At 45.9% G+C, this 72,089-nt stretch overlaps 2 protein-coding genes across 2 annotated transcripts; one reads left to right on the top strand and one right to left on the bottom strand.

Annotated features, from left to right (window-relative positions):
* Positions 1-14,160: 14,160 nt before the first annotated feature.
* Positions 14,161-54,262, bottom strand: xirp2a (xin actin binding repeat containing 2a). The gene is made up of 10 exons (XM_076095056.1): positions 54,050-54,262; positions 39,840-39,936; positions 32,119-32,276; positions 28,235-28,372; positions 27,000-27,086; positions 25,627-25,696; positions 25,172-25,275; positions 15,511-24,634; positions 14,366-14,499; positions 14,161-14,277 (listed from the first exon to the last, which is right to left on the bottom strand). The coding sequence occupies exons 1-9, from the start codon at positions 54,260-54,262 to the stop codon at positions 14,405-14,407; spliced, it is 10,086 nt and encodes a 3,361-aa protein (XP_075951171.1). The 3' UTR covers positions 14,161-14,277; positions 14,366-14,404.
* A 10,262-nt stretch (positions 54,263-64,524) lies between these two features.
* LOC142952834 (uncharacterized) lies at positions 64,525-69,275 on the top strand. Its single transcript, XM_076094810.1, has 6 exons — positions 64,525-64,566; positions 65,659-65,668; positions 66,048-66,218; positions 66,714-66,970; positions 67,179-67,490; positions 68,190-69,275. Exons 1-6 carry the CDS (start codon positions 64,525-64,527, stop codon positions 69,273-69,275), a joined length of 1,878 nt encoding a protein of 625 aa, XP_075950925.1.
* The last annotated feature ends 2,814 nt before the right edge of the window (positions 69,276-72,089 follow it).

Here is a 72,089-nt window from a genome sequence, read left to right as displayed (position 1 = left end):
AGGAACACTATTTTATGACTCTTGCTCATAAAAATATTTTTGCATGGATAAATAATACCTGTACATGCATCCTTTCACCGGCATACTTTAGTTGCCTCACATGCTAGATAGAGATTTTAAAAAATGTGCAGAAAGCTTCTTTATTGATGGCACACTGTGTAAAATAACGGCTAACACTGTGCGTTTAAGAGTCACAGTGCAGTTCATATTTAACACCTGGCTTCTTTCCAAGCTTTAAAAGACGGGTCATTTTCTAAACCAGAGTGAGGACAGTTCCACAGGTGTTTTCCACCGGATGCCCATGGGCCGTTATAATGGGCAACAAAACGCCGCGGTAAAAAGTGTTGTACAGTGCCAGAAAAACCCACAGGTGACAGTAAACCACTGAGCCAGAGAGTGAGGTAAGAAAGCATAAACAAGCCACAGTCAAAAATACCGTGTAAAATAAAGAGTGTAAAAGTGCAAATAATAAAACAGTAGTCAATAAAATGGAGAGAGTAAAAAAGGGAACATAAAATGGCTTTCGCATGGAATTTGTTATGCAGCAGGAAAATACAATTTAACACATCCAGCGGGGTCCCAAAGTGTAAAAACCCCTCAGTTAGAAACTGTGAATAGCAATTACAAAGACAGTGAAGTGGGAGGTAGAGGTCCCTGGTTGAAATGGGTTTAGACTGATGTACAGCGGGGTATCATCTGCGTAACAGCGGAATGTTCTGGTCGCAAATAAAACCACCGACCAGCGGCCATCACCAAACGGCGGACCGTGGTAATAAATAGCAATATGGGCTCCTGGGATTTTGAGGTAAAAGGTGTCAAAATACCATTTTAAATGAAATATTATAGTGCTGCAGAGATGTCCTGGCCTACACGTTATTCCCTCTAATACCACAAATAATTTCGCAATTGCAATATCAGTCAAAAGGAAATAAGACTGCAACTGCAAGTAATCATAAGAAGGTTGTTTCTTTGTGTCACAAGCCAGGCTCAGATCCAGGAGAATGGAAATTAAGTAGTTTTTATTAAACCATTGCCAGCATTTTTGCATTTTAGAAAAATAAGTCTTAAAGGGTCCAAAATGTGTGAGGCCAACATTTGAGAAGACATCCTCGAGGAGCCTGGCTGAGATCACATCAAGTAAGCCTTCAGAGGATTTTAGATCAGTACAGATTTGATTCTACTGCAGGCCGGCTGTCGTGGGTCAAACATCTAATTTGTCTAATTGTCCCTAATTAATTATCGTTACAATGGAAGTGCTCGGTGTGAATCAGTAATTATCAAGCACTTCCATTGGTAACATAATGTGCACGCACACGGCAAAATCCCAATCCATTTCCCAACATGTCGGTCAACACCTGTATGAATCCAGACACTGGAAATGTTTCCTCAACGTGCTCGAAATACTTTAATTGGAAAAACTCTGCAGAGTGGCGAAGCGGAATTCCTCTGACTGGCGTGAAAAGAAAAGACATTCACAGAATGCCAACGAAACCTGCTATGACTCAACAACAGGTTCGGATCAGCTGCAGGTCGAGGCTCCCCGGGCTGCTGACTGTTAGCAAATACCGCCTGGCCTGTTATTATAGAGTCCTGGCTGCTCTCATCAGCATTCCCTCCGGGGAGCACCTGCTGCTGAGGTGGATGCTCCACAAGTTATTGGATTGCTAATCTCTTCCTGGGAGGCCTTTTCAGCCAGGCGGACAGATGAGGGTGGAAAAAGGCAATAAGGCATCTACGGGGAGCAGCTAATGATAAACTTGAGTGAGACGACAGCAACATGAGGGGGAGGGGGGGTAAGTCCATATGCACGGCTGAGTTGGGGGAAGGAGGGCTGTCTGGCTTGGTAGGACACGCCTGCCTCCTGATTTCCTTCTCGGCGGCCGCAAGAGTTATTGCTTTTATTTGAAGACCGCTCCGGATTTCTCCCGCAGTAGATCACAGCTCTTGATAAAGCGACAGGCGGGAAGCGTGGGGGGTGATTGGGGAGGAGGTGCGGATCTGGTCCAGCCATCTACAGAGCCCGCTTCCTACGACCCGAGCTGATCTCTTAATGGGGATGAGTGCACAGGAAATGGCCGGGGCCCGACTTCTACGGACGCGGTGATGAAAGGGAGCAATAACTCGACGTCGTGGGAACCCTTCCGCCGCGTGTGGGCACGACATCGCGCGCCATCGTCAAAGACGAATGCACATCCTCACTGTTTCACCCGATGAAACAAAAGGTGGTACACAACAAACTTTTATAGCGGATTTGCCTTGGTCTGTGCCACATTTGCATGCTGTACATGGATAAGTAGATTATGCAGACCGAACCTGGGTTCCTGTTTGGGTTCATAAAATCATGCGGAGGAGTTGTGTTCACTGTACAGAGCAAACCACGCGTCGGCTGGTTTACTGCAGCGGTATGAACCATGAATAAACTAATTTTGCTGTTGTCTAATTGCAATAAACAGAGTTTCATCCGGTCTGTTTGTGCCATTGTGTTCTCTTGACTTTGCGTTTCATCACGTTGTGCGAAAAGTTTGTTTTGCATTTGTTATTCTGTGTTAGTCAACTGTGGCTTGTGTTCATTCGATGGTTGCTGCACACACACACACACACACACACACACACAGGCTGAGATCTGCACTCCAGAGAGTCTAGATCTCTATTTATTTTGGTATTTTCAATTTCACAGCATAAGAGATGCTTTTCAGTTTTAAAGCCGCTTGTGACCTGCTGCCGTCTGGGAGAAGTGTTAGTTCAGCGTTGGTACGGTGCGATACCGAATTGTTAGAAGTGTTCTTTATTTTTATGATGAAAATAGTTCACCAAAGTTGCCAGTGGGCAAAATGCTCGACACTTCTCTCACTGCTGTCTGTTCAGAACAAATAAAGAGAAATGTATCCAATCCAACAGCCAATATTCTATTAACTGACACTTCGATGACGGAGCTTGTCAACATCGGTGTTGAGCGGAACGACTTGTCCCCTTCTGACGCGTCCTGTTTGGTGTGCATGGGGAAAGCGGCGTGCCTGGCTTTGAACCTGCGGGACTATTGTGGCGTCTTCAGGCGTCACAGCACATCAAACACATCCACCAACGCAGCGGGGAGTCGGAGCCGGCGGTCCCGCAAACCGCTAAGCATGGACCGTCATCCTCCGGTTCATTACACCCGGGCTGTTCATATGTCGGCGTGGAGAGGAGAATTGTCCCGGCAGGTCTCTGGGTACCAACAGGTGAATGTGTGTCTGTCATTATGAGAGTTTGTGTGAACGCGATAGAGGAGGGGGTGACGCGCCAACAATCCCATGATCGGGACAAGACTGTCCACCGAGCCTGTAGACGTCCAATCGCCGTCCGTGTGAGGAAAATGTGCTTTTTTTTGTTGCATAAAGCAAATAGCAGAAAATATTGGCTTTCCAGCCGACAGCTTCTGCTTTGTATTACTGCAGTAGCTTTAGTTTTGTTGCTTTCAGGTGCAATTATGATTCTCATTACCATTCCGGCTTCCACTGTTTTGATAAGCTTTTTGCTGGGAACCTTCGATATGATTACATCAGTGCTATTTGGAGATGAATCACCGTCTGGATACAGACAACTGAGATTCATTACAGAGGATGAAAATACTACTGTAATCCCTTCGAACAGAATTAGAGGTAATATCAGGGCTGCACAAATAATCACATCACCATTGATCAACATGATCAACCGCAATATTGACGTTTAATGTGACCGTAGCACAACACTATGTCGCCGAATGCTAAGGAGCAAATACATTATTTGTACAAAAAACACTCTGTAAGTCCATAAAATAAAAAGGCGCGGCGCAAAGTAAATGCATGTCTGTAATGTGGACACACTGAATATTAATGACCACTCTCGTGTAAGTAAAACCCATGGCACCAGGAGCTGATTAAATATGAAAAAAATCATCCAGAGAATGTAATGAACCTCGTCATTAAAGATGCATGGGGTTCACGTATTAGAGGGGATGCATTGTGCATCTCACCAGAGCACACATTAGCCCGGCCCTGTTCCATTACTTTCTCTCTCTCTCTCTCTCTCTCGCTCTCTCTCTCTCTCTCTCTCTCTGTGAAGGCAACTAGATAAGACAGACATTCCTGAAGTAATCTGAGCAGATAAAAGGATCTTTAGAGGCGCAGCTTCAGACGAGTCGTTTATCATTTTCATATCGCAGCGTTCATGTTGCAGAGCATATCTGCAGTCAGAACTCAGCGGCTAATGGCGCGCAACACACTGTATTCAAATCAAATACGACACATGTTCACGGGAAAGACTGGAGTACAAATATAACAAAAAAGAAAGTTCCTCGGAAATATCCTGAGAATAAACACGCTTCAGGAAAAGATTACACCAAGTGTGTTTTGCCTCTATCCCCGTGTCTTCTTCGGGGCTCGAGGGGAAGAAGAGTTTGTTGTTTTTTCGTTACCCCTGTGCCACTGCGAGAGCACAGGCAAACAACAAACACACTATGCCTGGTGCAATGAATGAAAAAGGGAGAACCAGAGTGCACACACTCTAATATACTGCCAGTACTGTTCTTCACTCCTTCATCAGATGTGTCAGCCACAAGGGCTGTCGACGTAATAGTAACACAGATCTACTTGGTGTTGATTCGTCATCCACCGCTGCCGGTTATTTTTTTAATTGATTGTTGGATCTATAAAAATGTCAGATGGTGAGAAATGTTTTTTTTCAGAGCCCAAGGTGATCGGTGCTTGAAATCCGACCAGAAGTCCAAAACCCAAGTCGATTTAATTACTATCAGAGTGAACTTAAACCATGGACCCGAATCAATATCAGAACTGTTGCTTCACAAAAGGGCAAAAGTACGAGTAAAACAAAAACGGTAGAACACAGAAAATGGAACGAGAGCACCAATATGTGCTGAATAACTTCTATTATTATTATCATTCAGGCGGCTTTATTATAAGTTAGTGTTACTTTGAACGCTTCCTCACAGCTGCTCCCTGGCAAGAAGAGGAACGAATGAGACGGAAAACGTGCAAACGTTACAGAAACGCTCCCTCCCTGTATGCCCTGTTTCTATGCTGTACAGAGAGACTTCCACCAAGGCTGAACATTGCACCAACTGGCACCTGCATGAAAAGACATTATTCCCACTGCGCTTCAGTCAACTGTGAATCCAACATTCTTGAGCCTGTTACGGCTAAAAGGATAATAGGATCCAAGATAAGTCAGATTTCGATTGTGACTTGTTGGTAAAACACACAGACTTTGTTAAGCTCCATGGCCAACGAACCCATTATCCAATCGATCATCCACAATCCCTCTTGAGTAGTCTCTTTTATCCTCTTTCTGACGTTACAAATGCAAGGAAAAATCAAGTGGTGACGTAAACACAGCAGCACAGCTCACGGCAAAGGAGGGAAGTAGGGATGTACTGAAGCGACCGAAAAGTAAAGAGACTGCTGGGTCCAACCAAACTAAAATATTCGGTAGATAAATGAATGCAATCGCAGCCCTACTGAAAGTATTGTACCAGCAAACACAAACTTCTTGGCCTGCTTCCTGAGCCCTTCAAACTTCTCCGGGAGTCATTCATCCTTTTCTAATCATCAATACTGAGAGCTCGCTGTGAGCAGTGGCAGTGAATCCCTTGAAGCAGCCAAAGCTGGGTATTGACCAAACGTAAACTTCTGAGATGTTCCACCGAAGTGAACTACTGATTTGTGCTCCGAGCGGCACAAAGATGTGCTAATCTAAAGTGGAGCTTCACAGCATCGAGCTGAGAGCGTCTGTATGACTCAACTAGAGACGCACCGATCGATCCGCCGCCGATTGAATGCCGACGGTCAGTCGGTCTCATTTGAATTGTGTTTTCATGAAAACAACCACGACAGATGACAGAAAGTAAAAAACAACATTTAGAGTTCGATTTTTCTGGATGGTTCAGGGACGGTGGTGAAAAAACGTTTGTCTAGAGGACAAAAAAAAAATCGGAATCGCCCTAGAAAATTGAAATCGATGCCTCTTAACGCTCACCATATCATCCCGCTGTGTGCGTACGGTACCCTGCTGCAGCTTCACTTCGTCAACTAAGAGCGGAGGCAGGAGAGATCGAGATCAACCTCTCGACTGTTCAGCGGGAACCATCTGTTCGCTCCGGAAGGTCAGCTCCCAAACTCTATCATCCGGGCCCCGTCAGTCTCGTGTAGAGAGATTCTTTATTCCTCCTCTTAGAGCTGAGAGTGGAGGCGCTTTAACAAGACCAACTGGGATGAGATGGAGATGAAGATTGCTCCACATTAAATATGCCTGCTCTCAAAATCTATTCGGTTGAAGGAATTTTTGAGAAGCAAATGTCAAATCTACATACGGGCCTCGAAGGATAGAGACGCCTAAGCGCGCATCAAACGTACCTGAAATAATTAGTGCGGCATTGGTTTGTCTGAGCTGAACGATGCTCTGTGTGGTGTTTGTGCACACTTAATGGTGCGTGCTCTATAATAAGGCCTCGGAGTCACTCCGTTCAACTGGGTTAGTCGGGTCCACCGAGGGATGTGCGCTCGTTGAGGGAAGATGGTGATTGAAAGCACCCGTGCGTACAGCGAGATATTAATATCAGCACTGAAATTATGCCGAAAGCAGCCCGAAAAGGTTATCCAGACCGCCTACGAAAATAAAAGTAGAGGGGCCGAGCTGCATTGATGTAGCTCGTCTTCGTATTGGCCTTCAGTAAAGTGGATTGGAGTGAGGCTGGGGAGGAAACACTTTTTCTTACACTAGCATCCAAAATGGAAAGGCACAATGCTTGATGCAGGATTTTTCACGCGGATGCTTTTGAATGCGTTTCATGAGCCACGAGGGTTTCCAACTCACAACCTTAAAAATCAGAGTGACAAGGTTTCCCATGCGGTGGAGGAGATAAGCCGGGAGGGAAGCGTGTTCTCACACAAAACAGGGGCGTAAAGTGTTATATAGAGCTCTCGGGGGCCAAACAGCCTGTGGAGTCACACAGGGAGTTGGCTGATAGCGTCCTCGTCCTCACAACCCTCCGCTCTTTGACCGCTCCGATGGAAAGCCAATCATCTACTTGACCGGGGGGGGGGGGTACTAGGAGACATCGATAGTCGCAGCGGCCAGCTCGGCGAACCAGCAGAGTCCCGTCATCAGAACCCAATTAAAAAGAAAAGAAATAGGGCTGGGAGACTCCACTCTGCACTCATCCCATGCCAAGTGTGGTGGCGGAGTAAACTGGACCGCCGTGACCCTCTGAGGCAACGAAATGCACTCGAGCACTTAAAGCAGGACTCCGGCATTATCGGACAACGAAATCACCTGGTTGTTGTTATCAGGCCCGGCTGCAGCGGTAAGTGACTCGAGTCATCAACCTGGAAGGCACCGGCCATGAGGACCGAGTAATTTCGGGTCCTTTCACGCTGTGCTGGCTTATTGTCTTCAGCATGAAGCAAGAGAGGACATCTGCCAGCTCAGCCTTTTTGGATAATAACAGCTTATTACTCCTCATCATTTGTAATTTTTGTAAACAAAAGCAGGAAAATGGATGGACAACATGTCATTTAGTGTTCTTGCTATTACTGTAACCGTGCGTCTAATCCAGTAAATACAGCCAGATATAATAGAGTATTTATGGTGTGGTGCCATGTTGTTGGAGGGACTGCTGGGTAAAAAATCACCGTGATCACAGAGTGGTCTTGTTGGACTCCCATCACCTGTGCCTTTGGAGTCATATCCAGAACCGGGGACACACGCGTCTTAAGTTACAGCCTCCTCCTATCAGTAATTACAGAGCAGCCAGGCAGACATCAAATCGAATGCATTGTAAATTATGAGGGGTTACGCAGAAACCATTCATTCTGCATGAAAGCAGGCGGCCAGGGGCGGGGCTCCCCGCCTCCGCTGGTTTGCTTCCCCATGTTGCGATTAATTTGAACAATTTGGTCATTAACTATTCAGAAAGAGGGCCGCGGAATAATGACCCTCTACGCCCTCGAGAGGCGTTCAGGGACCAGGATGTAAAGGGTCACGCTGCCCAGTGAGAGAGAACACGTGGTGTGCAGGAAGTGAATTAATTTCCAATAACTTGCACGGCGCACGATCAGGAACACGGACTCAAAGAGAATAATGGATTTCTTTGGTGAGTCACGTCTGACAATGTTTCGATATCCGACTGACTGATGACCCCTAATGCTGCCATGAACAGATCTGCACTGGAGCTAACGTTGAAGCTGCTGACTCACAACTAGGAAGTTGGATTGTGAAATGTTAATACGAATAGAAGGCTACATTCCATCCCCCCCCCCCCAGATGTGAGCTTTCTGCTCAGACAGTTCACATTCATGTTTCAAGTGACCCATATCTGACATCAGAGCGAATAGACACACACACACACACACACATACGGGGACTGTTGTCTCGTTGTTCCTGAAATACACACTGGAGCAGTTGTTGGTGGTTGTGGGCATTTACGCTTTCTAGCTGCCGAATGTAGAAACAGTCTTTAACAAACGTCGTCGGTGTCTGCTCCCTGTGCAGAGAGTTCTTCTTCTTCTTCTGTGGTTTCAGCGGACCGCTCCTCCACCAGACCAAACGGACAACTACCGTCACAGCTGATCTGATGATGGAGTCGTCTGTAGCTGCTACGCGTGCGTCTTCTGCTGCTCTGCGCTCGTAAAGAAAGGAGCGAGAGATAAAATGTTTACTTCACTTCCAGAATTGAATCCAGAATTAAAACCCTCTGTGGGAACCAATCCCCGTCTTTGGCCCAGCTTAAATGAACAGACACTGGCATGCAGAGCGCTCATTAACTGGACAGCCAACAGATTATTTTTCTGTCGTTTCTCCAACTCGCTGGGTAAATGCATCTGCCGCCATGAAAGAAAGTTGCTGCGGCTCGTTAAAACACGTGTAAGAAAAACAGCAGACACTCTGAGCACAACACAAAGTAGAGTCTTAGTGAGTACATCACCGACACGCTTTATGTACATATTGGCTAAAGTGTTTGGCTCACAGCAGATAGCGCATTTCCCTCCACGTATATTTAGCACTTAAGCAGCACAGCAGCCACCTGGTTGCATTCGGGGAAAGAAATGTGGTGAAGCGTCACCGGGAAAAAGTATTAACAGGAAAATAACCAGCCTTGAATAAACCATCCCGCGATGAGGAAGCGTTGTCATTTCCTTTGTTTTCCATGCTTTTCATCGTCTCTACCTGCTGGTGTCAATCGCTCGTGGTCATATGCGATCCGCTCGCCGACCGCTGCACCATCATGCATCTATGATTGCGGCCGTGCCCCTTGTACTCGGCAGAGGAATTGGTATCTCGTCCCCGTGTGTCGATGCAAAAAGCTTTCGAGTGACCGACACTAAAATTGAAACCGTGAACGAGTTCATAAGCCGGTTTCGTGACACACTCCTTCATTGCTCTTTTAACAAACGTCATTCATCACTGTCACATATAGTCTATCTCATGCGGCGAGGGGGGGGGGGGGTTGTTGCACCGTAAATGGAATTCCAATAAAAAAAATGATGATATCATTAAGAGAATCTGGTCCCGGAGCGTTTAAAAAGATCAATTACGGGTGTCACGTTCACCGGATACCTCCGACGGGATGGATGCCTTCACATGTAACCCCCCCCCCCCCACACACACACACTCACACACACACACACACACGGGGGTTAAATGGGTTAAAAGCGGCCTGTTAGCTGCACGCCGAGGGGCTCGCTTCCTCTCGCAGCACGTCAATACGATGTCACTCACAACACAGCAGCCACAGACGGCCTATAAATAGATACGAGGGCTGTGACGACACTCACAAGGGTTTAATAGTGATATACTGCTTTTTTTGTTTTTGGGAACTTACAGGCATCAGTAGTCATTGCGATACACGATATTATCCCGATATCGTACCGTATCAGATGATAAACTCGTCAAATGGCACCGTGGCTTAGTCGCAAATCATAAGTCAAGGAAGCTGAAATCAATTAACGTAAATAACTACAGCCATGTGCATCACTGTCACCTGGTGTGTGGGGCACCCATTCGGATATGTCACTGCCTAATTGAGATGAAACCACTGTATTTCGTGTCACAGGACATGAATGGAGGACTGTGGGACATTTCTGAAATTAAGTGGGACACCCCCCCGCCCGTTCCCTTTCCCTCCTCAGCATATCAGTAGCTGGTCACGTGCCAGCACGCAGGCTTTAAATGAGAGAATTTGGCAGGGCAGCCAGTATTAACGACCTGGGCGGCTGTGTTTAGGTGTGGAGAGCCACACTAACCACTTCAAGTCAGTCCTGCAGGAGGGGAGATGCGTTTGAGGTCCGAAAGTAACTGTCAAAATAAAATCTTTAGACATGGAGGTTTAAGGCCACGCTGGTCACAGATGTGACCCCTCGACTACAAGGTAAAAATCCCCCTCGCGTGTCCCCCTTCACTGTATCTGACATCAGAGAGATAAAGCCCAGCATTGGCGACACTCATCCCCTCTCTCATGCGGCGAAACACAGGGATGATGGATTTTACGAGTTCACGTTAAGTGACGCGGATTAGCAGCCGGATAAATCACAGTACTTTGCTGTTAAGGCTGCAAAGACACGCACAATGCTCTCGTGCACTTATCTGGATTTAATTCTGTCTCTCTCTCTCTCTCACACACACACACACACACACACACACACACACACACACACACACACACACACACACACACACACACACACACACACACACACACACACACACAGCTGCCAATGAGCCGACAATTAAATTTAAATAACAGCATGTATTTACAAACGAGAAATTAAGCGCGTGAATGATTCCGGGCTCGCGCGGTCCCACTTCACACATAAAAGGCGACCAAGCCGCTGAAGACGAGCTGAAACCGTCAGAAGCAAGTTTAAAACCACTGTTTCCACCGGAGAGTTATTTAATTTAATTTGTTTTAAACACAGCCTCTCTTTTGCTAAAGTAGAAGAGACGACAAATGAACTGCCACAGACAGAGAGGGTCGAAATAGCGACGCGTTCATAAACACACTGCCACATGACGGAGCCCGTTAACTCAATGTCACTTCCACACACGGCATCCTTCCGGAGGCGCGAGGGCGCCCGAAAGCGAGCAATTAATTAGTGCCTAGAAAGCGTCCTGCTCGCCACGCGCCGAACAAAACGCGACATTTTTTCCAGCGTGTCCTGAGCACCTACCGGTGTCGTTCTCCGCGTCCCCGTCGTTAGAACTTGTCCTTTCCAGCCTGAAACACACCCGTCCGCTCCACATGCCGCGCGCGGATTCCTCCTCTGCTCGGTGTCTCGCGCTGCACGCTCGTGGGAGGAGGAGGGGGGGGGGGGGGAGGCTGCTGCGGCCGACCGGAGGAGAGGAGCCGTCCAATCAGCGGGCGTCTGTTCAGAGGGATGACAGCCAATCGGACGCGCGGAGAGTGATGCCGCTTTGTTTATTAACGGAGATTGACTTTCAAGCAACGGAGCGACCGGCTCGTCGCGCCTGGGCGATCTGATGGCATCCGGGGGCGACAATAAAAACCCCACGTCCCGGTTTAGCTGCACGGGGGAGGCTTTCAAGGGAGCTGGATGATTGACAGGTTCCGTAAAGGACGGCCTCATTTTGATTGAACACAATTAAAGGGAAGGTTCATACTCTGTTATGATGGAATGACTTCACACCATGCATTTGATGTATCACACTTAACTAGCGCTGACGAGTGAACTCTATGATGCAACTTTGTTGGATTCTGCAAAAATAATTATTATAATCACAATAATTGCTGTTAAAAGTTTAGGACAGGTGACCGGGTATTACTTTAAATGCAGCATTTTGTAATTGTTTGGCAGGAGGATAAAACAATTTTAAAAAACATACAAAACAGCATCTACTTTGGATATTAAATGAAAATGTTCCGGGGTGGAAAAAAAAGAAACAGCCCAATTAAAAAAAGATGCCAAACTGCATTTCAGGAGAGGATGCAGAGTTATTGAGGCAGCAACAGTGCTTCCCCAACTTAAAGGAGCTGTCAGCACAAACGCAGCGTCATGACCCGAGCCATCACTTTCCTGACACTAAAGTAGGTTTTTTGCCGGTGTAATTAGTGCGTATATTCTCATTGCAGCCAATTACCCCACGTGTTCAAGCTGTAACCATGAAGAGGGGGGGATCTGTCAAGAGGTGACAAAAGCCACCTAATGGAAAAATCTGTAACTCCTACAGCAGGCCGGCTCTATCACTGAAAATCAATACGACCTTTCGCCAGAGAGATCTTAGCTGGACAGTGTTTCCTCGGTAGGTCATATATCAAAATGGCCGGCCTCACAAAAGGACGCTCAGCTAAGCACTATTATGGTCTGTGCACTCACTGATTAAAAACTCATACGTTGTCGCGTTTGCGAAGTTTTATTTCAACCAGGAGACATGACAGAAATAACAAAAAATAAGGGAAAAACCTCTTTATTCAGGCACAAAAAAGAAAGCTGGCGGACATTCGTTCAGAGAAAAACAGTTTGTAATTAATGCACTTATTTGAAAATATAGCCTTTTGTTTAGATCAGTCGGCAAAAATATAGATATGCATACTAAGTAACAGGAGAAGAAACACTCTCTGCACACCAGGTGCATTCCATCAAACAAAGCTAGATAAAGTAAAAGAGCAGTCTTAAAACGCAGTACAAAAACACTGGATTCAATCGGAGCAGTTCATCTCTCCATGGACATGAGATGTGAAATGTGGTCAACGCTGTGTGATTAGCTGAAATGGGCCGAGGAGTTCAAGACTCGTCGCTGTCGTCGTAGTATCTATTCCTCTTGATCTGCTCCTCCACTGTCAGGGCCTCCTCGTCATCGTTTGGGGCGACGCTGTCACTGCTCTCATCCTTCCGCCTCACGTCTCCCGTTTCACCCGAGCCCTCCCTCGCCTCTGTCCCGAAATCCAAAAGGTCATCCAGCGCCGACGCCGACTCCCCGAAGACGCCGGATGTGAAATCTGATAGCAGGCCCGAGCCGCCGCCGCTGCTCAGGCCTGCGAAGATGTCCTCGAGGAAGCTCGATGTGCTCATCTTTGGCTCGCTGGCCTCGCTTCTGAAAGCGAACGCTCCCTCGGACAACTCCGCGAAGGAGCCTGCGTCTGAATGGCGGGCCGTGGCGTCGGCACATTTGGCACCCGCTGGCACAAAAGCGTCGTCCCTCTGTGCCAACTGCAGCACTTCGATTGGCATCCATTTAGATTCCTCGCAGTGATCGGATTGGAAGAAATCCGTCGTATCCGTCAGGAAGAGCGACTGGTTTCCCTTTCCCTCGACCTCGCTCAGCCCTTGAAACAGGATGTCATGATCCAGAAGCATCTGGCCGTAATTATTGTTATTGTTGGAGTTTGCATTCACAGCCCGTCCCCCCGCCTTCTCCTCATCTATTAAGGTGACCTTTACCGCCTCCCCATTGTTCATGCCGTCAGTATTTCCTTTATCTCTCTCCTCCTGGCTTTCCTTCTCACCCGCTGCACTCTCTCTCTGCCTCTCATGTCTATTCACTATCACTTCCTCCACCCTTTCTGCGCCATCCTCTCCACTCTCCCGCGGTACTTTCGTGCCTTCCACAGCTCCGCCCCCGCCGCCGCTCCCCGGGCTTTGTTCCTTCTCTTCCACTCCAGGCCGCACTTCAGAGTCCATTTCAGAACCCACTTGTGCCACGGCCTGGGAGCCCCTGTTTGACTCTTTAGTTTCTCGAGTGCTGACTGCTGCCGGGGAGGCCGGAGCCTCTGACTGAGCTGGAGTCTCTTCGGGCTTTTTCACTTTCTCCCCTTCGGGTCCATTTTGTACTTTGGCTGCGGGGTTATCGGTCTCCTTTAATGAAGGCTTCACAGGCTGATTTAGGTGTTCCTCTTCCTGAGCCGAGCCCTCCTTAGGGGGCCATGAGGGCTTCACCAACTTCAACTCCTCGATAGTGTAGGATTTCTTTGGAGAATCTGATTGAGGAGGCCATACCACAGAAATCTTAGTGGTGAGCTTTTTGCTTTCATCTTCTGGCTTTCTCACGTCATCTTCCCGAGTAACTGATGTGCTCTGAGCAGTGGGAATTCTGGAATCCATGACTTTCTTCTCAGGTGACGGGGATTTGACTTTGGTCTTTTCAGCTGTATTGTCCTGGTTCTTATTATTCCATAGTTCTTTGTGTGGTTTCTGTCCAAATCCCTCGTCATAATTTCCTTTGGATTTGAACAGTTGCGTGTAGTGTGGCTTGCAGTACATTCGTCCATGGAGAGAGGCATAGTTTCCAAGGCTGTAGAGGAAAGGAAGATAACGAGGGGTTAAAGTAGTGCAAAGGAATCACGGGAGAAGAATGCGTCCGCTCTGTGAAATGGCGTCACCTTAGTTTGCCGCTGCAGTGCTCACAGCGAAAGCAGCTTCTATGGAAGTTTTGTTTGTCTGCGAACAGCGACTCCATCGGGTACACCCTCTTGCGACACACCTGGCACAGCTCGGACTCTGGAACTCGAATTTTCTGCAAAGAAATCAGGCAACAACTTTAATTTACAGGCTGGTCACTTCCTTTTTATTTCCGAGGAAAATGTGCTGGAAAGAACCAAGAAGTTGGTAGTTAATTAATTCCAATGAATTGCCTTGAACAGTATTTTCCTCTTTTTTTTGGCTTGTGACCTTCAAATTAAGCAGTGTGTGTATAAATAAATACTAAACAATTGTAGGAAAGTCAGAATTGGGCCTGTTTTATCCCTTATAATGATCTTGTGACCCCTCCGATTTATCTCGGGACCACGTTGGGGCTCATGACCTGCAGGTTGGGAACCACTGACCAATAGAGTCTTTAAAGCATGACACATGAATAATGAATTCATATTTACTGGGGTTTAAACAGAGCAATTCCTATTTCATCAAAACTACGGCACCACTTTATGTTACGGTCCACATATTCACTGTTAACTAGTTGCTTATTAGCATGCGTATTAGCTCTTTATTAGTCATAAATGTGTTTAATTGTCTAAAATGGTTTGTCTTTGAAGGAGTGAGAGTGATTTTCATAATTACTCCAAAAGCTTTGAAATGTAATTAATTCTATATTTCAAAATGTTACTTTGGAATAAAAGCTGAATCTCCAACTGAAGAATAAAAATTAAACGGATTGTTTTCTTCTTGCTCGAGACATTTCAAGCACTTCTCTGCGTCGCACACCCAGGCATTAGAAATATGTGTTCAATATGTTGCCAGCTTCACGCATCGGAAGAGTGAATAAAGAGGACAAAGTGCAACCTGCGAATATTAAACACTGACGGCACCTAAACAGGATGCAGCTCCAAGCTTTAGTGTGAATAGTTCAAACAAAGGAAAAACACATCAAAGGAAAATCACACCATGTAAATAACAGTGTCAAACCAATGTTAATGCTTCTTTTCTTTCCACACGATGCAGTTGATGCCTCAAACTTCTCACACGCAAAGCACGTTAAAACACACCGCCACGCCCGTTTAGTATCCTCATGCCGCACAGCTCGGTTTACCCGTCACGACGGTTGCCTGCTGGTGCGTTACGATCTGCGAGGTCCTCTGCTCCGTGACACTGAAACCAAGGTTCTGGAAAACTCCTTGGCTCTCGGCCCAGGAATGCTGGAAGTTCCTCAGCAGTTCCTCGGTGGAGGCCTCGGGTGGCACGTCGACCGTTTGCACCGCGCCTCTCACCACGTCGGCGTAGGACGGAGGGTTGCCGCGGGTCAGGGAGCTCCCGGAGCACATCTCGCTCGTCGAGTCGTCGATGCTGCAGAATTGCTCAGTGACCACTGTCGTTTCCGAGTGACCCGCCACCTCGGTGTGGGCCGATTGGGGTTCTCTTCTTTCTATTTGTTCTCTGAGCTCCCGGGCTGCCTGAGAACTATGCTCTCCAGTCTCAAACACATCCGTTATGGCTTTTACGTTGAACGAGGGGATTTCGTCAGTTCTTGGTGTGTCCTCCGAATCCTCTGTATCACTCCCCAGCCTCTCCGTGATGACAATAGGCTCTTTTCTTGCATAGACTTTTGGTTGTGGAGATTCAAATCTGTTCACCAGCTTAGAGAGATCAACTTTTGGGAGATCCTCTTTCAGAAAGTCTATCGTCACTTCCTCAGCGTCAAGCCCCAGACGTTCAGGGATGTCGATGGGATCCCTCCGCATGTACATCCTGCTCACCTCTGCCTTCTGCGCCTCCTCGAAGAAAGACTTTTTATCCCTCACAGTCATCATGGAGTCCACCATTTCCACAATGTCCACCGACCCTTCCTCGTGTCTCTCTATCGGAGTCCCCCTGTCGCTAAATGGGGATGATTGCTCTCTTTCTGCTGCAATACACTCCGGCATCGCCATGGGCGGCGGCGGGGTCATGCCGCGAGAAAGCTTGGAGGTGGTGTCCCTCAGTTTCATCAGCTTCTCGGAGCGGCTCAGGGTGGGGGACGGCGTGGCCCTGCTGAAGGTGGATGTGGGCGTGTATGACTTGCGCGGAGGCGGCGGAGGTGTACCGACTGACCTGTAGGGGGGTGGAGAAGGGGTGACTCTGAGCGGCGAGTCTATCCTCCTTGACTCGATGCTTATAAAAGTCGGAGACGGAGTGCGGATGCTCGCTAATGGTGAGCACACCCTCTGATCAGCCTCCTCCCTGAGCTCCTGGTGCACTTTTCTCTCTTGAAGTGACTTTTTCTCTTCCACCAGCTTCTTCTCACTTTTGGACGAGCCGATACTGATCTTCGATATCTTTGCAGTCGCAGCGCTGTGAACGCTCTTGTCTGGTTTTGGAGGCATTGGCGGCGCTTCTTTTTCGTGGCCCTGCTTTTCCACGGCCTTTGAGCTCTCCTCCAAATATATGAACTTTGCATGACAAATATTTCTCACATAGGCCACCATCTCTTTCAGCTTTTTCTTACTTTGCTGTTTAGCAATTTCACTGAAATTCTTTTTCTCATCCGAGCCCATCGCCCAGTCAGGGAGTTGGCTTATAATCATCCTGACAGCGTTGGAGTCTATTTTGCTTGGTGTGCCTTCGAGCTCTTTCATTTGAGCGAGCAGCTTCTGCATCACATTACATTTCTCCAAATCTGTGATTTCTTCTGAATGAGCCTCGTCTTTATGGGCTATTTTCCCCGTCCCTTGCACAGACACGCTCTCGGGCTCACCTTTTGACTTCACTGCCTTTATCTGCACTTTATTCGCTTCCGCTGCTTGTACCTTTGTTTGTTGTTGCATGTGAACGGCCTCTTGTCTCTGAAAGCGTTGCTGTACCACACTCTCGGTCACCACCACCTTCTCGTGCTGAATGTGCTCCGTCTTTATGCTCTGCTGACTGTGGGAGACAGATGCATGGCCTTGTCCTTGATGAGTTGCTGCAGATGTTATCTTTGCCAGCTTAGGCATTAAAGCAGTAACTGATGGCGACAGCTTTACGTCAGTCTCATTCTTTTGCACCTGCTTTCCCTTTTTAACGTGAACCTCCACCTCAACTTCCTTTATAGGTGGGGTCACATGACTTTTCTTCTCCTTTACTTTCATTTCGGTTTTCATCTCAGTTCTTGCGGACGTCAGCTGGTTGCTCTTCTGATTCACTTTTGTTTCACTTTTCTGTGAAACATTACTTTTCTCTTGCTGTAAATGCATTTCACTTTTCTCCTCTTTCGGCATCTTAAAGGTTTTCACCTTGAAACTCGGAGTTACCTTTGGAATTTTAGTGGGTTGAGAGGGACTCACTTTCCCCTCCTGTGTCGGAGGCGCATTACTATTCTTCACATCTCCAGCTTTCAATGTGACCGCAGTCTGGCTTTGGAGATTTACATTTTCCTGGACAGCACTGTGTGTGGAAGCGACAGACCTGGTGCTGGATTTCTTAATAAACTGCTGCTGCTGCGTGACTGAAGAAGTGACCACATTCGAGCATGACTGGTTTTCAATATGTGAGGCCTGAGAAACAGAAACAGTCTGCTGCTTGTGTGCGGTTTGAGTCTTGTTAACGACATCAGTTGAGGCAATTTTTTCGGAGAGCTGGCTGGCAACATGTTTTTTATCCACGGAAACAATTGACGATCCAGATGCTGATTTCTTATTTAAAACTGAGATCAAGGGTTTGCTCAAAGGGATCTGGGAAGGGGTTTTCTTGGCAGGCAATATTCCTTCTTTGGAAACAGTTTTAGCTTCTTCGCTCTTTGCTTTTGATGCTTCCGTGGCCTCTTCTGTCTCTGTGCTCATTGCTGCATGAAGCTCAGGACTTGCAGCAGAGGAGGGTATCTTAATTGGTGAAGTGGGAGTGGTGACATTACTCCTCGCCATTTCTTCTGCCTCCATTTGTTGGCGGTACTTTTCCTCTGCAAGCATGAGAGGGGTTTTAAATTTGCGAGCATAAGTTTTAGGCTTTGCGGCTGGAGTGGGTTCAGGAGGTGGAGGCAGTTTAATAGGAGGGACAAAGCTTTTTTTAGGTGGCTTTGGGCTCTCTTTTTGCATTGGTTTCACAGCTGGGATGCTTGGTATTTTTGTTGTCGACACTGCTGTTAATTCGGACTGAATCTGCTTGCTTGTTTCAATTTGTTGGGTCGTTTCCTTTCTCACTTCCTGAACTTTAGCTCCTTTACGCTCCGTTGACACGGTCTCTGCTTGAGCGGGAGGGAGCTGAGGTGGTGGTGGTGGAGGAGTTGGCTGCTTTTTCTGCCATTTGGGTTTAATTTGTACCGGCTGCTTCTGTGTTTCTGGTTGCTTGGGCACTTTGAATAAAGGCTTTCCGATCGGTTTGGCCAGCTTTGCAGGGGGAGACATTGCGTAAAGCTCTTGCTGTGAGGGAGGCGGTGGGAGAAAATCTTGGCTGGGTAGAGGCGGAGGAGGAGGGAAAAATTCAAGCTCAGACTTGCATTCCATGGGAGGTGGAGGTGGTGGAGGTGGGAGGTCGCTGTCCTCCCTCATGATAGGAGGGGGGCATGCTGGGCCCTCCAGCACCGGCGGGGGCGGGGGAGGGAGGGAGAGCTCCGACTCTGAGGGTGGAGGTGGTGAAGAGGGAGGAGGGGGGAAGTGAATCTCGGGCTTCGCCTTTTTGATCACACCTTTCCCTCTCATGTCAAGGTTTCGGTAATCACTCTTCTCATTTTTCATGCTGTGCTTCTGTGTGAGCGCCTTACACTCGGTTTGCTGCTTTTGAGACATTTGCTCCGATACATTTTGCTTACGAACGACAGTTTTCTCCGTCACTGTAGTCTGCACCTGTTTGATCGACTTTGTTTCGCATACTTGCTTGTTTGAAATACTAGTCTGCGATATGTTCTGCACCTCTTTGATCACATTCACATCAGACGCTTTGGTCTCCGTTTGATCATTATTAGTCATTTGTTTATTCTTTATCATAATAGGCTTAGGAGCTTGTATTTTTGGTGGGGGCAGCACTTGCTGCTTCTGTTCTTTCATGCTCTTCTGGTGAGAGGCCCCAGTGGCATTGTCTGTTTTGGATACAGTAACAGAGTGGGCCTCTTGAGTTATTACCTGTGTTTTCACTGCTTTGCTTTCGTTGTGCCTCTGTGTGTGCTTCTGTGACTCACTGCTCTGAGAGAGCTTTTTCACAGTGGGGGCAGGATTGACTGCTACACTCTCACTCTTGTCTTCATGTAAGCATTCATGCTCCGCTTGCTTGACAGTTAATGGATTCTTCACGGGCACTTTCGCTTTCTTAGGGGGATGCATGCGTTTGGGATGCGAATATTGTTTTCTTTGCATTAGATTCTTTATTGCCCCTTGAACGTCCCCTTTCAAGACTTCCTCCTTTTCCAGCTGTGTTGCATCCTGTCCTTCATAGAGACATTTTATAGATGTTTTCACGTCTCCTTCGATGCTCCCCCTGCGCTGCAGTCTGGGAGAAGTCGTTGGCTCTAGCAAGAGCTGGATCGTGCCTTTAACATCCCCTTGTTCGCTCACTTGATGCTGGTAAGTCTTTTTCTCACTCGTTGCCTCGTGTAAACTTTGCATGGCGGTGTAGATATCCCCTTTGAGAATCTCCTCTTTTTCGACCTCTTTCACAGCTTGCTTAGCCTCTTCCAGGGACTTCAGGGTCCCTTTGATATCACCTGGCACTAGATCTTCAACTGTAGCTTCCGTATTGGTGGTTGCAGATTTCTCCAGTGACTCTAGAGCACCTCTGATATCTCCCCTGACAATTTCAGGCTTTTCCATTTCTTTGGCTTGATGCTGGGCCTCCTCCAGAGACCTCAAAGTAGTTGGTATGTCTCCCTTCACCACCTCCTCTTTCTCTATTAAAACTTTCTGATTGATGGCTTGGGTCAGTGAATCCATGGCTGCGTTGAGGTCACCTTTGACAATATCCTTTTTCTCTAGGTTTCTGTAGGTAACAGCAGGCTCCGTCATAAATACTTTAACATTGCTGTGTACATCACCAGGCACTATATCGTCTTCTGCCACTGTGCGACCAATCTGCTGTTGATTCTTCCGCAGCAAGATCTTTGTCTCCTGAATGTCACCACCTATGATATTCTCCTTTCTTACTTCTTCCTGAGCTTCACCGGGTTCGTACTGAAGCTGCTTCAGATAATCCAAGGCTCCCGACTCAATGCATGTGGAGTAAAAGCTGACGTTACCCCTTTCCGTTTCTCCGACCCGTATCTTTTTAGAGTCTTCTCCTCCCGAGTTGGAGAGAAGACGATGAAGCGTTCTGCTCACGTTGCCTTGAATGATATCCTCCTTTTCCATGCTAGCCCTCTCCCCTTTATTCAAGAGGGAGTAGATAGTCAACCTCACGTCTCCTTTCTCATCCTCTTGAATCAGAATGCCACGCTTGGAGGAGCCCTCATTCTTGAGCAGATTGTTTACGGCCTCTTGAATGTCACCGCGGACAATTTCCTCTTTCTCCACATTGATTCCCCTTTCCTGGTTGAATAGCTGCTTCACTGTGGTGTTGATGTTGCCCCGCTCCTCACTGTCAACAGTTATCCCCCTTTCAGTGATCTCCCTGCGGTTCAGGAGGTTCATCATTATGTTGCTCAGATCTCCTCTGATAATCTCTTCTCTTTGGATTTCCGGAGCCTCCTGATTCATGAGTTTGTACTTAGCCATGCGGACATCGCCAATCTCATCTGCCTCAAAAAGAACCCCTTGTGATTCCACCATTTTCTGACAGTACAGCTCCTCAAGTGTGTCTTTGATGCTTTTACCCATTATTTCTGTCTTCCTCATGCTGCTCTCGTTGAATTCATGGAACGGAGTGGTTTCAAATAGCCATGTTGTCGTCTTCACATCGGCCTGTGGGATTTCTTCCTTTGTGGCAACAAGCTCTGTGTCGTCAGTCTCTTTGATACTGTCAAGGGGCTGCTTTTCAAAGAGCCACACAGACTGCTTGACATCTCCTTTCATTACTTCCTCTTTTGTCACTCTCTCCATGCCATCGTACTCTGCGCCTTCACCGCGGATCTCGTCAATTGTGCGCGTTTCAAACATCCATGTGGCAGATCTGACGTCGCCTTTTTGGATTTCGCTCACACTAACGGTTCTGATGTACCTTTGAGACATCTCATCAGTCTCAAATCGCTGCTTATTTGTCTTCACATCACCGCCTTGGATATCAGCAATTGTTTTCGACCTGACTTTTATTTCCTCTGTAATTTCATCCAGAGGTTGTGTTTCAAACCTCCACCTCGCAGTGCTAACGTCTCCTTTGTTGATACCTTCCTCAGTCACAGCTTTGATAACATAGACCTCCTCGGAATCTCTAATTGAATCCAGAGGCTTTGTCTCGAACTGCCATCGAGCCCCCACCACATCTCCTCTAATGATTTCTTCCTTGGTAACTGTAGTCACTTCATGATAATGTCCCTCTTTGTCACAGATTGCGTACAGCGGCTGAGTTTCAAACATCATGGTGTAATTTTTCACGTCCCCCTTCTCTACTTTATCTCTAAAGATACTCGTGATTTTAGAAATATCAGTCTCAGTGGACTCCTCTTTAATCTTATCCAGAGAGTAGGTCTCGAAAATGAAGCGGCCCTTATCAACGTCACCGCCCTGAACGTCAGTCACAGTGCGACTTTCCTTCGCCTCCGCTGAATCGTCACGCATGGCATCGATTGGATGATGCTCAAACATCCAGGTACAGTTCATCACGTCTCCCTTCTGGATGTCCTCGGTCTGCTGTGTCTTCAGCCTCTGCATTGTTTCCTCAGAGGTGGAGCTCATAATGTCAGAGGAGCGATTCTCAAAGATGTACTTCATCCTGGAAACATCGCCTGACTGGATGTTAATTTCTGTAACCCTTCTGAAAGAACCAACGTCCTCACCTGTGATATTTTCCAGGTTCTCGGTTTCAAAAAGGAAGCGGGCGAGCCGCACGTCTTTTCCTTGGACGTCGTCTTGCTTTACAGTGCAGGTTTTCAGAATGGTCTCAGACTCCGTATGATCACGTATGTTGTCAAGTGTCTGGGTCTCAAAGAGCCAAGTGCACGTCTTGACGTCACCTTTTTGAACTTGCTCGACGTCAGCCTCGCTCTTTTCCACCTTTTCATACAGAGCATCCATCGGCTGAGTCTCAAATAGCCACCTGCAAGTCTTAACGTCCCCTTTCTCGATTTCAATACTTTCCTTAGATGTATGTTCTTCATCCTCAACATGACAAGATTTAATGGCATCAAGCGCTTGAGTTTCAAACAACCACTTGGCCGTTTTGACATCCCCTGACTCGACCTCCTGCTTGGATATACCTTTTATGATCTGAAACTTATTGATACTTTCATCAAACTCATCAATCGGACGTGTTTCAAACATCCATCTGCAGCTGCGCACGTCTCCCTTCACAATCTCGTCACGCCTCACGGTCCTCACCTCGTGGTAATGGCCAGAGCTGTCTTGCATAGCGTACATAGGGGTGGATTCAAAAAGAACTCTGTTGGATCGGACGGATCCACTTGTGACACCTTCAACTTGAATTTTCTGTGTTCCTTCACACTTACTTAAATCCATACTTTCAAACCTTTCTTTATAATTTGTCACATCTATTTTGTCCAGAGCTTCGACGTTCACCGTTCTTGTAATCTCCTTCTTCTCCTCCCTTATATTTTCCAGTGGCTGGCTCTCAAAGACCCACTTTTGATGCCTCACGTCACCCTTTTCTTCTTCAGATGCAACCATTTTCTTAAGTTTTCCCACTTCGAGCAGTTCTTTCAGATTTTCCATAGGCACTGTTTCAAACAGATGTTTGGCTGATCGAACATCTCCTCCTACAATCTCCTCTGAAGGTAAAGGTCTAGCATTGGCGTTGTCTTTCAGAGTATCCATAGCCTGAGTCTCGAAAACCAGACAGTGCTTCCTCACATCGGCACCAAGTATGTCTTCCTTTTGCTTCCTGGAACTCTCCCATTCTTCATCCTTAATGGTGTCAAGGGTCTTGGTCTCAAAAAGCCACCTACCTTTGTTCACACCTACTTGGATGTTGTCCTCCATGGATATGCCACATATCAGCTTCACCATCGCAGGGTCTTTGTTAATGATATCCAGAGGCTGTGTTTCAAACATCCAGCGTGATGTCTTGACGTCTCCTTTCTCAGTCTCCTCCCTGCGGATGGTGGTGATCTCCAGCATCTCTCCCGAATCCCCCCTGATGACACACATGGGCTGGGTCTCAAACATGCGAGTGGTTGTCTTCACATCCCCTTTGATCTCCTCCAGCTCAGACTTCAGGTTCAGGAAGTTGCTCTCCTCAAATGTTTCTGTTTTACCCAGGGAATCCAGATGCTGGGTCTCAAAGAGATATCTGGCGGTTTTCACATCTCCGCCAGTGATGCTTTTGGTGACGACAAAGTCCGTCTCCTGCTCGTCTTCTTGGTAGATCTTATTCAGATAATCGAGTGGCTGCGTCTCAAAAAGCCACGTGGCAGTGCGGACATCCCCTCTCGCGAGATCAGTCGATTTTTGTGACTCCTCAGTAGAATCGGTCGCCTCTGTCCCCAGAGCATCAATGGGCTGAGTCTCAAACATCCAAGCTGTGTGTCTGACATCTTTGCCGGCAATGATTTCCTGCTGGGCGATATTCCCCACCTCGTCTTCATCTGGGTTGTCGTCTTTGATCGTATCGAGCGGCTTGTTTTCGAACATCCAGCGCATGGACTGCACTTCGCCTTTGAGGATCTCATCCCATTCCAGGTACTCTCTGTCAGGGCTCGAACACTGGCTTGAGCCGGTGCCGTCATTTTCAAACATATAGCATGCCTGCTGGACGTCTCCCACCATTTCCTCGCTTTCCAAGTCTTTCTTTTCTGCTTCGGTGAGCTCACTCAAGAAGTCCTCCTCGATGTTCCTGCGGACTTCTGGATTGATGTGCTTGTAGATGCGCTTTAGTTCGGCTGTACTCTTGTGTTTAAAGTACTGCTCCTTAGTAACAGCGTGCTTATGTTGGGAGGCTGGCTCCTGAGGCTGGGAAGAGACATAGTCGGGGGTTTCCTGCAACAGGTTCGAGGGCGGAGGAGGGAAATGATCTGTCAGCCCATAAGCCATTAACGAGGCAGAAGCTACTGATGAGGCAGTGTGAGTGGCAGTCTTTAAGGTGGAAGAGGTGTCATAGCTCGTCATGGTTGAAGCTTTGGAGGACTGATTCACTGGTGCCCATTGAAACTGGTTGAAATCCACATCAACCTATGGTTCGTAAGTGGTTTTGGTTAAGGACAGAGGGAAAGTGAGGGTTGTGTTGAAGATAGGAAATTGAAATGTTTTACGTCATAGAAAGCACAGAAAAAGGATAGCTTTGAAATACAGAGTGATATAGGAGATGAAGTATCATTATAAATGTTATTTCTATCATTTGTGCAGCTGAATCAAATTTATCTCGAAGCACTAAATAACAAACCTTATTTGGCTGTAAATATACAAATACAGACATCTTCAGTCCATCAAACCAGACATACTCAGTTAATCTAATTACTGGCTTGAGCATCACTTCAACTGCAGACAGTATTGTGCGTTCTTGTTTGGGTTTTCTCTTTTTACACTGGGAAAAAAAACCTTGGATGTGTAATAACATTAGGTCTTTTATCCAATCCAATTTATTCTCCATCAATTTATAGCATGCGCAATTTCCTTTTGATTATTTCATGATGTGGCCTCATCCTCATACTGATACATCATGAAAAAGCCAAACTATCTTCTATTTAGATAAATAGACAGCATCATTACCTTAATTTCCTTGGCTGGTGCGGCTTCCTCAATCGTTTTTTCATACTGCTGCTTCAAAGACCGAGTGGAAACCTTTGGTAGGTCCTCTCCTCCAATGAGCATAACTGAATTAGACACAAGAAGAAGGCTGCCTCATTAAGTCATTCGCAGTGAGGGAGCTCAGGGGGATTGGAAAGAGAAATAAATCATTTCATTAAAAACCTGAGAAGTTTTCATTTTCTGAAACCATGCAGCTGTGATTGCCCAATTTCCACTATCCAATATTTTACCTTCCTGACTCTGCCCTGATTAGATTTGCTGCTATGCACTGAATAGAAAATCATCTGCACTCCAACTCATTTTCATAGCTCATCCCTTATTCAGCTGTAGTGGGAACAATCATTAATATACAGGACACAAGCAGCGCTGTGATAAAAACGTGCAAATTACAATTCGTAAGCCATGTGCGGAATAACCTGTTTCATTGTAATGGTTCCCGTAACTGGCAGCCACGTTGTTCTGGTGCACTCTTTCATCATGGATCACCTGTGAAAAGAAAAATCATTTGTAAACTGGCAACTGCACTGCAGACCCCAACTGTTTTCAATCAGAGAGGCGTTAAAGGCTTAGCATGAGGCAAATTTTCTACACAGGGAAGGACAGAAAGTTCGGAAATAATCAAAGAACTGGGTTTATTAGCAGCCTGTCAGGGGCGAGATGCCGCCACACAGCTGGTGAGAAATGGTGAGTTTAACAGCTAGTACCTCTTTTTGAATCATGCTTTTTTTTTTCTTCTAAAGAAAAATGACTACAGCAACCTGAACAATAACATGTACATATAATAACAGTCAATGTATATTGAAAAACAAAGTGTTCTGTGTGTTAAAGGCATGAGAGAATGAGGGGCAACTAAAATACATGTGCACTATATGTGCTGGATGGTATCAGGCCATTCACCTGTAGCTTTGCTGGAGTGAAAAAGATTCTATAGAAAACGTAATATTTAGTCTAGATTTAATTTTACCAACTTTAAAGCTGAGTTGCACCGACAATGATTTTAACTTAAAGAAAGAAAAGATGAAGAACAATTCAATTCAAACCTCTGTAAACATCAGTTTAGATTTGACTCCAAACCTAAATTAAACGTTAAACACTTGTGGAGGTTTAACTTTAAGAATCGCTGCCTTTTTTAAATGGATTGAGAAAAATAATAAAGTTAATGGACAGACTCAACCCAATAGAGGTTTATGACGCTGCTGCTGAATTTCTCCCAAGATACCGGTTCAGCAAGGACACTGCTGTGGAGCTGAACACTCTTTTATCCTTAATGTGAAAAAGGTGCTTTTCTTCCTGTGCCGTTGTCGGTTTTATAACTTTTCTTATTTGGGCATTTTGCTTCATTAATTCAGCCAACAAGTTTTTCTCACAGGAGAAATTACAGCTTCATCATGAGCAACGTTATGCTAACTAGCTAGCTAGCAAACAATGTGATGTTTTGAAAACTGATTGAAGGCTTTTACGGGACATTAACGTGTTCCGTTACCGTTTTCAACAGCTGCCGTCAGAGCAACCACGGACGCATTTGGCTTAGAGTCAACAGTTTACACTGTTAAGTTGTATTTACTTAACGGAGATTAGCAACAGAGCTCTTCTTGTTTTTAAATCTGGATTTACTCATTTTAATCCTAGTTTTGCTCAACTCCGTTTGGAGCTAATCCTAGATTAAGCTCAACCTTGTTGGTGCAACCCAGTCTATAAGTAGACTGTTTCTCCAGAAGCCATTTCTCTGCAGGTTAGACTGAGCCCCTCGCAGACATTCCGATACCCTTGTTGTGCCCACACCCAGTACCTCTTGTTGATTGTGGAGGAGGTTTGCGGTGGGGACGACCTCTCTGACACTGCTTCTCACCGTCACCTCTGAGGAGCTTGACGTCTCCTGTCAAACAGAGAGATGGAGGAAATTTGAAATGGAACGAATGGTTTCCTATTAGGGAGAAAGAACTAAGTTTAAACTCCACTAAAGGACGGTGTCAGAGTTGGAGAAGGAAAGCAATAGATTACAAAAACACAACACTACATGTGCTATTTTCCTCCTGTGAGATTCATGCAAGGAGATGAACGAGACATCAAATATTTGAGCTTGTATTCGCTGCTGTTGACATGAAAGATACATGGAGGGTGTGCTCTGTACTTCTGAAATCAGAATAACAACATCTTGCCCCCCGATGTACAACCAGTTTTATAAAACCGGAGCTCGGATATTACACCGGTGAGGGAAACTTGAGGCGGAAAGTGGTTTGCCGTTGTGGTGCAGAGGCAATACCTCCATCAAACAGACACTTCCCCTCATGAAACCCCCTCTGTAACATTTAGCATTCAGCAAGGTCCGCGTGCGCTCGTTGAATCCGCTCTGCTTCCCCGCCTGAATGAGCAGATGGGGGGGGGGGGGGGGGGGGGGTTGACAGGGCTCCAGCCCCCCCTGTCAGAGGCTGCTCACGCGTTCAAGCATTTCCCTCACGCGCTCGATGACAGCGGCACATATTTTGAGCAAAGTTCAAGGTGCCCCTCTTTGATCTGACCTACGAGAAACGCCTGCCGGCCACAGCGGCCAAGTTTTTTTTTTTCCAATAAAGCGCTACACTAGAATGTAAATCACCCAGTGGCATTTATAGGTGTCTCACTTTACGCAGAGCCGGTGAACAAGAAGCCGCAGCAGTGCTGTCTCTTCCGTGTTGCGTTGACTATAAATAGGAGGGACAATAAAGGCCACTTTCATCTATTGTTATTGCTCATCTCTAATAATGATCCATGGAGAGGTTTCATGTACAATACCTGATGTTATCATCACATTCATCCTCATTGCAGAAGGTTTTCTTAAAAGAAAGTATCATCTTGTTGTGATTTTGGCGGCCCCAAAGAGCACCAGAGCCCCTTTAGAAAACCTCTCATTTTACTGCCCCACGCAGTCCTGGTTCTGGTTCAGCAATACGGCCCGGGTCTCAAGCAGTAGGGTGTCGGTGTTGGCTGAAGCTGAGCTAGTTTCCGGCGGTGATTTGGGTGGAATCGGACGTCATCCATTCTCACCTGGACAGATCTCTGCTCGAAGTGGAACTGGGCGACGCTGGACTGAGAGGACGAAGAGGCAAACTCCTGGCTCTCGAACTGTTTCTTCACACTGGCCAGGCCTCCGGGCAGCGAACAGGCCTCTGACTCACTCATCACCTATCAAGAAGAGAACAGATGGCGTGAAACACACCAACGCGTTATGGATTAAACACACTGTAAACCTTCATTATGTGCGATATCAGGAGATTGAAATTGACCCGAGGCAAGCTATTCTCTGCTCTCATTGATTGTGAATATGCTATACATTCCCTTATGCTAATATGAAAGTGAACGCAAAGGCATTATGCTAATGGTTTGAGAAGCGTTGGTGTTCTTTTAAACGTGACATGAATGCTGCGGGGGAATAAGATGGTTCCTCTAACGCTCCTCTGGGAGGTTTGTAATGTATTGTAATGTACCTGTGATAATACTGAGACACAAGAAAGAAGGCAAATGCAGGCAGAAAAGAAATAAAACCTAAACTAAATTTCTGGCAGAAGTTTGAAAAACAGCAAAGATGGCAGACACCCAATTTTAATGGATTCATTTTTCCCACATCCAACCTGCAACAGAGAAACATCAATAGACAGCTCAGTCTTTCAGAACAGTCAGTTTAATGGAACTGAAAAGCTTTTCGGTACTTTTACTGGGCTACGGGCGGAATTATTCCTTAAACCTGGAAAGCACAACAGCCTGTTTTCTTTGCAGAGAGGAGGAGACGTTCCACACCTCATCAGTGTGGAGGATGCGGTCCTCACACTACCACATCCGGCCAAGAGTGCACACTGACTATTTGATGCAATAATCTCCTTTTGGAATTGTCAATTACTTTCTAAATAAAACATTTATATGAAGGATTCTGCATGCAGCCTCTGGGGAAGTGCAATGTATATGTGAAGCTCTCTGCTATATGTGTGTGTGTGTGTGTGTGTGTGTGTGTGTGCCACCCTTCCTTTTTAATGCAAATAAGAGGTACAGGGCAATTTGCAAGTTATTGCAGAGGAGTTCAGGTCAGCAACATTTTATGGCAGGGCACCATGTTATCAATATTTGACTACTTCTGGGTACAATAGCTGCGTTGATGTAACATAAAATCAACATCTCATTTAAATGACTTTATGTCCTCAGAGCGTGTGTTCTTTAGACGGGTTCAGCAGGGTTTACCGGTGCAAATAAGTACTGTATGTTCTAGTGCAGATATTAGGAGAACAACACATTCTCACAACCAGTCAAATATCGACCCCTGGTCAGCAGCCCGATAGCTATGACTCTCTCGGTAGCCCTCTAGTGTCGGGGACGGCATGTTTCCGCTCCTTAAATGCTTAATGTCATTCAAAAATAAAGTACACAGGAAACACGGATAGTGTCTTTTCAAAATAAACTTGTGTTCACAAAAAAGTACAGTTTCCGCTCCTTACATTGATAAGGTGTCTTTTCAAAATAAACTTCTGCTTTCACAGGAAACATAGTGTCCTCTCATTACGTGCATAAACTCTTTTCAAAATAAAACTGTGTTCACAGGTAACACAGTTTTCTCTCATTGCATGCATAGCGTCTTTCAAAATAAACTTCAAAAGTATGCTTAATTCATTTTTAGGTTTACTTACTCAACAAAGCTACTTGGTTAGTTTTATGAAAAGATTGTGGTTTGTGTTAAAGCAGTATGTTTGTTATGTAACTGGAGTTAAGTACGTATGTTACGTAACCAAACTAAGGTAAAATAGGACATCTCGGACTTGGTTTCACACAGGACACAAACAGCGGTCTCCTGGGTGAAAGTCCTCTGTGAAAGTCCTGTATTTGTTCGACCAAACCATCCACCCAGACCTCCTCCTATCAAGCTCTATATACTCTGTCAGTTGCTCTGACTGTCTCGTGACGGGGATAGGTTTGCATCGGAGTCAGTATAAAGCCTGGTGCGTCATACAGACACTAAATGCTGCCTTGTGTCAGACGCCGAGGTTGACCAAGCTGACCAAGCGTCAGTATTTGACGAGTTGGGAGTGACAACGGGGTGAGGAGACATAGCTGCTGGATGATGGACTGGACAGACTGAGCGGTGTCCATCAGGGGTCCTGCTATCTTTAAACAACTTGCCACATGTGTGTGGACATGCAGACAACAGCTGCAAAGGTACAGGGGAAAAACAAGACCCGCCCCCCCCCCCCCCCCCCCACACACACACACACACACACATCCACATTCAGCTGTCAGTAGGCAGTAAGGTTGGGGCGGTTGCCACACCGTCAATGTTTAATAGTCTTAGCTATTGGTATTAAAACTACAAAATATAAAGGGTTTATTGAATTAGTCTGCTGGTTGTTATTTTAAGCATAATTATGCGTCGTAAAAAGTAACAGGCCTCTTGATGCGAGTGACGCTAGAAAAGCACTCTTGTGTTAACAACAGCGCTCATCTGCTCTGAAATGGCTGTGAAACTTAGCCTGGAGTGGCTTGTTCCTCTACCGACCTGTGACCAGCTGACAGTTAATGCACTCACTCACAAAATCAAATTACGCCGCAATGTAGGGGACAACTTTCAGTTATTAATATTATTAGTCTCAATTGGGTTTTTTAATGTTTAAATACTTTATCTTAAGTTTTTCAATTTAGCTTTAATTCCATTGGAGTGCTTTGGAGACTACGGTAAAACAGAGAAGGCAGCTGCTGTGTCTCGTCATGCGCAAAGACCCCAGAAGGTGGCAGGTCGCCCTCTGTTAGCACAGCACAGTGTGGCCTCGTGACTGACATGCTGCACATTGATTATTTATCACCTAACGGACCAACAGATTCAAGGATTGGAAGCGAGGTTTGGATCACTGCATTTGGCTCTGAAGCTGAGATGATCGTTAAAAAAACGGGGGATTTATAAAATATAAAATAAAAAGGACAGAGGACAGAGGACAGAGGACATGGGGGTTTCGCAGTGTCAAGCTTTTGGTTTGGTGTTCAGACAGTACCCTCTGTACAGACTTTTAAACATTTGCCCCTCCCACATCTTGCACATGACACATGTTCAGCAGCTTGTATTCCATTATATCTGCACAAAACCTCCACGTGGTCCATCAGTAAATAAGGAAGGAGCTGCTGTGCCCTGTAGCTGTGGAGCGCAGCAGAGAGCAGTAGGGCTTTGCTTTAGATACCGAGCTGACACACTGCAGTGGCCTTGGCTGGCTAACTGCTCACACAGTTAAATCATTGGGTTCATAAAGTGCATGAAGGCACTTCAAAGCTGCGGGGGCCTTTTTGTTCTTGGTAATGACCAATGACTCAGGGATATTCACACGGGTTATTGTGTTTAATTTAAGTGTGTAGGCGCGCTGGATGTTTTTCTCTCTCTACCGATGCAGTTAAAACGACACAAGGGTGTGTGTGTGTGTGTGTGTGTGTGTGTGTGTGTGTGTGTAGCTCTCCTTACGCCATGTGTGTGTACGCCATCAGTAATTCTACTTTTAAATGGCATATATATTTGGAGAAATTGTCTGAAATTGTCTAACTTTACGTTGCGAGATGAATGACATCTCCTGCTGAAACAGCAGCCCTGTATGAAATGACTGTTACATGACTCCCCCGGCTCCCATCCACACTCTAGAGGACTGGTTTTCCCATCCAGTACTGAGCCTTATGACACTTTGACAAATAATGCTTCCATCCCACCAGATGCCCTGCGGCCCCCTTGTCCGTTTTTCAACTAAGTACCTTACAAGCGAGACAGCGTTCAGTGACAGCACATTTCTACTTTGGGGAGAATCAACTGGTCATAAACATCAGCGACGCCACAGTGTCGACATAATAATTAAATCTAAACATGTCTGTGACTGCCTGCCGTCTCTCCTTACGCCCACGTGGAAGTATCGTCTTACCGCGGCAGAGGAGGAACCTCCGGTTTCCTTCTTGGACACGGCGGCCTGATACATCGCCAGCCGCTCTTTCACCGACACCGGCTCGCCCTCCTGGTCCTCGGCGCTCGGGGAGCTGTCCTCCGGATGTCCTGGCGTGGATCTACCTTCGCTGCCTGCAGCTAACACAAAGAAATGAACCTTACACAAATATCACACCGACATTGACTTCATGAAAAGGAAATAAACACACGGATACACTCAATGTAGGTGGCGTCTAAAATATTACAGCTTTTACTGCCGATGTTTTAACCAAATGTGGCCGGAGGCAAAACACGAATACCGAAGCGGAATACACATCAACCACAAAGCACTACTGTACGATGCTTCATATTGCGCGGCACGTCCCTGCGGATAGCCAATTAGAGAAGACCAGTAATTTTACATTTGACTTCTCTGTGCCACAAAGCATCATTAGGCAACATAGAAGGCTCCATTAAGGCGCAGCATACGCCCACACCGGACCTTTTGGCTCCTGGTACGTTCTCTCTCTCGCGCTCTACGGGCAGCAACGCCGTGGGATGAGAGCAGACCCAAAATAGAAATGATTCTCTCTCATTATGTGCTCTCGCTGTAACCTTTTGACATCTTGAAAGGCCTCCTCCTTGTTGTGTTTTCCCACTACATTATTGCATATATCTTCTCCACATGTACGCGAGCTTCAGAGTGGAGGTTCAGCGCGAGTTCTACTTCAACAGTTTGACAGCAGCTGCTTCTTATTAAATGCATATGGATCGAGTGAGGCCCTCTTGTTGCTGTGTTAGGAGAGAGATTAGTAGCAGATTCAGTGCTTAGTGGTGTAGCACACACTGTTCAATCTGCCTTAACGCTTCTCTAAATCCACTTATATGACTACTCTGGCTTGATATAGCCCTCTCCTGGTAGCCTTGTAATCTAAATGAAGAAGTCCACCACCCTTCTTTGCGCCATCGACCAATAAAGTTGTGTAACAGTAGGAGCTGTTGGCTCTGAAGTGTTTGCTCATCCTCTATTCCCATTGGGAGTTGTAGTTAACGTTTGCCCTGAGGGAGCAGAGAGAGAGAGTCCAAAGAGGAGGAAACCTATCGCAACTTATTAGCCGCGATGAATCATCCGATTTGATTTAACCTGCTGTCGTCGTGGCATCTCCACAAAAGAGGAATGAGTTACAGCCAGCAGTTAATGCTAAAACAGTCTTCTGGATAAACTGTGTGAACTTACTGTTCCATTAGCCACCTAGCTAACCATTGTACTTCTGACCTCCAAGGGCTCCAGGTGCACCACACCAAGCGTAAATAAAGAAAACATGGCTGACAGTGACAACGTGATGTTTCTTTGGCATGTGTGCCCCAACCCGAATGCCCCTCCACATTGTTAACTTTCAGGTAGCTGGTTGGCGACATATTTGGATACTTGTTTGAAGGTTTACCATTTACAGAGTGCGCTTCCATTGTTGTGTATCGTCAGAGAGCTGCTTCTTTGTAATGAAGGAGTTCAACAATAGACGAGTGACCAAGCTCCTATAAAACACAGTTTGGAACAAAGCACGGATGAATGTCGTTGTGCCACTTACGGGTGTGACCTTAGTTCAGAAACGACTGACAAGAGCACGCTCTCCTCATCCCACCAATTTTAGCTTTCTGCTACGTCCGGCATGTTAGTGTAACCGATAACCCGTCAGACAAATAGGCTGCCCGAGACGGCAGCATCTGAAAATAAACATCCTATAAATACGAGTCAGAAATCCAACACCTGAGGCTGACGTGTCGCCCAATACCGGCTTGATGACAGAAACACAAGGATAATGCCCTCATTTATCACCAGAGACAAACGTCTACGTCACGGTCTGGATCTGTCGGAGACGTGGGGCGTCTGATGCTCGAGAGCGGTGACACCAGTGCTTTGGATATCTCTGGCTTCTGAGAAGGGAATGCCGGATGCAAAGCTCCCATAGCATGGAGCTGAGGCAACCAGGGCTCCGAGGGGAGGAGGGGAGGGGAGGAGGGGAGGGGGGAGCGCTGACTGGAGAGCCTTTTTATAACCGGGCTCTGTCTGCAGCGTCATGTTCCAGGGAGGTTTGAGGAGTGGAAGTGTGCGTGAGGGAGTGGAAGAAAGAGGAAGGAAACAAAGTAAAGGCACAATTGAAAGAACTTCTAATGAGATACGAGATGTTTACTATGCTGCCACTAATTAGTACTGGCACCAACGGATGTTTAATTAGCATTAATAAGAGCTTTCTCATTGCCCCAATATAATGAAGGCTGTTTACAGTGTGGTATTGATATCAGATACAATAAATGATTTCTGCTTTTCATGGACAGCATATTGAACTGCTTAGAGGCACAATAACTTCCACACTCACTATTATTTTCTTCCTCTCAGAGTATTAGCTTCTTATCTTTTCAAATCACGGCGACGGCACAAGTGATGGCACCCGGCTGGGGGGGTGTGGGGGGAGGGGGTAATGGGAGCGAGAGAGGCCGGGAAAAGTCAACGGGGGAGGGCCATGCTGCTGCCGGTGTGCGCGCGACTCAGCGGCTATATTGAGCCGAGCCGGGGGGCCGTTTGACCTCCCCGTCACGGCCCTTCTGGCCTGCGTCAGAGCGATCAGACGCGTGGCGGTGCTGCACTGCCGGCTGGAAGTGAGGAGGTGAAGGGCGGGAAAGAGAGAAAGAAAAAGAACAAAGGGAGTCATTTCAGAGCTTAACCTTGCAAAGGGTGAGGCAGCGTGGCTTCCGAGCTCAGAGCTGGATCGAGGCCCGCAGATCTGTGTCAGGCAGAGGCCGTGCCCTAATCACAGAGGTGTCACCCTCTCCTCACAACGAACCCTTAAGCAACCCAATTTTCCGTTCAGTACTTACTGACCAGAGCTTTTGGCTGGTAAGGGTTTTTCTCGAGGAGAGCCAAATCGAGCTACACTAATTGAAATGTCAGCCGTGGCGGGCGATTTCTTCCACACCGAGGAAAGCAAAACAGGCACAATAATTGAGCTGTCAAATCTATCAAAATAACTTCTTTACGTGGAAGCCGGATCGCCCTCGGGTGCTTCCTTGTGCTAGTCTAAGCACTTTGTCTCCCGATTTGCAACGCTTTAAGAATATGCAGGATCGGATTGCTGCCGGTTATGTCGGGTGGAAGGAAACAGGAAGGGCCCATGCATGTTTTATGACAATCCGAGCCGAATCCTGGAAACGTACCACAATATCACTTTACGGGGCTCCAGCGCCTACCAACCAAAACAGCCCCCTCCACTTCATCTTATTTCCCACTTTCACCCGAGATGCCTCATGTTTGCGCAGCCGGGGGCACGTCAAACCCGATTGATTATCAGCTAAAATGTCATCCACCGTTTCCAATTTGTCTCCTACCACTTGAGCTACGGTGGAAAATCCCCCTGAAGAGTCAGCCTCGAAATACTGATAGTCCCCACAGATAACTTACCTTCTTTAACTGTGCGTAGGCTGCTCTGCACGTCAAACAATACAATCCAATAGATAAAGGCCTTGGATCAGCAGAGAATTTAAAAGTCGCCCAGCGTTGACCCAACACAGAAAGCAAATCCCAGGCAGAGACGGACAGCGAGGCTTGGAGACCAGCTCCAGCAGAGTGCTCAGTGAGGCCCAGGCGTCCAGCGACAGCTGATTTTATTTTAGAAGTCCCCTTTGTAAATAAATAGGAGTGACTTGGAGGGGGGAGGAGAGGGGAGGTGGGCTGGCCTTTTTTTAGAATGGAGTATCGAGGTACCCAACATGCCCTTAGCTTTATGTCACAGTAGTCTTATGGACACAGCCGTCCCACGCCGCGAGGCACTTGGTACATCCTTCATGTTCGCAGAGAGACATTTGGCATTTGAAATCACTGCTCGTTAGCGTGGTAAATATCATGGCATTTCATGATCCAGGACACACAGCGGAGATAGATGTCACACGCATTGCTTAATAGGCAACACACACACAATCACACGGCTGCAGACACACTCTGGGAAAGTGAGGGGGGCTATACTTGTGCTGTATATATCCTATGACATAGTGACATAAGGTATGATACTCAGATTCTCTTTAAAGAACAGTTCTACGTTTTAGGAAATATGCCTATTCACTGTCTTAGTGGTGGAGCCGGGAGGTGATTAGCCTAGCTTAGCATAAAGACTGGAAGCAAAGTCTGGCTTCGTCCATTGTTCAAAACGCACATCAGACGGCACCTCTAAAGCTCACAAAATGAAACGTCGTTTGTTTAACCAGGACACAAACAACAAGTTGGCTTCACAGGAAGTTACTTCACCGTTTGTTCGCTACGCGCAGGAAGTCACGGCCGCCAAGAAATAGTTCCAGCATATAACCATTTGTAAAACCACAACTTTACCGCGTTTCAAATACTTATTTTTTTACTTTGGAGAGAGCCAGGCTAGCCGTTTCCCCTTGCTCCCAGGCTTTATGCTAAGCTAAGCTAACCAGCTGCTAGCTCTGGCTTCACATCTAGCACATGAGAGTGGTGTCAACCTTCTCTTTTAGATCCAAGCAGGAAAACAAATAAGTATCTTTTGACTTTGAATCTGAAAATAATGATCACTTTTCTAGAAATAATGACTTCATAATGCAAATAACAAGATAAAAATAAAAAGCGACAGTTATCTCAAAATAATGAGCGAAATTACTTAGTTATCTTTAAAAAAATGACAGTAAGCATTTTTACCAGCAGAAAGCTTCTCATTATTTTGCGATACCAAGTCATTATTTTGAGATAGTGAATCATTACTTTGAAAAAGTTTATAATTATAAGTTACAGGTTTTTTCCATCACAAGCCTAAGATTTCATCTTATTTTTTATTTGGCAAGAATGGGCTACAAAGCTCCTGAACTAAGATCAATAAGGTAAAAAGCAGCCCGAGACACTCTCGGTGCCGCTCTCCAGTTAAACATATTGCCGGTGAACGCTACGGAATGTTTTTTTACAATGCGGTGAATGATTTCAAACCTTCTGCCAAGACGAGTACCTTTCTAGGTGAAACCTTCGCTCCCTCTAAAACCCGTCTTGTACGCTGTACGCCGTCCAACGAGACGTCTTTGAACCTTTTTTTTCAAAGCACAGGTAATCAGTTTGAAGATAAGAGGAAGATCGGACCGTTATTTGTCTTTCTTCCTTCCTTTTCGGACATATGTTGCGCTAAAGCAATGGCAAAGGTCCTCTTTTAAACCAGTGACCTTACCTTTAGCTTTTCCTAACCTCCAACACAGAGTGAGCATCCAGCTCATACAACCCTACGGAAGTCATTTACGTCTATTCTCTCCATATTATGTGCTGTGTTGATGACTGTCGGCTGACCTCGCACATGAAACACGAGGAGTTCTCGGCAGCCCACCCCCTGCACACAGACTGGAGAAAAGCGTGGCTATCGGGCTCGACGAGAAGCTGCACTCTGCTGATAATCCCACTGAAATTGCACATGGATTTCCTGTTCCTGAGGTGGAAAATAAACATACTCCGGTAGAATGCCTAATGAAGGAGCCTTAGAATATAACTGAAGTCCAGAGTCAGTGCACATTCAAGTTTATTTCAGAAAATAAAGTGCTGAAAGCCATTAGTATCTTTAATTTGTTAGAGTAAATTGCCAATAAAGAGATTTAGCGTCTAAACAGTATCTGGGTTGGATAGGGATGTGCTAATCAATGCTAATGAGTCGAGGGGTATTTCATCTTGGTGTGTCTGTGGGAACACCGTGCTACCAATCCCCAACAAGTTCCTGTTTTAGTTCTGCAGGGTGAGAGAGCATTGCATTATGGGTGTTTGTAGCCTCTATAATGCTCCCCCCCCTGTCAATACGCATGATTCACAACACGTCAAGCTATTCCTTTAAAGTGAGACTTCGTCACTTTCGCTGAACTGCTGCCACAAATAGGAACTGTTAGATAATGTCAAATAGATTCCTAAGATGTTGCTTTAAAGTCTCTCTCTCTCCGTCTCTCACTCCTCTACTGTAGCTGACTTTACCCATGTCTCATCATTAAAAATATTACATTAAAAAGACGGTTAATAATAGATCCTGGCAGACCCTGTCCGTCATAATGACGGACAACAAGAAAACCTAATTCATCCACTGATTGATAGCGTAATCATAAGAATTCACCATGCATAGAAAACCTCTATAAGACATTCTATTGGTTCACCCTGAGGAACCATTTACCAGCCTCACATCAATACACAATATAGTCAAACGTCAATCTTCAATTTCCAAACATCAATCACGTCTTAGTGGCTATTATGGGACACAAATTAGCACTAAGGGGATCAAACCTGCAACTGACAGCAAGAAACTCTTTGTTTCTCCTGAGGATAATATTATAAAGACATCGTCATTTGGCAGGCAAATCTGGGAGGAGATTAATTAAAAACACAAAAACGTCTTTTGGCAAATCCAGCTCCAACTGGCAGCGATTGCACACTTTGAGGAATTCTCTTGGGCCAAGTGTGGCTGACAAGTTGAATCAGCCACAGACTGATATGAATGTGTACACACACTTTTGAATGGTAGAATAAAAAAACAAACATTTCCCTCCCACCACTGTGTGCGTGCCACAAAGCCAGCCGCAGTTTCACGGCGTAATACGAGAGGAAACAAGTGAACAAGCGTGGAGGTTTAGAGCCGAGCTTTGCATCTGTTTAAAGCGCAGTTATTTAAACGCAGAGGCTTTGCGGGGGAGCAGCTCCTGTCATTTGACCCCGGCAGATTGAGCGCCGCCGTCTCCGCTGACAACTTGTCAGCGGAGACAAAAGTCATCGCTCAGTCGGAACAACGGGATTGTCAAGAAGCTCCAATTTTAGACACGGCACGGAGATTTAGGGACTTGCAGAGGCGACATTAAAGTCCGACAGGCCTCAGGTAGAGATGGAGAGGCTTTCGGTCTGCGTGTGTGAATATATATCGGATGTGATCATACATGGCTGAGTTTACGAGTGTGTGTGTGTGTGAATATGTGTTAACACCGCGATACCACTTTGAGTGCTGTGAACTCCATCACTCTGGCTTCTCTGTCTCTACAATCACCACCTCTCTCTCGTCTCTTTTCAATGTACATTGTCATTGCATCTTTGCATGGAAAATAGCAGTTTGCTGCTGCAAAGCTCTGAATATCACACTTTAAAAAACAAAAATAAAAACTTATGAAGAATGAATCCTGTAGATGACCTATTTTGGATTACAAAGCTAGAATTAAAGGGTGTTTTATCCACAAAAGTAACGCTGAACACGTGTTGGAGCTTGCTCCCTGTGGTTTGTTTGTGATCCTCACAGAGTTCAAAAATGGACTGTACCTTGCACTGTAAGCTCCATCTGTGAGTGCACCGCTATCAGCGTCAGTGGGAAACAAACTGCAGGTAGCCACCGCCGCGTCGCTATCGCAGGAATGGAAGCTCGGTATCTAGCGAGCCCACGGCTTCCCATTAAAAAAGCTGCCAGGGAGGCAGCCTTATCCAACAATGAACAATCTAGTTTTCAAAAAGCTGCTTTCTGCCAAATGTTTATCTCATAGAACAAATGCGACACAGCGTTGCATTAACTATGCGCCTGTTTGCTTGACAGACTAGTGCAACCGTGATGCAATCAGAGAGCCGTGGGCCTCCTGTCATATGTCACAACACATCGGGTGTTGCATCAAAGCCTTCTAGAACTGTATTTTAAATTCCAAGATGAAAAACAAGGAGGTACTCACAAAGAGCTGCCATGGTCTGATCTGTGGATGGGTCAGTGTGCGTGTGAGTGCCGGACGTCACTCTTTTGGAGGAGGAGGCGTGGGCGGCTGTCACTTCCTGGTTGAGAGAGAGAGAGAGAGAGAGAGAGAGAGAGAGAAAGAGAGAGCTATCAGAGAAAACACCTGTGCTGTTCTCACCGGGGAGATGGAGAGGTGACACCACTACGGGTCATCGAAACCAGCTGGGCTGTGACCAAATTGCCCTCACACACACACACACACACACACACAGACCTAAAGTATGAAAAATGATACAGCCAAGCGTCGAAAGGTGACATTTAAGCTCTGGGTTCCAGTGAAACTTTGTTTCCAGTGAAACTTTGTTGCTGTTGTCTGGAGCTGCACACACACACACACACACACACACACACACACACACACACACACACGAGTGTAAAGAGAGACGACCTTGAACACAATGTGAGCGGCGGGCATTGACTGGAAAGTTAGTGCAAACAGCACTTGGTTACATTTTAATAGAGCCACTCTAGCAGCAGCCGAAGGTGTTTCCACATGCTTCTATTGATGAAAGGTACATTGGTGGTAAATGGCTCGTCCTTGGTGCATACAGGCTTGTTGCTCCCCAGGAAGCATTTTGTCAGCCTGTGCAACAACGCCTATTCACTTGCAAATCATCCCCGCGGGGCACAAACACACCTGTGTGTATGTGTGTATGTGTGTGTGTTTGTGTCTTTGCTAAAGTGTGGGTGCGTATTTCACTTGCAAATCAAATGTATTCCCAGTAGCGTTTTTCCGACAGCGTCTTGCCGGGTGTCAACGCGGAGTGTGAACAAACACGCATTAACTCTGCATAACCACGTGACACACACACACACACACAAACCTGTATCTGTCTAGTGTGGCTCTCCCTCTCTCTGAGGAAGGTGTCAACTATAATTTCAGAAACGCACCAAAGGACAAAACATTGTCCTCAAAAATCCCATTTAGCAAATCCCCCGAAAGACATGCACGGTGATTTGCATACTTTCCTACAGTATTCCTGCAACACAGGGAGGCAAGCATCCTCTCTCTCTCTCTCTCTCTCTCTCTCTCTCTCTGAAGCAGCATTCACATCGAATGAAGCTCAAAATCGATGAGCTAAAGCACACGGCCCTGCTAACCACAGCTCCCCAGCACTCTGCGTCCGACTGCCGGTATTAAACACAGCATTTTGTCCACACTCGGCTCTCACTTTGCTCAGGGGATGATTAAGTGCACGAGCGGCGTGGACGTTTCACGGGCAAGTGTGAGAGGAATGTGTGTGCGAGTCCGCGGTGGCTCGAGTTCATTACAGCCGGTTCCAGAAGTGAACGCCGCTGAACGAAAAGCCATTAAAGGGATTGAAACATTTATCTCTCTTTGGTCGTCCGATGGGCTTGTTTACACCTCACTTAAAGCCAATGTCGGTAGTAAATTATGCATGGAGTACGGGAAGCGTGTGTTGGAGGGGAACGCGGTTTGAAGGATCTCGCTCTGTGCATTAATAGATATTTTCAGTCGCATCAGAGCAGATGGAAGAACGTTGAATCTCATCGAAGAATTGGCAGCGACACATTATAGATCGGTACTGGGTCTAAAAAGGTATTTCCTGATATGAATCCATCAATCAGCAGCGAGGACTGCAGTTACCCAGCTTATGAAATACAATATCCGGGTGTCACGGCCCAATGTCTCATGCAACCGTCAAAAAAAGTGCCTTCTCGCTTTGAGTCCCCGCCATATGTTCTGTTTGGAGCATGCTGCCACAGAGGAAGAGGGAGAGGGAGGGGGAGGGGGGTCTCTGAGGATCTACAGACTGACAGAGTTAATAAGGGACAGTGTAATGTGAAAAGTGTCTAAACGTTGCCGGGCCTGTCGCGATAGATAATCCCCGAGAACAAAAAAATTAATAAAAATCACGGGATCCTCTTTAAAAAAAATAAAGAAGCTCAGCTAATGAAATCAACGCCATCTGGGACCATGTCACACGTGACAGACGCCTACACGAGTCGGACCTGGAATAGTGAAACCATGGTAACAGGAAGTAGCACACTGCTAGCCTGGGGAGGTGACCTTGGGGCCTGTTAGGGAGGGACAATCGCCAGAGCGTTGACCGATCCCACGGATTTCACAATTTCTACGCTGATTGTTTCATGTTGACATTTTCGTCCTCTAACAAGCTGTGCGGCGTCTCGTGGTGCTTTAATGACATGCCGTGGTGCATTGAGGGTCTCTGAGGAGAGCTGTCCTCTCTCTCTCTACTCAAATGTTCTCCGTCTGTCCTCCCTCTCTCTCCTCTCCTGTGTCAGCCCTGTTGGAAAAATGTCGGTCCTAATAAGTCAATTAGTCAGGAACTGAGTCCAAATGTTACATTTGTCCTCAACCCAAGTGAGATAATGTCAGCATGCAACAGTGTCTTACACCATGTGATACTTTCTTAACCTGGATCGTGTGGGTTTAACTCGAAAATACGAGTCAATCCTGGACTTGACTCCAGAATCACATTTTTCATTTCAATGGATCGGCGAGGGGATTATTTAGCATTTGCTGAACCCAGGATAAAACTAAAGTAGACTAAAGTATATCCTTAGTATGCTTATGCTGAGTGTAGTAGCTTTTACTACATGAGTTTTCCATGAGCAGAAGTTGTGGATAGCACCTGGTACGTTATCTGGTACCACCTCAGTCGATGTTCGACGAGAGGGCGGAGTTAAAACACTGCAGGTCTCCGATTGGTCAGAGATTCGTCACGACAAACTTGCCATTTTTAAATAACCGAGCTATTAAAATACAAGCATCCAAAACTACGCCGTTCACTATGCACACTACAACTGAGGAAGTAAAGACGCTCCTGTTTACTACCGACTATGCTAAGCTAAGCTAAGCGGCTACTGGCTTTAGCGTTATATCCAACAGATAGATCCGGGAGTGCCATCACTCGTCTCTTTATTAACTCTCTAGCAAGAAAGCGAATAAGTGTATTCCACAACTATTCTGGTGAGGTATTGGGTGACAACATTTGGATATCAGCAAAAAAGAGAAAAGAAACGCTTGTTTTTTCCACCTCCTGAGCTGTTATGTCATAGGATGTGTGTTTGAGGTGCTGTTGCATTGCATGCTTAAAGTAAAAATCAATTGTTTCCCCAAAAAGACTGCTGACATTGACCGCTACTTAGCAGTATATCCCACTTTTTGGCCTCGTCGGTGTAGAATAAGTTGTTTAAGTGAGACTGCACTGAGTTTCCAGCAGTGTGCAGTTTAAGGACACCTCAGGGTTCGTGTTTAAAGGTGTCTGTTGATCATGTGTAGTTTTCACTTTACACAAAACTAAGAGCTGCTCCCCATCTCTGCTGGCACCTGAACTACTTTGGACTCAAATAGCTGGAAAATGGCTCCGAGTGCTTTTTGCCGGAGTCGGTGAAGCCGCAGCAGCAGCAGCAGCGCCAATCGATAAGGTCCGCCGGTTCGATATCAGGTGTGACTTTTTGGAGGAGGGAGGCCGCCCACCTCAACGGCATGTACTCCTTAAAACATCTTATTTTTGGATTGCTTCTCCGAGTCTTTCCACCTTCTCTTTTCTTTTGTGTGTGCAGAGACAGAGACAGAGACAGAGACAGAGACAGCTCGAGTGCGTCTTCAAAATACAGATCGTCTTACAGGGGAATGGCGGGCTTCTTTGCTCTCCCGTATTCTGAACCTCCCCGCGCCAAATTCCTCACAAATGCATTCAGAAGGCTTCACTGATTAGCACCCCCCCCCCCCCCCCATGTCCTCAGTCCATTTAACGGCCGGAGTAGCACTGTAGCTCGAGCTGGTGCACGCAGAGTGACCTGCCAAGAAACATGACTCACTGTTTGGCTACTTCGTTTGGACTCAAAGGATCCCTTGTTGCATACGCGAGTGAATCCGAGCATGTGGACACAGACGCTGTATTTACATATACAGTGCAGCCACGTGCACGCTCCCTCTGTCAAGCTCTTGGACTGAGTGCTTCTTGCTGGGAAAGCTGCCTTATGGGTTCGCTGGCACAACATACAAGTGGCTGCTCTCAAAACATGACTCATGAGACTCTGCAACAGCAAACACATCAGCGGGCTGATCGAGGCAACCTGTTGCTTTGGACTCGTTCGTGTCAACACGCCTGACCTTCTCCAATCATTCAAAGCGCTGAGCCAAAAAGGTCTCGCCAGTCATTTGGAACTCCTACACTTGCTGTGCAGGACGAGCAGCAACCAAATGTGTTGTTTGTTGCTGGTCTGCATCACATAACGAGTCCAGTTCGGTCTGGCTGTCTTAAAGGAACAGTGTGTAGCATTTGGAAGGGTCCATTGGCGGAAATGGAATAAATATGTTTGCGTTTAAGCACCTGAAAATATGAAGACGCTGTGTTATCGTATGCACAAATCGTATTATTGCTTACTTGCTTTATCGGTTTCAATAAAGCTAATTGAAAAAACAATATCCCAGCATGCTCGGTCAATACAATCCGAGGTTTTCGCAGCTTTTAGAGGACATGCATCCTCAGGCACTTGTGCTTTGGCGGTTGCAGCTGGCTGTAGACGCTGCAACGCCTCAATCTCTGGGGCTAAATCATTCAGCCTGTGTAAATGAACAGATGAGTGAATGAATGAGTGCCAGAGAGAGAGAGGCTTTAGTTAATTATGTGAGGTAAGCGTCGGGTTGAAACAGGCCGCTATTGTGAGAAAAGAGATTGATATGCACGAAAAGATCGACTCAGCTTCGTCTAGCTTATTTACATTAATTTACCCACGTCATTTTGATATGCCTGCCAATGTAATTAGCTTGTTAAATGTGGACTCACACTGACGTTTTAATCTAAACGTTGCAGTGTGAAGCCAAGGTTAAAGTCAGCTGTTACAGTACAAAAGATGGATATGAAAATCAATTCTTTAAGGGAACAAAGAGTATTTCTGAGACTTAATTTCCTCTGCTGAATGTCAAGTGATTGATGGTGAGACATTCAATTTGAGCATAATGAAATAATAATTCAATTTAAAAGTGCCTATTTAAGCTCCATGTTTATTGTGATGGATTACCTGCGGTTGTGGAAGTTGCTTTATGTGTTCCGAGTGAGTGGCAGCGACTGAAACCGAAGCTTCGTACCTCCAACTAGACCGAGCAGACAAACCAGGAATGACATAAACCACAGAGGGGGATAATAAAAACACAGGAGCAGGAGCAGGCTGAATGCTAATGGGACAATGCTAACATGCTGATGTTTCGCAGGTACAATGTTTATCATGTTAACCATCGTAGTTTAGTGTGTTAGCATGTGCTTATTAGCATTAAACACTAAATACAGCTGAGGCTGATGGACATGTCAGTAGCTTTGCAGGTATTTGGTCGAAAACCAAAGTATTGGGCAAATAACATTTTTGACAAAGCAGGGGGGGGGGGGGGATCACCAAAATCCATCTGATGTATCCTCTGGGGACCACGAGTGTCTGTAAAACATTTCATAGAAATCCATCAAATGGAGGAGATATTTCAGACTGGACCAGAATGGCCGATGGACCAACCAACAGACCAACATCCCCATCCCTGGATCCCCATCCCTGGATCCCCATTCCCTGGATCCCCATTCCCTGGATCCCCGTCCCTGGATCCCCATCCCTGGATCCCCATCCCTGGAGCCATGCTGCCAGCGTGGCTAAAAATACACCACCGAACGTGCAGCAGCACACACGTTGTGAAAGCTCTGAAATGTCCTTGTGGTTCGGTTCATGTCGGGCAAACTAAAAGGCCTTTAAAGACTTGTATCCGAACACTTACAGTTGGGCATGCCTCTGTGCACGGACCGAGTTGACTACTACGATGTCCTCATCCTTGTGGACTGAAGACGTTTCCACTATTAAAGTATGCAGAGCCGTCAGCGTCCTTTCCTTTACCTCTGAAGTTCGCTGCCCTTGATCATAAGCACCTGAACCAGCTGCACGTGATTGAAAGCTGTGCTGAGAACCAACGTCATCGAGAATAACGTGGAAGAGGGTAAGCAGAGTTAGAACAGGTCAAATGTCTTGGTGCTATGCCATTGTTATCTGAGGTAAAAACACCAACAAAGCATTACGGACGAGTCTGAAATGTGCCGGGATTTGGATCTCAAGGCTAATCGGTTGCTTTCTCCTGCCACCTCCTCCTTGTTGGTGTTATGCAACTGTGTGATTGTTCATTTGAAGGTCATCCCTCCCTCCCTCCCTCCCTCCCTCTTTGGCAGCTGCTTTCTTTTTCACCAGTGTTTTTGTTTGCGCCGGCCTCCATAAGCATTCCCTCTTGCAAAAGAAGAAGTATGAAAACTATTTTTTTTGTCTCCATCGGCTGTCCTCATTATGACTAAACTAAACCCATCAATATTGCAAGCACTAGTGGGCAAACATGGCCACCAAAAAAGGAGAGAAAGAGATGAGCCCAAAGCCCAAGAAGAAGAGAAGAAGAAGACGGAAAAGAGTGTGAAAAGCACATGGTGGAGAGGTGGAGAAAGCTACTGTGGGAGGGGCCGTCTGGTTTGTGATAGTAACTTGGTATTTTCTACCTATGGCAGCGGGGACGCCGTGAATTAACTAAAGGCCAAAACAACCAGACGGAGTCGCAGAGGAAAGCCAGGAGGCGAACAGCAGCTACAGAGAAGAGAGTCAGGGGGAGGAGAACAGAAGAAGAAGAAAGGACAACCAGAGGTATAGAGAGCCAGAACAAAGCCTGCAGGCATGTGTGAATCACATATATGTTGCCTCCCTTTCTTGATGCGTTTCCCCCTGATAGTGTCTCCTTTGGTACCTAATGCAACATTTAGTCAGTTCTCCCTCCAGTTGGAGGTTATGACTCAACCTGCTGCTATTTTTAGCACCACCAGCGCCCCTCATGGGGCAGTTTTGCTCCAGGAAAGCCATGGGGGGGGGGGGGGGGGGGGGGGGGGTAGGCCAGTATAATGACAACATGGATATTTATTTCAAATTTTCAGTGAGGAAGATTTCAGTCAGAGACACGTAAAGCACAACAAGGAGTTGGCCATTTATAGCAAATGGTTATACAGTTAAATTAGGCAGGAAATAATCTGCTGTGTGGGCTACCTGGGCAGCAACAAAGAGTCTGTAAAGAGGACTACCCCCCCCCCCCCCCCCCCCAACTAACACATTACATCTTAGTACAAACAATAAAACCAAACATATAGCACATAAGGAGGAGGTTTGGGTCGTTCTACATCACAAAGCCTCATATTTCACAGAGATGTTCTGATTACTGTGGCAACTCTCTTGTGTGAAAAGGCCTAAACAGTCAAATAAAAGAAGAGCAATACTGGAAATCTAAGTGCTTACTTTCTCACCTGAGAAAAATATTAAAGACGTTAACAGCTGTTTTTTTAAAGCTTGAAAACTGTTTTTGGCAATTAAAGGGTGCTAAAGCTTGCAAGTAATCGCTATTCGGCTCTCAAACGGACGTAAGATTACAAAATGACGCGATGTGGAAGCGCCCTAGTTCGGGCAAAGAATAAGGCGAATAGATTCAAACGCGGTCATATATTTAGTGTCCGTGGCAGAGCTCCTCGTTCTGTATTCTGGGCCTTTCTCCCCCGATCATCAGTGCTCTTAACTGGGGCTGAAATCTGACAGACACGTGCTCGTCTCCAGGGGAAGAAGGCTGTGGGAAAAGAGCCAATTCAGAAAAGGGTTAAAAAAATAACTAAAAAAAAGTGTCAGTGTCGGTGAAGTGGGGCCTGATGAAGCCATCATTACTGAAACATGAATATAATTTGTTAATCAGACTCTGGCCTGCTTTACCTGCTAAAATATGACCCGGCTTTCTATTTGCTCTCTCTCTCTCTCTCTCTCTCTCTCTCTCTCCTCTCTCTCTCTCTCTCTCCTCTCTCTCTCCTCTCTCTCCTCTCTCTCCTCTCTCTCCTCTCTCTCCTCTCTCTCTCTCTCTCTCTCTCTCTCTCTCTCTCCTCTCTCTCTCTCTCTCTCTCTCTCTCTCTCTCTCTCTCTCTCTCTCAAAACTCCCGGCTGATTCACCCTGAATCTCCATCGCTCCCTATTGTTGAAGAAAATCATCATATAATTTAGGATTGAACTGAACACATTTGGATTCACAAGAAAACAGTTTATATAACTGTTATGTGAACACATTCTGGCTCATAAATACATTCTTAGGAAGTGATGAGGGAGCGCCAGACAAATTGTAATAAATCTCTCCAATTCGTACCAAAACATTTCCCGTACATGGATCCTGTGTTCTGCCAAAAGGTTGTCTGGCACAAAGGAGGACATGAGAGCATGACATAATGAAGAGACCAGATGTGCTTTGTTTTTGGTTCAACGGACTGATTTGATTGGTGGAAAGTAACTTAAGGGGGGTGAATCTTGACTATAAAAGTGATCTGTGAAAAGTAATACATTTGGATTTGTTCGGATTTGCTAAACTCGTTGATGTTGGCGCGTATGCATTAAAACACTTCCCGCTGGTTGCAACTTCAGTCGCCTCTTCTTGTCATTTTGCCACAACACTATCCATCTTCATCTTCCTTGCTCACTTGCCTTCCCATCCACTCTGCCAGTCCCCTCTTTCACAATATGGCCGTACGCTCACTGAATGTAAATCACATTTCAGCCTCTTTCATCAGGCCCCGGCCTCTCTTAACGCTCGGTGAGCGACGCCAACATCACCAGCTACTACTATTAATACACGACGACTCTGAAGTGGCTCGGGATCCGGCTCCGTTTTCAGCCTCTCCAAATATACACCGAAACCATGAAACCTGACATACGGCATGCCTCGTTGATATTCTGGGGATTTAGGTCTATAACTGTTGAAATGCGTAACGCGAGACCGAAATTTCTCATAGCTTTTGGATGGATGGCCACCGAATGGAATGCAGGTTACTAGAGGATGAAGCCTAGCGACTTCGGTAATCCCCTCATAAGGTTGAGGTTTGGGGTTTTAGGTGAACTGTTCAATGGATTGACATTAAATCTGGGCTTTAGTCCAGAGGGTCTAATTTTCTTATGATCCCCAGCAGAGCTGCAGAAATTACTTGATTAGTTGTCACCTATTAAATTCATCGCCAACATTCATCGCCAACTATTTTGATAATTATTGAATGGGTGCGAGTGCGAGTTTCTTTCCTCCTCCAGTAAACTGAATATCACTGAGTTTTGGACAAAACAAGATATTTGAGGACGTCATCTTGGCCTTTGGCAAACACTGATTGATCTATGAAATGTCAGAAAATGATGAATAATGTCAAACAACTAATTGATTCAGAGAAAGAATGATGAGTTGTTGGTTGCAGCTCTGATTCCCAGGGCTACCAAAAGTAGAGACGGTGTGCAATTATTACTTACAATTAATGAATTCCAATTATTTGCTACGATAACCTATATTTCATTTGTCTACAGCAAACATTCAACATACATGAAAAATCATGTTTCCAATAAAACATTAACCATGGATGAATATTAACCAATACTAATTCAGCTTGGATTGTTTTTCCCATACAAAAAACACAAAAACTTCCCAGGAAATTATTTAGAAATCAAAAATAAAGCCGTAAAAACCAACGCATCAAATGTGGACTTCTTTTGAGTTTAATGACGAGACAAAATTGTAACGATTTTTTTCCCCGTTCAATTTACAAAACCCTCCAATAAGACCCAGAAGCTTTCGTTTGCGTCACCCATCTATCAATGCTAACATCGATGCTAACAGGCTAACAGACGTTGGCAGTGTTTGTGCGGCACCTGTAACAGCTGAGACAACCGGGGCCAGTTTCTATTGCGTCAATAATGCAGAGAAACTGACTATTTAATGTGCCGAGTTGTTAGCCGACGGTGAACAAAGCGCTCCCGGGGAAGCACTTTCTAAAACATTTGCAAAGAGGAAAGGCCTTGTTAAACTGTGACCTCATCGGAGGAAAACAGCATGCAGACGTAGGGTTGATTGCGTTTATGAGACACAGCCAAACACATTTGCATTGGGAACGTTTTTCTGAAGAGTGCTAACTCTTCTTTTCTTTTTCGCCATTGGCAGCGGTGAATGGCAGCGGTGAATGGCAGCGGTGGCGTGGCGCTGCCTTCGCATCGACATAGCCGCCGCGGTAAATGATTGAAAAAGCAGGCCTTGAGGTCTTTGGCTAATTGTCGAGCACATATGCTCTTGCGGGGCTGTGGGTGTCAAAGTACGCCAGAGAAAAGATAATCCGAGCCTCGCAACAATCTGTACGGAAAAAGGCCCGCAGATATGCATTCATTACCCGGCTATGTGAATGGATTAGCATACGGAGGAGTACATATGCACATGCTTCCACTATACCTCTGGGGGAAATAAAGGGCTGTGTATTGACAGCACTACAGAGCAGACTTGTGCGTACGTTTTAATTTGTAAAATCTATCAGCAAAAAGCAAACACCGGGTAGTTATACCGGAGCGAGCGACTGTTCTCGGCGCCAAAGGCGGCGGGCAACAAGTCATCATCACACAACAGACTAGCAATGTGTCGCCCGCGCGGCTCCGCTGCCGGCTCCATTAAAAGATTTGAATCTGGGAAAGTGAGACGAAAAGAGATGCCTGGTAAAAGTTAATGGAATTTTTACGAGCTCAATGGACTTGATGAGGACGCCGGTGTCCTCATCAAGTCTGGATCAATTTCTCGCAGTTTATTTAATGTTTAATGAAGTGCGTTTAGGGAGCTGGTGGATATTGACTGATTTGTTTGTTTGTCTTTTGGGGGAAATGGTTCACGATTAACCGCAAGGTCGTGTCATTCTCATCTTTCAACATATCGCACATTTAAGTGGGATTTTTTTTAAACATGGCAACGTGACAAAATTCACACCCTTTGCTCAACAAACTGAAGGAAGGTGACTTTAAAAAAAGCAATAAAAACCAACGACATAAAAAGCTTAATCCGTTGCTTCATTTGATGTCTTTTAACCCGACAAAAAGGATTCGCATTTTATGAAAAGCTCTACAGAGAAAATAGGGTTACAAAGACGGTTCCTCTTGAGTCCATTGAGACAGACACATGGAAAAACACCAGAGTGAGTTAGTGACAGTGACGATGCAAGTTGTGAAAATAAACCAAGGCAACATTCCAGACCTCTAGTGCCACTTGTGTCTGAATTTATGCAGACGCCTCAGCACATGAGTGCTCCACCCAAATAATTTCCCCTCTCCCTACTTAACCATGTTATCCTGTTAGCAAGGTGTGACCGGCTTTACCGCAGAGTATGAAATCCTTTTAAAGTACCAAACACGTCAGAATTAGATATTCCGCCAATTATGCAAACCTTGATAATCCGACTGCCTCAGACACAAGAGAAGAGCCGCTTTGAGGCACCTTCAGGCATCAGAAGTCAACTCCCAATTACCAGCAGGTGATGAGTCATTGTCTCACTCTGATAAGCACCTGATGAAGAGCACAGCGTTGATCCTCCTCCTCAAAGGCTTTGGTTTAAAAGAGGCTGTTTTCAACACCGTCGGTCTCACAGGTGCTACACTGCCACCCGCTGGCCAACAGCGGCCATCACAAACATGAGTATCAGCAACATTTAGGTTACATAACTAATAATGAGTTAATGGAAAGTTTTCTAAAGTTTTCTTGAAGTGTGGCCTATTTGTGTGCACGTGTGCGTGTTTCTGAGAACCCCCCCCCCCCCCCCTCCCCTGGCATGATATGACTCTGTAGCACCTCATCTGTCTCATGCATGTGCATCACTGTGTGTGCACGGCCATGACCAGAAGGTCAGACAGATGTTGTAAACACAAGCCAGTGTCCCTCGAGGGTCGGAGAAGAAGAAGAAGAAAAACACCACGCTCTTTGCACTGGAGATAAACCGTTGCATCACGACACATCTGCGCTCGGACTGTCCTCTCTGCCCCGCAGAGGATCTTTTATTTTATTTTTTGTGGCCACAGCTGAGCGGCCACCAGGGAATCCATCAGTCATTGTTATGGCTGTGCTGTCCAATGGCATCGCGCCGTTTAAATAAACGAAATGGGGCACGGGGAGAAAAATACAGTGCATCATCAAATATTAAGCTCAGCCTTACAGACGAGTTAGAGACAAGGTCGTGTTTTATAACCAGCCGGCTGCAGAGCTCTGGTCCTCATCTGGGAGTCTGGGAACGCTGCCCGAGCGCTCCATTAACACTGACCACAGGCTCTTAGATGGGAACATACAAGCACTCATGATACAATGCCAAGATGCTACATGTGTTCCAATAACGGCATGTGACAGGCTGGCATTTGGACCAGCTGGACAGCTTGATATGTATACATAAAAGAATATAAATATATGATGTTCCCTCCCCTGGGTAAAACCAGAGGAGTCAAGCTGGAAGCTCGAAGAAAACAAATGCAAGTTGACCAGCTGTTATGTGTAAACAGGAAGTGATTTATTCCACAATGTATCAGTTTCCTAAAAGGATGATATGAAGGTAATTCATGCTGGGTATAAAGGGAGACTTGTTGGCCAGATGGGGGCAGCAGAAACAAGGTGTAAACACAACACTGATTTAACTCATGGTGTTTAAAAGATATCTGGCTCACTTTGATCAGCTAGTAACTAGTTACTAACTAGCTAGTTAACCGTGCCTGGCTGATGTTTGGTGCCGAGCTGGTAGCGCACAGTGTTTTTAGAGCTGAAACACTGTAGAGCTGCAGCCTGGTCGGCGAACAATGAGGAGGTCGGGGTGGATGTACTGAGGGGTCAACAAACACAAGACTTTCACCCAGTAGACCGCTATTCACGTCCCGTGTGAAGCCAAATGTCGACGTTATTTCAACGTGACATTCGCTTCCACGACGATGCCGTTGGTTGAGCGGTGTGAGCGAACCAGTGGGGCGCGCTCACATGCACCAACATCCACTAAAAGCATGCGCAGCCAGCCCAGCTATGTCAACACTGCAAGGAGAAGCTCTGATAACACACACACACACCCACACACACACACACACACACACACACAGAGACTTCATTCTCGCCTCAGGTCCACATTACTCCACTATATCTTCACACAGATAATAGCTGTTTGCTGCTCTATTAATGTTCTCAACGTCGCATATTGCTCCTTTAAAGAAAGAGAGACTGATAACACTGAAGCTCAGCGACATTTTGTTTGTCAAAAGGCTGATAAAAGTCTCCTAATGGTCAACGAGATACTGGAATGTGAAACAGCCATAATAAAACCAAAGTGGAGGTCTTATCTCTCGGGCTCATACCGCAGCAGACCAAACACACTGATGGCAGAAATAAGGTTTGCCTTCACGGCTGGACTGCAGCACAAAAGGAAACCTTGAAAGATGCCATCTTTGTCCGACTTTAGTGACGTGGATCATTAAGCGCAGTCATCTGTAAAGAGCCAGATGTGGTGTCTGTAGTCTCTGGCCTGACGGAGAAGCTTCGCGCTGCTTCCAGCAGCAGCCGACATGCCAATTACAGGGCTATTTTTAAAATCCTGCTTCACCACAAAGCCCCCCGAAAATAGGTCTTAAATAACAGGGTGTTGAATATCAGCAGTCCAGAGGCACTGCACAGATGCAGGCGGTGTATATCTGTGCCACCAGTGGCACACACAACCACATTCCCCATAATGCATTGGCTGTTGCAGATTTCGGATACGACGAAGCGAGAGGTTTCTCTGCACCACCACTGAGCTCGTGGTCCTTGGAGCGTTTCGAGGGGTTCAATTTGATGTCCGACCACATCAGGAGCACAAAGTAGGTCAGCTGGGCCCTTTTTCCTTCTCTCGTTAGACATTTTGGTAAATGGGAGGTTCTCTCATAATGACCCGCTTCACTTCCAACAGACTTAGATTTTCCTCTCAGAGAAGCCAGCTGAGACGGAAAAACAAAGCGGGAGAGAGAAGAGAAGGCCGCCCTCCTCTCTGGCAAAGAGACGCATGCTGGAAGCAGGTTTTTTTCAGCAGAGTCAACAAAATGACGGAAAAAACCCAAATTACCAGCGAGTGAATCATATCGAAGCAAATGCAAAGATAAGCAACGTCCTGTTGTGTCTTTCCAATTGTATCAACAGTAGGGTCAACCAATATGGTCCTGGACATTCATTACATAAAGAGGTGTCGTGTACAGTTTCACCACTCAGGAACTAGATCTGTTTTTCCCCGAGGCATGAAAAAAATGTATTTTATAACAAAATAAAAAGCGTAGTGTCAGTTTACTTACCGTTTTGGCCGCAGCAGGCTTCTCAAACATCCTCTTCAGGTTATCCAGTGGGATGTCAAACCTCTCAATCCTCTTAGCAGCCTGCAGGTCCTCTCTGAGCACCGGAGCGTCTGGTGTCTCTACCTGCGGCCCGGAGGGACGACGGGAAACCAAGCCCGAGGTCGCCGACACTGCTCTCGCCACCTCCTCTCCATTTCCTGATTGAATTTCCATTGTTGTAGGGAAACCGTATATATCTCCCCCCCCCTTCACCCAACCTCCAGCCTTTTCCCCTTCAGGCTGGTGCTCGGAGAGGAAGTCTATTGTGCGAGGTGATTCGGAAAGGGGGCCGAGGAAGCGAGGGAGAGACAGAGGGAGTTGTGAGAGGGTGAGGAATGGAGATGGAGATGCAGGAGCTGCTCCTCTGGAGGCTCTCTGGGTTGTGCAGGCACGCCGAGTGGCTGGAGGAAAAGAGGAGGAGAAAAGAAAAGTTCACAGGGAAAGTTTTCCTCTTCTCTCCGCTGCCCTGTAATCACTCGTGCATACACAGCAGCCGGTGTAAAACTCACATGTGGGCTCGGAAAAAGCAAATTGAGATAGGAGATAGGAGTAAGAGCAGGCCAAGAGGAGTGACGGCAAAGGAGAGGAGGTGTCTGCCAGAGGAAAGAGGAGAGAGGGAGATGTTTTACTGATACTGTGAGGTTAAGCTTCATACTTTGTTCTCTGTATAAGCTCTAAGGCAGGCTTTACTTTACACTCCTCCATACAACTGAAAAACATTGTACTTTTCACTATAATTATTGGTAACGTTACAGATTACGATTTTACGCAAAATACATGTTCACGAATGAAATACGATGCATTATTATACGTTAAACCACCAAACGGGATGTGAAGCGGTTGAAATAAAGTCGACCTTAACCGACTGAAGTGACTTGTTGGGTGTTTGGAGTTGTTTAAAAGGCATCTTTTAACAGAGTGAGCAATGGAACCAATTAAGTGTTACTGCTAATTGGTTAAGCAATGCAATGACTTTTAAAGGAGTAATATGTGATGAGTCAGAGATTAGAGTGCTTTGGCCCAACACTGCATGTAAAAAATGAAATATTCCTCATTCGGTGTAATAACGGTGCTTTATGGTAATTTCTGTATTTGGTCACAGTCATTGAATGTGTAAGCTCCGTTTGTGGTCGAAGGGGAGGATTACCACTTTAAGTCCTTTCTACATATTGGCTTTTAATAAGGTCAAAAGAAAAGAACGAATGATCCCGAGGAAAATAAATGCAATTATCTTTCATACACTTGGACTGTGGGATCCCCAAAATGTGAGCAAGCAAAGCCAGCATGGACAAAACAAAAGGATTAAAAGCTGACAATAATGAAATCTGCTTTACCGTTTGACCAACTGGTCATAAATGAACATCTGCAGGCTTTCAGGAAACAGATTAACAGCTCTTTGCCTCAGCCATCCTCCCTTTAACACCCGGTCTAGGGCGGGGATAGGAAAGCTCATTATTCCTGAACAAATCAAGGAAGGCCCATAACCGCCAACCCCGCTGGCACCCATGATGGCGGATGTATTGACGCTTCCTAGGGAGTGTTTTCCTGCACTCTCGCCTGGCAAGAACAAGGTAATTAACAGGTTAACTCGGCTTCCTCTGTGACTCACACTCCACCTCCTCTCATCCTGTCGTGTTTAAAGAGAGATTCTCACTACATTGGAGGAAATAGAGCTTTGTTAGCTGCGGTAAAGATGTTCCCCGCCCTGTTGTATTAGCCGAGGGGACAAGAGAGAGGGCAGGGGTCAAACGATGGAGCGGGGAGTGAGAGGGGCTGCCGGAGGAAGCCATGAGAGATTGACAGCTTGGTTACAGGATCGGGTGGAGACAAAGACGCGCAGAGCGTCAGTCAGAGCCACGGTAGAAACATCGAGCCAGAGGGAGAGAGAGAAAGTCTTAATGAATGAACGGTCACAATACATGCATCCGATAGTGGATAGTGGACACTGGAGGACACAGCGTCACTCCAATTATACCAGTGCAGATACATTATTCAGAGAGGACCACAGGTATGCGTGTCACTTTCAGCTGGATCCAGTGTCCATGGAGGCCACTCAGTTTACAGCACTTACTGGTATACACAAGGACAAAAAAAACAATATACATTTAGAATTATGATTTTCTTTCCAATGTTAGTAAAAGCATAGTCAAAGCAGACAGGCCGTGTTGTTTTTAAGTGCGGGGCCTGAGTGGAATTCAATGCGAGAACAAACGTAATGCCCCCCGACACACAGCTCCACAGCACATTTCCTTTCATCCAACAAGACAATATTTGTGCCCTAGTGGGGCTTCAGAGAGACTATCTGGTGAAGATCCACCAGGGTAACAAACACCGTCTGCTCCCATTAAATAAAACATGTTGCAGGTTCCATGTTGGCTCCCATGTTGCATTCCTGGCCAAGGACTCCAGACTAGTTTATTTAGAGGACAGACTGAAGTATGATCCCTTGGATGAGATAAGAAGATGGAAGTAACAATTCTTATTTTATTTTGTCTACACTGTCAGAAGGAAGTGCACACAGATGGCAAATGTCCCAGTGAGCCATTACAAGCTGCCGTCACTAAATAACTCCACTTAACACAGTTAAACGTGGGATCTACTTACAGAGACAAAGCTCCTTGTGGTTCCCAAGAAAAGGTCTGGAAAATATAATAAAAAATATAAATCACCATTTCAACGTCCTGATGTAAGAAGTGCTGGAAAATCTGTAGCAGCCCACCACACATTATTCACACGCTCAGATTCCAACACTCCTTTTCAGCCAAATATGACATGTAGTCCTTTGGAAGTCGTATAATTACATTATTATACTCTTCAAGAAGTTGCCCATTTTGAGCAATAAACCTTAACTTTCCTCCTCTCAGCACTACGGAGAGTTTTTAGCATCTTTTAGCTCATTTGTATTTATTTTATGGCTCATAAAACTTGTTAGCAACTAGCTAGTACACAAAGCGGTGCATTTAGCAAGCTACAACCCCAGACTAAGTATTAGACTTTCTCAGGTGACCAGACACAGGACTCCAAGTTAAAGCTAATGTTGCTCCATGTCTGCTGGATGTGTGGATCGGCAACTGCTAACACGTTAGCCATAGCTAAAAGTGAATGTAGCTAACTTTAGCTAAGTTGCTGTGCACTGAGCAATGTCGCTGACTCTTTGATCTCCTGTACAGTATCAGCAATATCTCTGTGATTGTACCGCAGGAGTAAACCAGGAAGGAAACACACCTGTGTGCTGCTGCAGGCCCTTTTCACAGCAGCCATTTTTGACAACGTCACAGGAGGGCAAACACAGGTGGAACTAATTAAGGGAGGTGCCATTGTATTTAGTGCATCACAGCCTTCCCAGTGTGCCACAGCATGCACCCAGCGGGCCCTGGCACACCTAAATGGAACAAGACCATAGTTATTGTTATTAATTAACACCTGTATTAACCCAATGACAGCACCCCGTCATTGTTAAACAAGTATTTTATAGTCTCTTTGTTGAGTATTTTAATGGTTGATGATTTCCTTTGTTGGGTTCTTATACTCTTGTTTTGTCTTTACCCTGATGCTTCAGTGACCTTACGTTTCAGCAGGGATCAGTAACGTGTCTCGTTATCATCTCATCTTAAATGAAATATCTCCCCACAGACACTCTTACAAGGTTTGCTGTGAGGAGCTGCAATTTGCTTTATTGGCGTAATCATTTATCCTCAGCCCACCTCCTCTACTTCAACCTCACACGCTCATTTCCTTCATTTACCAGAATGCCTTTCAGCAGCTCTCAGAGACGTGTGTAGATGGATCAAATATCAGCAGATGCAAATGAATCATAGTTCTACTAAATCACTTTGTGTACACCTCCAGAGAGAATTACCTCCCACGGGAATTTACTCTTATGTGCTTCCCACTGTACACATGATACTCACTTTAGACACACTGGGACCCAGCAGTCAGCGGGGATCAGATGACAGCTACACGACTCCAGTCACTGGTTTTACTTCCTATACCTCGCCCTCATTGGAACACAACAGGTCACCTGAGACGGAGGATAGTCAGTCTGGTCCACATTGCACGCACAGGTGTCTTTTAAGGTGCAGCTGTGGTAAAGACATGCAAATATAATGTTTCATTCTGTGTTAAAAGCTGGAGCTAATCCCTTAATTGTCAATGTGTGAGTTCATCTTATACTAAGGAACCACTTAATGCTCAAGTTTGTGGGACTTCTCTCTGAGAAAGATCAAAACAACAAATCAGTGAATTCCAGGAAAAGCCCTGAGAGTGTGTTACAGTGCAGCGATTCGGAACCCAGAGAAGGATTAAATCTTCATGCCTTCGGGATGGAAGCTGTGAGATCATCCCGGGTCGGGTAGTTGGCTTGTTTGACTTGGGGCTTCGCCTGCGGTGTTCTTTAAACAGAGCAGACAGACGGGGATGCCATCTGCTCCCCTGACCGGTTCGCAGCACCTCCTCCTCCCTCGTCTGAGTCGGAAAAAATGACTGTCTCAACTTCTTCACATTCATCACAGCTGGCTGCAGCAGTATACCCTCTGGTTTATAAGGGGGGGGGGCAATGAAACATGGTCAAAGATGGAGCTGTTGTGAGTTGGAAAGCTAGGTGCTCGGTTGAGAAATTAGAGGCTTGCACGGGTCTTTGACACCGGGTTCACACTCTAGGAAAAATCTCATTTACCGTGGTTTTGTGGAGAAAATAACCCCTTCAATCTAGCAACAAAGTCCAGTATAAATAGGCTTTTTTTGGATTTTCTTGGTTTCCCAAGCGAGGTTTTGGCACCTTTGGGGGTCTCTGTATTGGCTCTTGTTGGTCTCAAGCAAAATAGAAAAGAAATGAAGTAAATTCTTCTTCCATTAAAGGTTTTACTGCCCCATTTCCACATAAATTGTGCACAGTAAAGGTAATATTTAATATTTAAATACTATTATATGTGGCTGTTCGGGCATTAATGTTGATATGACAGTGTTCACACAGCTATCTGTAAGGCCCTCTGCTTCTATTCCGCCATCGAATACCTGTAGTCTGCTGTCAATGCCAAGTCTGCCATCTGGTGTTCACTACCCGGAAACACACCCTGGAATTATAAAGTAAAGGTGATGTCATTCTCTCAGGATGTTCCATTGAAGCTGGTTTGTGAATAAAACAGCAGGTTTCTGTGCAATTATTAAGACATTTCTGAAATCAGGAGCTACGAGGGCTTTAGAGTCGGACACTTTTATTCAATCCAGGGACCGCGGTTCTGTTTATTTATCTTTCAGCCGCATGGATCTGTTCTTTTCAAGTGTCCCAATAATCCATGACAGTGGGATGGTGAGTCAGAATGTACCAGGACCTGAAACTGAAGCAGCTAAATCATATTTATTCATCATTAAACGGAATATTTACGCCTGTGCTTTTCTGCTGCGTGTCGAAATCCTAGAAATAAACGACACCAAAACCTCCAAGCTAATAAATGTTGCATGTATGCTTCCAAACATCCTCCTTTGTGAAGCTTTGTCTGGATTTACATCCAAAGTGTTCCCCAAGTGATGCCAACTAGAGGACAAGGAATCCTTCATGTGTTAATTACAGCAGAATGGAACAACATGAGTGGAAACATGCGCGGCACAACGTCTCAGCGAGGGATACAGGTGGGAAAATACACTCGCCAAGCAAGTAATCTGCTTTGTGTACTTGGAAGAGTAAATGGATTTTCGCAGATTTTCATTTCAAATAAAGCGACGTTTATGACTCCCAAGAAGAAACGCGTTGGCAGCAACTTCTACCTCTCGCTGCCATCATTCTTGTGAGGACTGCGCGGCGTGTTAGGCATCAGAGAAATCTTTATTTTCCATGTTGAGTCTTGTATCTATACTTTTAAGTATGTTATGCCGGCTGTAAACAAATGGCTGTTTTTGGTCAAAATGGAAATACCTGCAGCAGAAATGATGTCATTCAGACCATGTATGTGTTCCCCTGAGGTAAAGAAACTCCCTCGACCCATCCCTTTGTCTCACACACACACACACACACACACACACACACACACACACACACACACACACACACACACACACACACACACACACACACACACACACACACACACACACACACACACACACACACACACACACACACACACACACACACACACACACACACACACACACACACACACACACACACACACACAGTGCAGCTAGACGGCTGAGCCATTTATCTGGGTCCCTGGGGAAACAATTACACCCCACCAGGCTGCAGAACTGGACAGGGGCTGGGAATTAACGATGGGCTCATGACTCAAGCCGAGGCGGAAACTTACAGTGAAAGGATGGTGTCACTGACCAAGAGCCCGCTGGTTGTTGACACCGTGGTGAATTACAGTAATTGCTCCCAGGATCACTTTATTCCAGTTCTCTTGCAAAACAATACGCGTGGTATTCCAGCAGTATATATATATATATATATATTCAGACACCACAGCTACTTGCATGGTGATGTTATAGAGCTATTCAATTAAAGAACACATTTAAGCTACAAAATAAAGCGTATGAACATACATATCACACCACAGGGCCCTCGTGTCCAACTGTATATTCACTTTCTGTAGACGACACTTTGTGGCATGTGTGTAAAACTAATTATGAATTATAAAACTGCCTTCTGCAGTATAGCCTTTACTCCACTGTATCTTTACAGCACATACAGCTTTTTTACAGCCGAATCCGTTCACTAACGCCAACCTGAACCCATAACGTCATAACTGGTATGATATTAAACTGCGACGCTTCTTCCTGTGATGCACTTTGCAATATGCATGAGATCCAACACAGCCGTCTCCTCTTTCTCCTCCCCGATGCTTCTGCGTTACTCTTTTCAATCCCTTCCTTATGAAGGCTGCGATACGCGTAAATAATAAAATAATTGGTCAACCATAACAAGTTCTGTCGTCTGACCATTTCAACAGAACTGCATCGCTAGGCAACAGCTTGGGTCCATGTTTACTTCCTTTCAGCCGATGTCCTTCACACACACACACACACACACACACACACACTGCAACAAGGAAATAAACGGGGACACATTTGGACTGTGAAATAGTCGACAGTAATAATAATAAAAGTCCAAACTGATGTGAAATTGTGTAGTTTAAGCACATGATACTTTTCTGATAACGCCTCTGTACTGCAGGAATACATCATGTAACATTGTAAGAAAGTTGCCACGCAGCAGATGTCTGTAAACTGTAAACTGTAAAGTTAAACAGTCTGTAAACACTGTCAACTCATTCACAGGCTACAAATGACATGTGGGTGCATCAGCACCCACTTTGAAAGGGTGTTAATAGGAGAGAATAGCCATCAGCGGGGTTATTTGCACATGTTCTTTCATCTCTAAATAATGAGGACATTTGATGTGTCCTATAATAAATATAATGGCGTGGTCGAGACATAACCACGCGCCTGATAGACGGTGATTCAGACCCATTGTTCAAATTTCCAATGTGCGCCGTGTTCTCCCTGGCTCTGTGAAAAAGCAGACCTCTTCCAGCTTTCCTCCTCATGCTTCAGCGTTAGAAGCTGCCACATCCCAGCCCCCACCTCCCCACAACCCCTCTAGCTGCCTCCTCCTCCCCCCCCCCCCCCCCACACACACTCTTCCTCCCTCTCGTGGCCCGTTGCCATGGAAGCTGATTGGAAGGATCAGTCTGTCTCTCCAGCACATTGCCACTCCATCCTTGCCAGGAGAAAACAAGGCAATTCAGAGCAAAGCACCCCCCTCCCCCCCCAAAAAAAAAGTCCTTCCCGAACAGCAAGTGAAGGTCAGCTATTAGTTATTGACAATAACGATAAACCACACACAAAAAACTAATTATTCAGTTTTCGTCATAGAGCTTTTTTTTTCTTTTTGTGCAGTAACTTTTCGTTTCACTTCCTAATTTCTCAGTTTTCAACAACGCTGACTTCTAAAACCCCTGTAGCCATGTGTTGTATTGACATTTACTAAACACTTGATTCATGTGGTGGTGTTGACTTTGCCCTCATGGTCAAGGGCACTTTGCTCCACGCTCGAGTGGCTTTCACCCCGACAGCTTCGGTACTTTTTAATTACCATTTCACTAATAAATGAAGCTCCTCCCTGCAGACAGACAGACAGACAGAGAGAGAGATGTGTTTCAGACTCTTCTCTGATTAGCACAATAGGCCATAACAACTAGGTTTCTTATGAATATTTGTGTTGACTCCCATAAATGCAGCCATTACCAGAGCAGTGCGGTGTGATTTTAGTAGGTCACAAAGCCGGAAAACTAATTGAAGAACTCAGTCCGTGTTGTTTCCCCACTTCCTCTGTGCTGCGATCGAAAAGGAAAAAAGAAAATGTCTTCCTGACAGATGATTCACTTTAACACACACACACACACACACATACACACACACACACACTCTCTCTGTGTGTGTGTGTGTGTGTGCACTAGACGATACACAAACTCAAGGCTAAGGCTCTCGGTAGCTTTATTTCTGATATTTTTCAGCCGAGCTCGACTATAATGGTTAGATGGAACATTCAGGGTCTAGCTATTGCTATAGCAACAATGTTTAGGGGCTCGTGGGTGGGGGTGGGGCGGTTGATCGCAGAATTTTGAACATCATTTATATTCATAGTAATCTTCCAAAGCTCTATGTATAAAATAACAAGTGTTCCAGTTGTGTAGTGACTGATTTAGATCTGGGTTTATTCGCATTAGGAGCAGTGGGCACTGCTGAACACCCATGTGTTGTTGTTTTTTATGTCTCCGGCTTCCACTGGTAACCCCGTGTTTAACGCTACATTGCTATGAATTGTGGGTAAGTCCCTGAGGCAAAGTCTGCAGGAATGTGGACTTACGGAAAAGTGTCCGTAAAGGACTCAAAATGTCCGACAGTGGGACATCTATGCACCCCAACGTCCTCCGTACTCCCACAGACTTTGATTAGACTTATTTGTGATGCGTCAAAAACTAATTTAATCCAGAAGAAACATTTCTTAGTAGAGCTGAGGCTGACCGGAACGTCATCCGTTTGTAAATCGAGTTAATTGACTGATCGATGGGTTAATGACGCTGCTGTTAAAGAACTCACAGCGCTCGTGTCGGCTGAATCTCTGTTGAACACAGTGTACACAGACACTTTGCAGTTGTACGTGTGCGTCTTTGAGCTGTGCATGTACGAACAGAGGCAATGAGTCATCACGCATGGGCAACAAAATCTGCTTTTTCTCATTTTAGTCAATTGCACCTCTCATGCTGCCCCCCAAAAAAAGCTTAGAATTCAAACAGTTAGCACTTGGGTGGCAAATTGTGTTTTTTAAATTGACGTCTGTCTGCATGCATGTCTGACCTGTTTGTCCCCACGTGTGTGCCGTGTATGAAATGTCACACACCACCCACCAGCTTCACAACCATACAATCCTTGTAAAAATATCCATTCTGATGAAGTGACATGTTGGTAATCCGTTAAGAATGAAAATAAAGCTAATGTTAGCAGAGTAGCACAAAAAGTGCCATCTCATCGTTTGACTCTTGTAGAATTAATGGCGTTTGGTGAGGTTCAGCACATCTTAAATCATTTAAATCACGTGGGGGAAATTGTAAATTCATTTATAAAATTGATTTCAATGTCAATGTTTTGGTATACATAGTATACATTATGTATCATAGATGTACTGACAGACACCTAGGCAACACAACTATTGATTTAACTTGAGACAACAAAATGACTGATTTAGGTTTAGGTAAGAAAACTACTTGGTTTTAATCTTTCCATCCCTGCGACCAATTTAAATTTCAAATTAGCTTTTTGGAAACTAAAAGAAAAAAACGATATCCCCCTCAGATGATTATGCTGTAACTGTGGGAAATATTGCTTATATATTTGTGTCAATAATTCTACTGTGGACAAGAGGTGTTTCACACAGCAGAATCCACACTTTTCCACCCCCACCCCATCACAGGCACCCCCCTCCCTCCCTCCCCCCCTCCCATCTCGAAGGGCTTGCTTCACCTCAGTCAAGCTCCAGCGCTCCAGCCGGCAGCAGCGTCGAGCTAACAAGTCTTTGTGAGGAGAGAGAGAGAGAGAGAGAGAGAGAGAGAGAGAGAGAGAGAGAGAGAGAGAGAGAGAGGAAGTGGTGGTGTGGGAGGGGGGGGGGGAGAGAATCAGACAGTGAGAGACTTGACAGTGTGAGCATAGGATGAGGGTGCACAGGGAGAACGCATAAGGTAGTGACAGAGGCAGAGGTGTTCAGTGTTGCACAATAGTGCCAGAGGCTGCTGGGAAGAGAGAGAGAGAGAGAGAGAGAGAGAGAGAGAGAGAGGGAGGGAGAGAGAGAGAGAGAGAAAGCAGGCATCATGGCAGCGCTCACTGCATCATCACGACACATGGGGATGTTTGGCTGCTGCTGCTGGTGAAGCCACTGTGTGATGCGGAGGAGAGAGTCGAGGACTTCCTGGAAACCAAAAGAGGCACGCCAAGGAAACAGGTCAGTGGCGGTCAGACACACTCACAGAGAGACTATTTATTGTTCTGCTTTTGTTGCATGCAGCAGCGCAGAGACCTCGTCACGTTACCGGCTGATGCCGATCTACATTTGTCAATGAGAATTCCCCTGTCGGGTGTTCGGGATGGGGGGCATGGGGGGTGGGAGGTGTGCGCGTGCACGAGGACACGTGAGCAGGCTTGTGTGTGTGTGTGTTGTTTGCGTGTGTGTGTGTGTAAAGAGGCATGGGCAGCACAGGAAACTCTCCTGGATCCAAGAAAAAAAACTGCAACACCCTCTGTGCCATCAAACACACAGAGATGTTACATTGTGTTCAGTCCTGACTACTGTTTGGATAGAGTAACAAGAAAGGGAACTAATTATGAAAAAGAAGGAAAGAATAACAATGTTGAGGATGAGGATGGCATACTTGTATTGCTGTAAGAGGAAGGAGACAAAGCCTGTCAGAGAGAAGCTTGGCCCAGCGTTCAGCTCTGCTGCATATGATGTAATCCTCTACCAGTCCAAGCAGTCAGCTCGAGTTTATTTTTTACAAATTATAAATTTACATATCAACAAAGTGCAGAGGGCTTACCAGGTGTGCAAATCACCTCTTATCAGAAGTGTCGCCTCTCTTTCAATTTTCCACAACAGAGACCGATACGAAATATCAGTTAATGAAAACCTTAATGAGCGCGACACTTCATTCGACTTCTTTACTTTTTAAGCCTCACAAAGTTTGGCAAAGTCTAGACGTACTCAATTCACCCAGGATACAGGTTTGTTGAGCTATTGACTGAGCTCATCCGAGTAGTTCTTTTGAAAACTTTGTTACGTTTGACTTTGCACATATCAGTACAAATGCAGTATTCCAAAAACATCAAATTTAAATACTTCACTGGTAATTTCACCTCCTTTGAGCCGATTGCTTGGCGTCAATGCTTTGAGAGTTCAATACATAATAGAGGAAATGGGCTGAAGATAAAGGAGTACTTTGGGACACTGTCAGAAAACATGTTTGATTGATTGATGGCTCTGCTCTACAAAGTTCTTTTACTTTTATTATTTTATTATTCAGGAGGAAATGGGCCGCATGATTTGACAGCGGAATGTCTTGATTAAAATGGCAGAGGACAGAATAAATAAGGTGCTAATGTGGAGTCAATTCCACAGTTTTCCATGTGCTATGGAGTTTTACACAATCAACTTTAAGGATGCTATCTACCTGTTATAAAAACTGTTTTTTAGGCCATTTAGAGGCAGAAGAAACAATTTGTGAAGGCAACATTATCATTCATTGAGAGTCATGTTTCTGTCCTGAAGAATCACACTCTCTTTGCTCTGTTTTTGTTCTCCACCGACTCCTACTATTCATTTATAAATGATTGCGGTTGTTGTTGCTGTTATTAGTATTATCGTTACTCTGGCTGTGGTCACCCATTAACCTCACCCTTGTCCTCTGTGCAGGTGCGACCAGTGAGAGGGGCCACATGATGAGTGGGATCCTGAAGAGGAAGCTGGAGGAGGGCCCGCCCCCTTACCTGTCTCTGCAGGGCTCCGATGACGAGGTTTCCTGCAGCGACAGCGGCAACAGCAGTGATAGTCTCAACCACCCCGTCCCCTCTGGGCTGCTGGACTGTAAGATCACATTACCACACTGCTTCCGTCAGCGGCTCCAGCTGGTAATGATTTGGTACAGTGGGAAGCACCGGAAACACTTGAGGCCTCACGAAAAACAGCATTTTAACCGGGACATTGAGAGGGAGAAATTGTTCAAAATTGGGCAGAATAAAAAGAAATAGACAGAGAATTTGCTTCCGAACTGAGTACTTTTGTTTTCTGAATATAACCGTGTACTTTTGTAACCTAAACCTAACAAAGTAGTTTTGTCGTGTTTTCTTTTTATAATGTTAATCATGTGTTTCAAACAGTTTAAAGCTGCACCTGTTATCTGGAGGGAAATAAATGTCCCTTGAAGTTTAGTTGCACAGGAACTTCATTTTGTAGGACACACGGTTGATTACAGAGATTTCACATTCAATTCAAGCTCTACGCTGACGACGCTCACCTATTTAACACCAAAAGACCCCGTTCTTATTTTTTCTTATGCATGTTTCCACCTGTCTGTCTCAGCTACTCTCCAGCAGCAGTCGAAGCGACTGCGGGGCCGCAACGTGCACTTCGAGAGCGTGACGGTCTACTACTTCAACCGCCGGCAGGGCTTCACCAGCGTGCCCACGCAGGGCGGCAGCACCTTGGGGATGTCACCGCGTCACAGCGGGGTGAAGCGCTTCACCCTCAGGGAGTTCGCCATGGAGCAGAAACGGAGCCACCAGAATATGTTGAGGGATCACCTCAAAGAGGAGAAACTCAACGCCATCAAACTCAAAGTCAGTGGGACGACTCAGTAAAGCCTCATTTATTAAATGTGTTTTTCAGGAAGCGAGGGCATTGATTCTATACATTCTGAATGTTTCGTAGCCAATCTTCAGCGGAGCGTGTCTCTCACATCTGATTACCCTGAGGGTCTAAATGTATGTATGTATTTATGTGTGGGTGTACACGTATGGTCCAAATTTTCTTTTTTCTGTCCTCCAGCTGACTAAGAATGGCACCGTGCCATCCGTGGAGGCGGATACCCTGACGCTGGATGACATCTCCGAAGACGACCTGGATGTGGACAACACGGAGGTGGACGATTACTTCTTCCTCCAGCCCCTGACTACCAGGAGGCGCCGGTCCCTGCTGCGCGCCTCGGGGGTCCGACGCCTCGACGTGGAGGAGAAGCACGAGCTGCGTGCCCTCCGCATGTCCCGGGAGGAGTGTGGGTGCCGCTGCCGGGGGGTATGCGACCCGGAGACCTGTGCTTGCAGCCTGGCCGGCATTAAGTGCCAGGTAAATGGAACTGTGGTGAGGCCCATCTATAATACTAAAGTGTTGTTCATGTCTAACTATGCAGTAGAAGTCTCTCTATATATATCCTTATTTATTAATAGTTTAATTAGTCCTTAGTTATTTACAATGTGTGTTCTTTTTGGATAACATAATTACCAAAAGTAGCCCGATGTAAGTTTTACTTTTCTTTTTTTTTCATTATGCTGTATTTCTTCACACAAAAAGTCTGGTCTATTCAAAATTCAATTCATCTTTAAAGCTTTTTAAGAATACAGTAATTAGTGCTCTCTAACATTTCCCCAAGCTTCTTGTGCTGTAGTGCCCCCCCCCCCGACATCTTCCATGCACAACACTTCACTTCTGAAAACCTGGTATTTTTTAAAATGTTTTAAAAATAATGCTCATGCAGAGTCTGAGAGAAGCAGCCTTGTTTTAGGGAATATGCATATTTTCAAGGTTCGGGAGGATTTGCATAACCAAATAATGATAAGCCTTGAGAATAAAGTAACCCCATAATTGAACAGGAACCATGGAAATCAATTAAATTTGAGTTAACTGAAGTTCTACTGCATTAAGGTGTGTAATTATATACATACACCATCTGCAGTGGACTCTGCAGTACCTCAACAAGCATGACCAGTTTTGATTGGCAGCGGAATTCACCTTTTCTGTCACTGCTGCTCTACACTGGTGCATCTGTCTTTCTGTCCCCAGGTGGACCGCATGTCCTTCCCTTGCGGCTGCACCAAAGACGGCTGCAGCAACGACACGGGACGCCTGGAGTTCAACCCGGTCCGGGTGCGCACCCACTTCCTGCACACCATTATGAAGCTGGAGCTGGAAAAGAACCGCGAGGAGCAGCAGCAGCAGCATCATCAGCAGCAGCAGCAGCCGGAGCAGCAGCTCGTAACCAATGGCAACGGTTACCATGGCGACTCCTCCTTGGTCCAGCAGCAGCAGCAGCAGCAGCCGAACCTGCAGTTCCCATTGATGAGTGGCACGCCGCACATTCCCATCATGCACCTCCAGAACACGAACACAGGCCACACGGCTTCACATCTAGACGAAGAGGAGGAAGAGGAGGAGGAGGAAGAGGAGGAGGACGACGAGGCCTATGAGGACGACGAGGACGGCAGCAGCGTTTGCAGCGGGCTGTCGGACTGCAGCACGCACAGCTTGGGAACGACCGACCCCGAGGACGAGGAGGAGGAAGAAGAGGACGAGGAGGATGAGGAGGACGATGAGGGGGAGGAGGAAGACGACGACGACGACGACGACGACGAAGATTGGGATTGCTCGTTGCATGGAACCAGGCCTCCGCCCTACTCTGTTCCACTTCCCTCCGTGCTGAGTTACTCCAACATGAGCCTCGGTAACCCCTTCCACAACACTCCCTCCATGCAGCATTATCAGATAGACAGCGCCGTAAATGAAAATGTCCCCGTGGCCCCCACACTCCCCACAGTAGAGACCGCGTTGGAGTCTGAAATAAACCCGAAACTCCGCCTCCAAACAGAGCGGCCGAGCGCTCCCTGCCAGTTCACCGACCCCGTCGAGTCCCAGGCGCCCCAACCTTGCTCACGCGTAGACACCCGCGAGAGCCGCGCCGCCCCTGCTGGTGCGGCCGGCAACCAAAAGCCACGCTCGAACAATCCGGACCGCCATGACTCACAGACTGAGGTTCTGGCTGGGTCCGCGGAGCAAACAGGGGAGGAAGTGATGGCGCTGATCAAGGAGCAACCAGGACTGCAAAAGCAAGGCGATCAAATCACAGACATGTCGTGCTCGGGCAGCACCTGATTGAAGCGCTTTAGAGCGGGATCGGTTCATGTTTGGAAAATCTTTATTCAAGAATTAAAACCTTCAACCATCAGTTTGATTTATTCTTGATAAGTGCACTTCCAAAGAGGGAATGAGTCATGCAGACATTCCAACAGAAGGCTGAAAGAGGTCCATCTAATTTGAACTCAATGTGTCTCCTTTCTAAGATTGTTGGTTGAATAAAATATAAAATGTTCATTGACGAAGCTCAATAAAACAGTGTTTCTGTACGGTGCTTGTAACTCTATGGAGCATCATTTATGCCCTCTTCCGGAGTCTTTGATCACTACAGCATGTTTCCTGGTTGTGACTGGCATCTATGACGAATCAAGATTTCGAGGTGCTTGTATTCTTTCACTGTTTTTCACTTTGCTGGAGTCTCATCGTTGCTGCTAATGGTTCTTAAATGCCTGTCTGTATAGCATGTGTTCAGTTTACCTAAGATGTTTCGACACAAACTGTAAAATGATAAACGATGTTCCTGCTAAAACACTGGCATTTATATGAGTTCCTAGCATCACATAAATCTCTTCTAATTCATACAAAAAATCTGTTTTTGTTCCGTTTTGTGCGCACATTTTAGCCTCCCTAGCGGAGTCTCTTTTGGTCCAGACGGAATACATTTTAATAACGTTGGCCATCCCTTAAAGCAGCATTAAATATTTTCATCTTATTAATGGATCACATGACTACTTGTGAAAGGAGTAACTAGTGAGAACCCATAAACAGCTATCTCTCCACGGAGCATTTTAGCGTCTTTCGGGTCATTGTTTTGGTTTTTGGTTCACTCTCACGGCTCTCACAGCTTAGCCGTTAGCCTAAGCAGGCAGCTGTTTTCACGGACTAAAAGCTCTGAATAACCATCTGTACACTACCCCACCCCGTGCTTCAACCGGAAGACAGTTAGCACTGACGTTAGCAAGCTAGCTGGTTATCATAGTGGAGCATTTAGCAGCTAAAGAGACCGATATTTCCCTCAGGAACTGTTGGAGACTTGCTAAAAGGAGCGTGAACAGTGGACATTTATCAGGTGGAAAGAGATATGACTTGACACTGAATAAATGCAATATTGTGCTTACACAGTAGCAAAAAATCTGTAATATAAGTTTAACTTGCCATATGGTCAATATTTCACTTTGTCCAATACTTTATTTTATGGCCAAATTGAGCGCTGCAATAATAAGTCCTAAAACACGGACATGAGTTAGCATTTTAGCACTTTCCGGTACCCCTGTCTCGAAGTCAATGGCTCTTTAGAATGGGTTTTTGATTTGGTCTGTGGTGAACAAAAGCTTCAGAGATTTTATTACGAAATATCATAACAAATCATAAAACTGGCGTTCATTTGTGAAGAACAAAACATGTGAGTAACTTGTGCTCGCCACAGATCTTATTTTCTGCAGTATTCCAAAACCCAAAGTAAAACTACATTTGGCTTCTTGTCGAGGAGACCGTTGCGATGTTGACTTCCATGCAGAGCTCTACATCTCCAACACTAAGCTTTGTGTTCAGTGCTGAACAGCAAATGTTGAATGCCAAGTTAAAATAGCTAGCGCCCGTTAGCATCAACACGTTAGCGTTGCCATTGTGAGCGATTAGCCTTCAGCTAAGTTTGCAGTTTAAACCTGCTCATATGTAAATTAAACTGTAATCTGAACATGTAGAAATGCTGCCAACAAAGTATCCCACTTGGAATAAACAACATATAATGCCAAATCATGACCTACTGTAGACAGTTCCGCTTCATACAATCCGCCTGAGGACTTTGTTTGTCTGTGCATGTTATTTATCGTTTTACAGTCACGTGAACAAGTTTTCAGATAGGTTAAGACTTGTGTCAAAGTAACTAACGTTGTCTCTCAATCTGCGGGCCAAAAAACTGTACATTGCCATGAGTGTGGATTAAAAAAAAAAAACTTTGTAAAATCCATCTGCACTTTTTTTTACCCATAAAACAGAATCCACACCCTCACACCCAGAGTATTCTATCTCTCTACCAGCAGATGGCATCTGTTGCCTAATGATCGACCTCATCTTGCTTGCCACTGACATCCTCCAGCATGAAGGGGTTAAACCATCTTTTCCCCTCTGACGTCAGTAAATTGGTTGATTACTGCCTCAGGACAAGCTGTGACATGGGGTTTGTCTCGCCACATCTGTCCTCTGTCAGTGAACATAACACTATTTAGATTGTGTCTTTTCCTCCGCTCGCGCAAGTCCGGCTTCAAGGACATTATGACGTCACACCTCTGGCTCTCTGGTTATCTGTCCCACTGCTGTGTCCCCCTGTTGTCCCATTCTCATGTATACACCCCCCCCCCACACCACCACCAGTTTGTTGCAGCTTGTCGCCTCTAGAGAGCGCTGCCGAGTCTTTGGAAGCTGTTGTGTTCTCACCTCATTGGCCGGCCTATTCATGTATAGAAATACATTCATGGCTCGTTGCTTAACCACACAACTGCAGCAGGTGCTGGGCCACAATAGAGACTAAATGTACATCCAGCAGTGATCCTCCGACAACAAGTGTGCGGTGCTGTTCATCATCATCGGAGCTCAGTGTGAAACAAGATCATCGCTTGACCGCTCCCTCTCCTTAGAAAATCAAACCAGTAAGGTAAGCGTGGGGGGGGGGGACAGTTGGAGCTTGTGTTTTTATAGCCGGCAATGTATTGTGGGTAAGCAAGCTCAGAGACAGACTGATCAATCACAGGCAGGGAGCTGTAATGTTTGGTTGCCAGGCAACAGGAGGAGAGAAGCAGGGTGGTCTCGGCTTTCCACCGCCTTCTCCCTCCC

This window comes from Anarhichas minor, unplaced genomic scaffold (genome assembly GCF_050575085.1).
Source record: "Anarhichas minor isolate MPS153535 unplaced genomic scaffold, ASM5057508v1 ptg000018l, whole genome shotgun sequence".
Taxonomy (NCBI): Eukaryota; Metazoa; Chordata; class Actinopteri; order Perciformes; family Anarhichadidae; genus Anarhichas; species Anarhichas minor.
The sequence above is the reverse complement of the archived record's forward strand: the minus strand, read 5'-3'. Positions and strand labels throughout refer to the sequence as shown.

Coding starts and splice junctions, on each gene's coding strand:
- LOC142952834 (XM_076094810.1), top strand. CDS start 64,525: ATGCGGAGGAGAGAGTCGAGGACTTCCTGGAAACCAAAAGAG. Junction 66,219..66,713: donor CCCCTCTGGGCTGCTGGACT/GTAAGATCACAT, acceptor TGTCTGTCTCAG/CTACTCTCCAGCAGCAGTCG. Junction 66,971..67,178: donor TCAACGCCATCAAACTCAAA/GTCAGTGGGACG, acceptor TCTGTCCTCCAG/CTGACTAAGAATGGCACCGT.
- xirp2a (XM_076095056.1), bottom strand. CDS start 54,262: ATGGAAATTCAATCAGGAAATGGAGAGGAGGTGGCGAGAGCAGTGTCG. Junction 28,373..32,118: donor GAGGTTCCTCCTCTGCCGCG/GTAAGACGATAC, acceptor TCTTCTTGATAG/GTGATGAGTGAGTCAGAGGC. Junction 24,635..25,171: donor CACCAGCCAAGGAAATTAAG/GTAATGATGCTG, acceptor TACGAACCATAG/GTTGATGTGGATTTCAACCA.